The sequence below is a fragment of the Pantherophis guttatus genome, chromosome 5 (assembly GCF_059756535.1).
Source record: "Pantherophis guttatus breed Tessera chromosome 5, ASM5975653v1, whole genome shotgun sequence".
Classification (NCBI taxonomy): Eukaryota; Metazoa; Chordata; class Lepidosauria; order Squamata; family Colubridae; genus Pantherophis; species Pantherophis guttatus.
Window position 1 is genome coordinate 89,061,106 of NC_142067.1, and position 72,089 is coordinate 89,133,194.

Here is a 72,089-nt window from a genome sequence, read left to right on the forward strand (position 1 = left end):
CAAATTCTATTCTCTGGCTGTAACACTGCCGAAGACCATTATAACATTTTCTTGCTCAAAATCAATAGAGTTATTAAACTATATGCACCACTAATCACCAGCAAAACCAGGAAAAACAAATTACCCATATCAATAAGAAAGCTCCAATCCAAAAAAAAAATCCCTCTGGTGAAAAAACAAAACTGGCTATGTAGCTAACTTTAAAAGGTTCTACAAAAATATATGCCACCAAATAAAGACTGAAAGCACCAATTACTACACCAAACAAGAAGAGAACCTCTTGCGCACAAGATCCAACTGCACCTTCTATAATTTTGTAAACAACAAACTTAAAGACTCGAGATCCATCCCATCCCTAAAAGGACCTAACGGCAAAGAATGCAATGATGAAGCAGTTAAAGCAAACTTCTTCAATACATTCTTTGGCTCAGTCTTTGTAAGCAGCAATGGCTCATGCCCAACATTCCCTAGTTGTACCACAAATAACTACAACGATCTAACACAAATAGATTTCACAGAAGATAATATTGAAAAGGCACTACGCAGACTAAAACCATCTCTATCTATCAAACCTGATGGACTATGTGCATACTTCTTAAAAAAAAGCTTTCCACTGATATAACAGAACCCCTAAGCATAATCTTTGAAATATCCTTCAGGACCAGCTCCCTATCCAACCATGGTCACTAGCCATGGGCATCCCTATCTTCAAAAAAGGAAACCCCAGCTTAGCTAAAAATTATAGATCAATCTCTTTATGCTGCGTCACCTCAAAATCATGGAATCAATCATTAACCAATCCATTATCCTCCACCTAGAAACAAACAAACTACTCTCTAATAAACAATTTGGTTTCAGAAAAAAATTATCCTGTAATCTACAAGTTCTACACTGCAAAAATATATGGACTAAAAATCTCAATCAGGGCAAAGCAATAGATGCAATTTACATGGACTTCTGTAAAGCCTTTGATTCAGTGGTAATGACAAACTACTTCTAAAACTAAAATCCTATGGCATCTCCGGACCTCTACATAATTGGATAGCTGCGCTCCTGTCAAACAGACAACAAGTGGTCAAAATAGGGAGCACCCTATCAAATCCTGCACCTGTTAATAGCGGTGTCCCCGGAGGCAGCGTTCTAGGACCAACACTCTTTATACTATACATAAATGACCTTTGTGGTCATATTATAAGGAACTGGGTTCTCTTCACTGATGATGTAAAAATATTTAACACCATAGCAGACAATGATGCTACCCTTCAAAAAGACCTTGAATTTGTGTCAGAATGGTCAAACAATTGGCAACTCCAAACAAAACAACAAATGCTCTGTCTTAGACATTGGCAAAAAGAAGCAGAACACAAAATACAAGCTGAGTGGACATGACCTTGTAGATGACCCTCACTCTGTCAAGGACCTTGGAGTACTCATATCTAATGGTCTAAGTGCCAAAGCCCACTGTAACAACATTGCCAAAAAGGCATTGAGAGTTGTAAACCTAATCTTGTGTAGCTTCTTCTCCGGTAATATCACACTACTAACCAGAGCATACAAAACATTTGCTAGACCAATTCTCGAATACAGCTCATCTGTCTTGAACCCGCACTGCATATCGGACATTAATACAATCAAAAGTGTCCAGAAATATTTCCCAAGAAGAGTCCTCCACTCCTCTGCTTGCAACAAAATACCTTATTCCACTTGAAATTCTGGGCCTAGAAAACTTAGAACTACGCTGTCTTCGGTTTGACCTAAGCGTACCTCATAAAATTATCTGCTACAGTGTCCTACCTGTCAATGACTACTTCAGCTACAACCACAACAATATATGAGCACACAATGGATACAAACTTAAAGTGAACTGTTCCAAACTCGATTGCAGAAAATATGACTTCAGCAAACTTCAAAGTGGTCAATGCCTGGAATACACTACCTGACTCTGGTTTCATCCCCAAACCCCCAAAATTTTAACCTAAGACTGTCTACTGTTGACCTCACCCCATTCCTAAGAGGTCTGTAAGGGGCGTGCATAAGAGCACCAGCATGTCTACTGTACCTGTCCTAATGTTTCCTCTATTTGTATCTATTTTATGTATTCAATTCATGCTTATACTTACATATATTACCTAATATGTTCTTGACAAATAAATAAATAAATAAGATTAAATAAATAATCTCATCTTTTTCTGTTTTTTTTTCTTGGCACCATGGCAATAAAAGTACATGATGGGAGAGGAAAAATATGACCTGGTCCCTCCTTCCTTGCCCCTTACTCTCTAGTCATAAGGACCAGAGGAAACAGAAAGAAGCCTTATCTCCCTCTTTCAGTCAAAGTGTTGCTTCTTCTGATTTATTTCCCATCCAAGAAGGGGGTCCAAGAGACAGCTGTTCAGCTAAAAGCCCCCATTACTGGTCCTCCTTTCATTCTTCCATGGAATGTATCCCTCATTCCAAGATTTAGCTGGTCCCTCATTGTTTAGTCACTGGGGACTAGTATTTGTACCAAAGGGATGCTATTAGTAAAGTTGCTTGGAAGGAGAACTGGAGAAAACCTGAAGGAATTAAAAGAATAAGAATAAGAATAATTTTATTTCTATACCGCCCTTCTCCCGAAGGACTCAGGGCGGTGTACAGCCTATTAAAAGCACAAGACAAACATCAATTAAAATAATTTAAAATTATTAAATAATTCGGCTCAATTTAAAACCCCAGAAATTTAAAACACCCAATTTAAAATTATTATGTTGATAGCCCGGCCTGGCGGAACAACAGGGTCTTGAGTGCACAGCAAAATACCCGGAGGTTGGAGATCTTACGCACTTCCGGGAGAAGTGCATATTTTATCAGCTGAAAAGAGGCTTTTCCAGCTTTCTTTTTATTGAGAAAGGAAATCTGAAGAAGTGGGTTTTCATTCATCTTTGTGTGTGTGCGTGTATGCTGAAAAGATATTTCTGGTTTCCATCCCATGAGGTATGTCAATATTTGCATTCCAACTGTACCAAAAGAAGAAATAGTCTGTAAATGTGAAATGTTCAATCCCTCATACAGCCTTAGCTAAAATGGCCATGACCAGGGGTGGGCTGCTGCCCTTGTAACAACCGGTTCACCCAGAACTGAAAATGTGAGCGTGCGTGCGCTCACACTTCGCTCGCACGTGTGTCTTCTGCGCATGTGCGTGGCATCGAAAACCGGCGATTATATAGGTCGTGATAGCAACAGGGCGGGTGGGCAGGGCCAGCCCTGGTCGGAACTACTGGTTCACCTGAACTGGTCCGAACCGGCATCAGTCCACCACTGGCCATGACAATACAAAGCAGTTGTTACTTCCGCTCATATACATATTTACTGTGATATCTGTGTTAGCCTATCCATGAATGAAAAGTACTATGCAAAGTACTAATTAGCATAATTATGCAAATTCTGATAGTTGATGCAGCCTTAGGATATAAATAAAATTTTGGATACAGCTTTGCATTTGATGAAACTAAAACTGTTCTGTTCCTCTGGAGTTTCAAAATGGCCTAGTCCAGATGTAGGAAGCCTAATATACTACAGTATCATTCTTATGTTCAAAAATTCAGTGAAACACATAATATGTACTCCTAATGTGTACATGTAGAAATTTAAACTATTTGATGAGACATACCTATACTCAGTTATATTATTGATAATTACAAGTATAGACAAGCATAATTTCTTTGTCATGTTAGAATAATACATCTAACCAAGCAACAATAAAACAAATGTTTGCTCAGCAACCGGTAGTCAATTGTTTTTCGTTCTAGACAAGCTTAAAACACATTTCTGAGATCAATACAATATTATTTAGGGTAAAGTTCAGGATGAAATCCAACATGTAAACAAAACTAGACCTTGCCTTAAAGGAAGGTTGCAGAGAGATTTTACTGAGAAAAGATTGATGCACAGGACCAATAAAGATTAAATAATATTAACATGTTTTAGTTACCAATAGCAAGGTTGAAGGTCAGAAACTAGTAAACCAAATGCAATCTTATATTCAGGTAGCATAAAGGATAGTATAAATAATGGTGTATATCTGTGAAAGTAGAAGATAAGGGTTGGCAAGAGAAGGAGGATTTGCAACATCTTTGGTTTGGAGAAAATATTTTTTGTATGGAATCTAAGCTTCTTTTTTGTGCAAGTGGAGAGGGGAGAATTAGTTAATTTTTTTAAAATACATTCCTAGGGACCCATATTATAATGTTGGTTGCAGAATAATTCAGTATCCAAAAAACTATAAGCTTTGCAAAGTTCTGATAACCTTTTATAAGTCTATGGAGATTCTCAGTCATCCAGGTTCTCCCAAAGGTGATTTTTCAGGACGCAACTGGACTTGTTTTTTCTTCGAAGGCATTTTGCTTCTCATCCAAGAAGCTTCTTCAGCTTCAGAATAATAGAGTTGGAAGGGACCTTGGAGGTCTTCTAGTCCAACCCCCTGCTTAGGCAGGAAACCCTATGCCATTTCAGACAAATGGTTATCCAATCTTTAAAAACTTCCAGTGTTGGAGCATTTACAACTTCTGGAGGCAAGTTGTTCCACTGATTAATTATTTTAACTGTTGGGAAATTTCTCCTTAGTTCTACGTTGTTTCTCTCCTTGATTAGTTTCCACCCACTGCTTCTTGTCCTGCCCTCAGGTGCTTTGGAGAATAGCTTGACTCCCTCTTTGTAGCAACCCCTGAGATATTGGAACACTGCTATCATGTCACCCCTAGTCCTTCTTTTCATAAAACTAGACATACCCAATTCCAGCAACCTTTCTTTAGCCTCCAGTCCCCTAATCAACTTTGTTGCAACTTTGTTGCAACTTTATTGCAACAAAGTTGCTTTGACTGGATGGTGATGGATGGAAGGATTTATATTCCTTGCAGATAGCTGGTCATTTGTATTCTTTTAGTGAGGCGTTGATGCCACCATAAAAGAATGCAAATGACCAGCTGTCTGCAAGGAATATACCATATTTTTCAGAGTATAAGACGCTCCAGACTATAAGATGCACCTATCTTTTTTGGGGAGGAAAACAAGAAAAAAAAATCTGCTTCTGCCTCCCAGCAATTTGCCTCACTGCAGCAAACAGCAAACAGCCTGCTTCATTTTCGTTTTCAGCACAGCCTGATTAGCACAAGAAAAAAAATCTGCCTCCCATCAATTTACCTCTTTGCTGCAAACAGCGGAGGCCCATGCAGCAATAGGCAATGGCAATCCCTGCAGCCTGAAACAGTTGAGAGTTGGGAGGCCAAGCCAACCGACAATCAACTGCTTGTGCTAATCAGGCTATGCTGAAGCTGAAACAGGCTGTTTGCAGTTTGCTGCTTGCTGCAAGGAGGTAATTTGCTGGGAGGCAGAAGCCAAAGGGTGGGGGCCAGCAGGTGGGTAGGGCTATATTAGGTGTATAAGACGCACCCAATTTTTCACCCTCTTTTAGGGGGGGGGGGAAGTGTGTCTTATACTCTAAAAATATGGTAAAGCCTTTGATTCCCCACCATCCAGTCAGAGCTGAAGAAGCTTCTTGGATGAGAAGCGAAACATCTTCAAAGAAAAAACAAGAAAGTCCAGTTGCCTCCTGAAAAAGCATCTTTGGGATACCTTTTACAACTTTTTACACCAGGATTGAGAAGTTTATGTCGTATGGATTTGGTTAAAGATGAAATAATATCTATTGGTAACCTTATATAGGGGATAAAGTGTTTCTAAATTTGTTTATACTTGTGATTAAGGTTAAAAGTCACTCCTTTATGCAATTCTTTTTTTCCCCTGTTTTCTTTTTTCTTACACAATTTATTCCTTTTTCTATTTTTTCTAAGTTTAGTTTGTATTAGTTTTTACTATTGTAATTATTTTTTAATAAGAATATATTTAAAAAGAGAAAGAAACTATAAACATAAGCATTATTTTGTTGTAGTTTTGCAAGCATGTTGGAGTTTAATGAATATAGCTGTTTTATTTAATTGTTTGTTAGCTATTTGATACAGAGGTTGCATAAATCACAGACTCCCATTACATTATGTAGATCCCTCATCTACATCAGCTTGGAGCTTGGGTTGTTCTAAGATTTAGCATACCTAACTTTTCATGGATAGTACACCATTTTTTAAAAAGAAATAGTTGTAGAAACCACAGACATATAAATTAGTTACACCATTACTTTACATATATTTCTTTATGTCAACTAAGTGTTTAGTTGGTCGATATCAGGCCTACAAAAAAAATTAGGCCATGGCCATGTAGATCTCCAAGTGTTATTACCAAGACAAAAATGTCAGCTATTTTTCATTTATTTAATTACATTTTTATTTAAATAAAATGTAACTCATTCATACAGTTAAATCACGCTTACTTTTTTGTCTTCTCATGACTGTTTTTTTTCAGAATAATCTTTCCAACATAACATTTAAAGGCAAAGAGCAGCTGTCAACCAAATAAAATTTGGTTCCTTGCCTTATAGTGAGACATCAATAGATGTTAATATAATCAAATGTTAGTATTTCATAAATTCAAGTATTTGTTTAAAAATTATTCCTTTTAGCTAAAAAGCAATTCATATTTCTCAGAATTCCTCATTTCAATTATGTTTACAAAACAGCATGTATCATCTGCATTTAATTCTTGTTACTTTTTAATAATAAGCTAAGCATGAATTCATTACTCTCTCACTGTTATATCCTTAAAAACACTTGTATGAGATCAGTTTGCCCTGACAATTTAAGTTTTTTGTAAACTTTTAACTATGCATTAATTCAAATCTTTGTACATCCCCCTCTCCCTTCATTGGCTGATTTTAGCTGGCTTCACTGTGTTTTGTTCTTGACATGTCAAGAAGCTTTTCACCCCCCAAGCTGAGCCACAAATTCCAATCTAAATCAGTAGGACTCAGAAACATCTAATGATGAAAATGAGCGTATTTACATGTGACAGCTCTGAGTCAAGATGACATTGCTTATCTTAGGAGTGTAAAATACAAATGTAGTTATGCCAAAGGTTCTTGACAGTTTAATGCTTATACATTATGAAAGATAGAGTTATGGTGGTGCAATGGTTAGAATGCAGTATTGCAGGCTAACTTTACTCTCTACCAGGAATTTGATTCTGACTGGCTCAAAATTGACTCAGCCTTCCATCCTCTTGAAGTTAGTAAAATGAGGACCCAGATTGTTGGGGGCAATATGCAGGCTCTGTAAACTGCTTAGAGAGGGATGTAAAGCACTATGAAGTCATGCACAGTAGTGCACTATGAAGCACTATGAATAGCTATTGCTATTGTTATTGGTTCCATTACCGAACCAATATTATTCTAGAATTAGGATTTGTTTCTTCTAATAATTGTCAAAGCCAGTTCCAGCTCAGAAAAGTTTAAAGAGGAGGAGACTTCTTCAACCTGTCTCCAGCTGATTTGGTTACGGGGGATTTAGAGAAGCTGGAAGCAGCAGAGCACAATGATCAAGGATTTTATCCCAGCCCTAAGACATGTAAGACTGAGCAAAGAGGCAAGAAAGGTTTTCCCATCAGTGTTTGGACCCAGCGTGAGCTTTATTTTAAACTTACCACTAACAAACAGTTCCTCATTGAGTACAATAATTCTGTTTATTGGAAACTCTGTCAAGTTATACCCTGAACTTTTGTCTGTTGTCACTTCTGAACCACCACTCCTGCCTATCAGAATTTGGTTTTTTGGAAAACAGACTGCTTACTTATGATGTTGAACCCTTTGCATGGTACCCCAAATTACGAACGTTCCCTTAGTGAACATTTAAAGTTATGCAATAAGTGCCCCCTAAAGTCTAATTAAAATAATATTCAGATCAATACATGCCTCTAAGCAATGTTTTTATAATCCAAATCTAGACTACTTATGATTTTACAGGTGATCCCAAGTTATGAACTTTCCCTTAGTGAACGTTCAAAGTGCTCCCTAGTGCTTACAAACAAGTTCTGAAACTATGAATGTTGCAGCACCACGGCAGCCTTTATGAATGACTGCAGAGGCTCTGCAACATTTGCCCAATCCCTCCCTGCGCCAGGTCTTCATAGGCACTAGGCCTGTGGATACTCATCTTGCAAAGATCTAGAGAGTCTTCACATTCTTGGCATGTTTTGGGGCTTCAGGCCTTTGGTGAGTATACAGAAAATGGAGGCCTAAAGTACCTCAAGGACCCACAAGATCAGTAGCACGAGATCTCACGCTATTGATCTCTCATGATCTCACAGTACTTTGTTATGTCCTGACAGTCAGCGCATGCGTAATTGCAGCTGCCAGCAGAGGGCGCTAACTTGGCGGGAAAGTATGAGGGCGCTGATTGGGTTAGACACTGACAGCTCGCATATATAAGAGCTGTCAGCTTATGAGGGTTTTGCTCGCTCCCACCATTCATGCAGTTAGCTGTTCACGTTACTCTGTTGTTAAAGTAATAATTAAAGGACATTGTTACTGTTAACTATTCTGCCTCGATTTCTGCCTGCCCATGTCAGTATAAAGCACTGGCGACGAGAATGGGATTGTGAGGCAGCAAATCGAGCATCGAAGCTTCAACTGTCAGTGAACTGAGGGACTATTCGAAGCGCTGAGGAAGTACCTCAGGCTGCTGTCCAAATACCATGGCTACCCTAACGATGTTCACGCCCTTCAATCAGACGCAAGAGACATGGGACTCTTTCTTAGACAGGTTTGACTGTTTCCTAGCAGCTAATGATTATAAGGATATACCGGGCGAAAGGAAGCAAGCTGTTTTCCTCAGCGTCTGTGGGCATGAGATGTTTGAGACTGCATGAGCGCTTTTAGCCCCACTGAGGGTCCAAGACGTGCCATGGGACACATTGATGGCCAAATTAAAAGGGCACTATGCCCCCTTACCTTCCTGTGTCGCCCGGTGCTATGCTTTCTGACATAGATATCAGGCTGAGGGAGAGACAATTACCCAATACATGGCTGTGCTAAGGACAGCTGCCCTGTATTGTGAATTCCAGGACTTGGATAACCTCCTGCTTGACCAACTAATATGTGGGGTGTGGGACCTTCATTTACAACGGTGTCTGTTGGCCAGAATGGATGCCACCCTGTAGTGGACCATCGACGAGGCCTGCGCTTCCGAGCTGTCAGACAAGTCCTCATCTGAAATGCAAAGGGCCCCTAACCCCACAGCGGCAAGGGAGGCTGCAGCTGTGCACCATGATGATGTGGACTCTGAGCTGTCATCGGAGGATGATGGGGTTAGCCGGGTAAAGGCAGTGCCAAAGAAGGTGCGAGACTCTGAGAAATTGAAGGCGCAGGGTTTGTGTGCCAGTTGTGGGGGGAACCATAACCGGTCTGCCTGCAGATTCCAAAGTGTGGAATGTAGGCGTTGTGGCAGGAAGGGCCACATAGCCAAAGTCTGCCGTGCTAGCCAACCTTTGGCAGCCAATCCTAATAGGCCATCATCCCGGGAGTTCCAACCTCAAGGTAGACAAGGGTCTAAGAGAAGAGAGTGTTTTACCATCTACCAATCTGACACACACCAATCTGAGGCAGTCGTTGGCCAGGCCAGCGGAGAAGTAAAAAAGAAAATCTTTCTCACTGTACTAATTGAGGGCATTCCGTGTACAATGGAAATAGACACTGGATCCTCAATGTCCATAGTGTCTTGGAGCACAATTAAGCGCCTTCTGCCCAAAATGTCAAAAAAGAGTTTAGCACCATGTGGCATTAGGTTGCTGGACTATCAAGGTAAAGCCATTCCAACCCTGGGTTGTGGAAGCTTCAGAGTGCGATATAACAACTTCAGCGGCCGCCTGAAAGTAATCATTGTAAGCGGGTACCTACCAAATCTCCTAGGGTTGGATTGGTTTGATGCCCTGGGTCTAGCAGTAACTGGGGTTCATAGAAATGGCGAGGATAAATTTGCTTCATTATTAGACGAATTTGCTGACGTATTCAGCGAGGGGCTGGGCACTTACGTAGGCACACCTGTCTCTTTTAATCTGGACCCTGGTGTCACCCCTATAAGGCTCAAACCTTGGAGAGTCCCCTTAGCGCTACGGCCTAGGTCGACCAAGAACTGGACAAGTTAATTAGCCAAGGGGTCCTTGAGCCTGTGGACCCCGCAAAGTGGAGACATCTATCGTCATTGCCATTAAACCAAACGGGTCTTTCCGAATTTGCACCGACTACAAGGCGACATTAAATAAGGCGTTGCAGTCAAATCCTTACCCTGTACCTGTGGTGCAGCACTTGCTGCATTCTTTGGGCTGTGGTGCAGTATTCGCCAAGTTGGACATGGCACCAGCCTATCAGCAACTTCGGGTGGACAGTGCCTCTGCAGAGGCCCAAACAATTGTTACTCACCGGGGCGCCTTTAAGTGCAACCGCCTGCAGTTCGGGGTGTGTGTGGCCCCTGGCATTTTTCAAAGTTTAGTAGAGAGGCTGTTACAGGGTCTGCTGGAGGTGATACCCTATTTTGACGATGTATTCATCTCAGCGAAAGATGACAATGAGCTTATGGCCCGTTTGCGGAAGATCCTTCTGCGATTCCAGTGCGCTGGCCTTAAACTGAAGCGTGATAAATGTCAACTGGGCGCATCGCAGGTTGAATTTTTAAGCTACCAAATTGATGCTGCCGGAATTTACCTGACCCTGGCGTAAGTATGAGCCATTATGGAGGCCCCCCCTCCTAGGAACAAGCCTGAATTACAAGCCTTCTTGGGCCTTTTAAATTTTTACAACATATTCCTTCTGCATAAAGCCACCCTCGCAGAGCCGCTCCATTGTTTACTTAAGACTCAGACACCGTGGTGCTGGGGCTGCCAGGAGGCTGTCTCTTTTGCTGCTGTTAAGGACTTATTAACTTCGTCTAATCTCTTGGTCCAGTATGACAGCTGTTTGCCTGTGTCCCTTGCCTGTAATGCTTCCCCGTACGGGGTCGGGGCTGTGCTCAGTCACCTCCTGCCTAATGGGACTGAGGCCCCCATTGCGTATTTTTCTCGCACACTCTCTCCAACCGAACGTTGGTATAGCCAGATCGATAAGGAGGCCCTGGCTTTGGTGGCCAGCGTTAAACGTTTTCATCACTATGTGTATGACCGTCCTTTTGACCTCGTCACAGACCATAAGCCTCTCCTTGGCATTCTAGCCAGGGATAAACAGACCCCACAGATCATGTCCCCTCACATGGCTCGTTGGGTCGAGTTCCTGGCCACCTACCATTATCGCCTTCTGCATCACCCGGGTAAGGCTCTGGGGCACGTGGATGCTCTCAGTCGTTGCCCCCTTCCTTCTGAGGTGGATGACCCCGTGCCCGTCGCTGTTGTTCTGCTGATTGACGACCAGCATTTTCCTATCTCGGCTGCTCACGTCGCCAGGCTCACTGCGAAAGACAAACTCTTGGCGCAGGTCCTGGACTGGGTTCGTCTGGGGTGGCCTGTCGAATGAACTGCCCCTGAGTTCCAGCCTTTCAAAATTCGGCAGAATGAATTGTCTACACTTAAGGGGTGTTTGTTGTGGGATACACGGGTCATTATTCCACCTGACTTGCGCAGGCAGATTTTGTCTTCTTTGCATGAGGGTCACCCAGGTATTGCCCGCATGAAAGCTTTGGGGCGTAGTTATGTTTGGTGGCCTTGTTTAGACCATGACATCACTACTTGGGTGGAGGGGTGTTCCCAGTGTCAGGAGTCTAGAGCTTCCGTGCCTGCTGCCCCTCCCTGGGATTGGGATACCCCCCACAACCCCTGGTCCCGTCTGCATATCGATTTTGTGGGTCCAATGCAAGGGCGGACCTTTATGGTCGTGGTAGACTCGTACTCAAATTGGGTCGAGGTTGTGCCTATGTCTTCCACCACCGGGATGCTGTCGTCCGGGCTTTGCAGCTCCTTTTCTCAACCCATGGGCTGCCGGACATTATCGTTTCCGATAATGGCCCTCAATTCACATCTACCACCTTCCAGGTTTTCTTAGCGGGGCACGGCATTCGGCATGCCCTAGTGGCCCCGTTCCATCCGGCCAGCAATGGCCGGGCTGAGAGGGCCGTAAGATCGACTAAGGAGGCCCTCCGTAGGTTGGGGCCAGGGGATTGGCAGGCTAGAGTGGCCACTTACCTGTTAACACAACATTCAACCCCTTGCCCAGTCACCAATAAATCTCCGGCAGAACTACTTATGGGCCACCGGTTAAGGACAGATTTGGATCATCTGCATCCATCCTATGCCCCTGAACCTCCCTTAGACTCTGTGGGTGGGGTCCGAACCTTTAGCAAAGGGGATTCTGTCTACGCCAGGAATTATTGTGGAGACCCCAAATGGGTCCCGGGGACAGTTTCAGGGGTGACGGGGCCACGCTCTTATACCATTCTGTTGGCCGATGGCCGTACTTGGCAACGGCATGTGGATCAGCTGAGAGCTCGGCATCTGCCGGGTCCACAGGAGCGGAGCATTCCGGCAGCGCCTGTTCCTGCATGCCCACCTACAAGAATTGCTGCACCCGAGACCTTGTTGCTACTGCAACCAACGCACCCACCTGAGGGGGAGGAGCCAGTGGCACCAGATGAGTTTGAGGGCGACGGCTTCGCCCCTCCTTCGCGGTCCAGCACCGAACTTCCACAGCAGTTGGCCACACCTTCAGCAGGAACCAATCTCCGCCACTCGGGGAGGAGTCGGCGCCGCCCAGCGTACTTAGACGATTACATATGCGCCATGCCGGGGGAAAGGGGTGTTATGTCCTGACAGTCGGCGCATGTGTAATTGCAGCTGCCAGCAGAGGGCGCTAACTTGGCGGGAAAGTATGAGGGTGCTGATTGAGTTAGACACTGACAGCTCGCATATATAAGAGCTGTCAGCTTATGAGGGTTTTGCTCACTCATACCGTTCATGCAGTTAGCTGTTCACGTTACTCTGTTGTTAAAGTAATAATTAAAGGACATTGTTACTGTTAACTATTCTGCCTCGATTTCTGCCTGCCCATGTCAGTATAAAGCACTTTAGGTTTCTGTTCTCTACAAATGGAGGCCTGGATGAGAACTGCAGCAAAAGGCTTTGGAAATGGAGGGAACACCTGAAACATTGAAGCTTTCCCTCCATTTGCAAAGTGTTTTGCCATCTTTGCAAAAAGCCTTTGTTGTTGAGAATGGAGTCCAGTTGGGGCACATGCATCGCTCCGGAGCTCCATTTTTGCCAGGAAAGGCCTTTCCTCAAGGCCTCTTCCAGAGAGAACTGAGCCCCCAGAGGGAGTGCATGTCACTCTGGAGCTCTGTTCTTTTCGGCAAAGGCCTTGACAAAAACAGAGCTCCGGAGCGAGATGCACTTCCTCCAGGAGCTCCGTTCTCTTCAGCAGAGGCCTTGAGGAAAGACCTTTCCTGGTGAAAGTGGAGCTCCAGAGTGACATGTGCTCCCTCTGGGGGCTGTGTTCTCTTTGGAAAGGCCTCCTCAAGCCCTATGGAGTTCTTTGAAGTGGCGCCCCATAGGCACTTCATAGACACCTCGCAGGCACTTTTTGGCAAGAGACTGAAAGCTTCTGTGGGCCATGATCTCTTACGACTTCAGACACCCATCTGCTTTTGCAGAGAATGAGTGCCTGAAGTCTCATGAGATTAGGGCTTCCAGAAGCTTCTAGTCTGTGCACAAAAAGTTTTTGCACATCAATGGGAGGCTTGAACCATTCCAGAAGTGGCAGGCAGCCTCAATGAGTCAGAGAAGCTGAAAAGGGCGCATTCCTACTGTTCTACCTCTGCTCTCGCTGCTCGCCTGGAGCAGGCAAAGAAACAGAGAGACTGGAAAGGGGACAGATCTTCACAGGGTAAGTGACCTGGCATGACAGGATGGAGGTGGAGCAATTGTGGGGATCCCAGAGGAGGAAGAATGAGGTATGTCACGGGGTCAGGGTAAGTTTTGGGTAGTCTGGAGCAGATGACCTGTTTCATCACTACCGCCCCCCCCGGCCTTCCCCACACTGAGATACCACATGCACACTGAACAAGTTGCGCCTTCGATTAGCGAATGCATGAGTGAAAGGAGGGAGTGATCACGTTCAAGTTATGTAATTCACTTCTACGAATCCTTGGGTTACGAATGGAACGGGCAGGCTCCATTATATTCATAACTCGAGGACTACCTGTATCAGTTACTATTTTCTAAGAGATCAGATTCCTTATGCACAATATCCCTTAACCATGAGTATAGTTCTGGTTCACCTTATCAAGACCTTATTATCCAATGTTTTTTGTTCATTGTATCACAAAGTGATCAGTCTAACAAGCTGCATTATTCATGGTGGTATGAATTTCCACTTTCTCATTGACTCTTTTTGTCTCTCATTTTCCTTGGAGGAAAATGATAATTATACTCTTAGTCTTAGTACCCATGAATAAGCCACTGAGCTTTAACAGACCTCCTGGATCTCAAGGCTCTTGACTTGTTTGCATTGGTAGATATAGCAGATGCCTTGGTAGAGATAGAGTTATCTGTTCTAGTCATTATTATTTATTCTATTTATTGATGGAAAGGCAAAGACTGAACTGAAGTGAAAAAAGAAATTCAGAAATATGTCAAAACAAATTTTCTTCAAAACTATACAGACTGAGGCATCTGACACTATTACTTCCAGCTAAAGAACAAATCAGCCATGCCATTTCATGAAACTAGACTTAAGGGATTCTTAGTGTACATTAGTGGTACAAATGTACTAACAAAATGGTTTATATTTGTACATTGATTTGTTCAGTATTTACTATTTCCTTCACATGCTTTGACTTTTCTTTTAATCCAGTGTTTCCCAACCTGGGCAACTGAGTGAGGAAAAGATAAGGGAAAAAAATGATGTTAACTGAATTATGTAATTGTGAAAAAAGTAATCACTAATAGAATTTCAAACCTGTAATAAGGCAATGATAACAAGGTAACACAAGCATGGACATGCCAGGAGCAAAGTAAATCAGAATTTAAGATAAATTTATTTAATGATGATGAAAACATAATTGCTAAAATGTACAAACTTTTATTGAAATTTGAAATAGGAAGAATGGGTTAAATAATGCATCATAAAGTAGGCTAAGAATTTTGGTTATAAAAATTGGACCAATGTGAAAATATACGCCAAAAGGCTGAAATGTACATTGTATTATGATATCAAAAAGAATGTTTATATAATGATGTATCATGGGGGGGAGGTCCTCTGAAAAATGGTGTGCTGAATGAAGAATCTTTTTCTTCTGCTGACAAATGACTGGTTTTTTTCAACTGAAGCAGGCTTTTTAACAGCACACTTCCCAGTTTTGAGCAGGAGAAACTAGGAATGAACCAAGATGATGCTCAGATGATTGTGGACTTACCTGGGAAAAGGAATCTCTATGGTTGCAATGTTTGGTAGGAATGGCTGGAGAGTCAGGTCTCCATCTTTTCCTTTCAGCTGTTTGTTTGTACCACTTGGTTTTTGCTACACATTTTGAAGTTTCCTTTTTTATTTTGATTCTTATTTTTAAATGTTAATCAATTGGTTGAATGCTACCAGGGGTTTATTCTAACTCCTTGCTGGATTTTAATGTGATCTCTTTTGTAGGTTTTTTTTTTTTTTTTACTGTTTTATCCTGCTGTTATGAATCACTTTTGCTTTCTCTGTATGGAAATCAACAACAATTTCCTGGGTAGTGAAAATGATCTGATTTGATTTACATTTACATTGGATTTTCACTACAGGGATTTTTCATTCTGTTAATTTTTAAAAGCTCTGGTTTTTTTTTTGTTTTTTTTTTAACCTTTGATGGAAATTTCACTTTTTTCATCCATTTTTATTGTGGGAAATATTATCTCAATGTTCTCTTAGGTTGTTTTGTTATGGTACATCTAATTCCCCTGTCTTTGAGAGAAACTGTCAGGTCTCATATATCCCTATCGGGACACTGCCATTCTCGTGGAGAGGGCGCCTTGGATCTCTTTCACAACCTCTTTCCTGTTTCTGGCATCCTGTCACTTTGATGTACCTGCTTGGAAAAGGGAGGGGGGAATTGGGGCCATCTATTTTGTCTCAGCTCTGAAGGAACGGGCAAAGCGGTGCCTGACAACAACTTCTTATCAACTTTCTCGGCTCGAGTTCTCAGTACAACTTTGGGCCAGGATTTTGAGTGGGAACTTCAGATCCTGCCTTGCTTTCCTTGCTATCATTTTCCCTCAATAAAACTTTCCTTTTGAAATAATGCCTGTTTCAAGAGTTCTGCTTACTTGAGGAGAGAGGAGAGGCAAGTCCTTACAGAAACTGTTTATGCTTGGTTGTAAAACCCAGTTACAGGAGAGTCTTGGATTATATATAGAAAAAAGCAAAGAGTGCATCAATTTAAGGATAAAGTCCTTTGGGAATCCTTTGGGAAAACTGCTTTTCAACCTTTCAGTTTAAATTGAAAACTTAGCTTTAAAAGTTTGTTAAAATAACAACAGTTTTAAATCAACCGAAACATGAAACTCAGATACAAATAACAGCAGTTAAACCAGACTTACAACCAGATGGATTGGAGTCTAATTTATTGCTGGCAGATTTGAAGGAGTCTGGTCTGAAAACTGTAGGCTTGTTGGAAACGGCTGAAAGGGGCATGAATTCTAAAAACTAAAAATTGACACAACTGATGAGTGATGAATTGGACTTCCTTAAGAAGATTGATTGAAATTGGGGAATAGATATATTTAACTGGAAAATAATTGTTAAGAGATGTTGCATTTTAACATTTAGGAGGGTTTTTTGAACAATAAATGATGCAGTGATATCAACAACAGAGACTTAAGATTTGGGGGAATGAAATCCAATTGTTGGGAAAGATCCTGATAAAAATATTAAGGAAAAGCCTTATTACGAATGATCAATCAAGGATAATTGATGCTGGAAGATCAGAGCCAATGATTGTAATGGTTTATGGCAGATTAGAAGCCGTTGCAGACTTTCTGCAAGTGAAATACAATAGATTGCTAACAGACGTCTTTGAAATTTAACTTTTCAAAATTAAATTTCTATAATTTTTTTTTATATATAGTAGATAAATGTCAGATTAAATTGGTGGGGTAAACAGAATTGTAAAAAGTCATAAACTGTAGGCCTGTTTTGCAAGGACGGGAAACTATTATTCCTGAAATATATTTATCAATATTCAGCTAGGAAGAACAATCTATGTGCATGTTTGTTTGTTTTTATGCATATCTTTTCTTTTCTTTTTTTGGTCTTGTCTGGTTTTGCTTTGTTTTTGTATTTTTTATTCTCCCTTTTTGGAGTTTGTATTTTAATGTGCTAAATAATTTTTTTAAAAAATTATTATAACACAAAATGATGTATAATTGGTACACGATGCCAGAGAAATAATCTAGAATGTATAAAGGCACTTCATATGCATGTATGAAAACCTTAACATGTAGTTGTCCAGGACTTTAATTTCCATCATTTTTCCTGAAAATAACACAAAATACAGATAGCATAGAGAAACAAAATTTTATTTATTTATTTTATTTATTAAAATGCTGCAAATTACAGAATACCTTCTTCTAGAATAGAGAGAATTAAGGAAAGACTGTCTGGATTTTCTAGAAGATCTTTGAAATGAAAAAAAAAATAGTATTTTGAAGTAAAATGTACAATGTTACACATTTCAGTGTGAATGAATTTCAACAATCCTCAAAAAACATAAAATTATGACACAAAAAGCACTGTTTGTTCCATTTTTCAATTCTATGATTATTCAGAGACTACATTGCTGAAGATATATGAATATTTATTAAGTAAATATGAATTGTCGGAGGCATTGCATACTGTACATTTTGTGAAGAAACACAACATAACAAAACTGATATAAAAATGGGCGTGGCTAGCTGGTCATGTGACCGGGTGGGCATGGCTATCTGCATAGGGACTACTCAGAGGGCTGAAAAAAGTAATTTATGACAGGTCCTCGTACTTTTGACCGGTCTTCGCACTTATGACTGGTCATCATTTATGCCCATTGTAGCATTCTTAACAACCGTGTCACTCATTTCACAACTGCTTCTCTTCACCATGGTGACAAGATAGGGCAAAAACGTAAAATGTGAGGACAGTCGTAAGTTCGAGGTGCGAGAACTCTCCTCTTTTGCCCTAAATTTCCCATTGTTTGCAGTTTTGCACCTACCTTTTTTGGTGAGGAAAAAGAAAAAGAAATCTCTCTCTGCCTCATTTTGTCAGGTTGCAGCAAAGACCCTGCTTTACTTTCAGTTTCGCTTTTTCAGCATAGCTAGGGGAAAACAAATCTGCTTGAGCACTCTTTGCAGCAAGCAAAGAGCTTACAAAACAAGAGCTTGCAAAAGAGCCTGTGCAAAACAGCTGAGAGCAAATCAGCTGAGAGTTGGGAGGTGATCTAATCAACTTGTGCTAATTAACCGATGCTGAAGCTGAAGGGGCTGTTTTTTCTTGCTGTTTGCTTGCAAGGAGGTAAGTGATGAGAGGCACAGGCCAAAGGGTGGGGGCCACCCTCCTTGCCACTTAGCCCCCCCTGCCACCCCCCTTGCCTCTTACCACCCCCTAAGGCATTCCACCGCCCCCCAGGGGGCGGTACCACCCACTTTGGCAACCACTGGCTTAACTACTTAACTACTTAACAACCGGTTCTACCAAAGTAGAATCCCACCACTGGGTCTACCCATTTATTTTTGCAGGCGTTGGTCTACTCATTTGTTTTCTTTTAACACTGATCAGCTGTAGGGCGGCCCTTTGAAGCTCTGCGGCAGCTGCGAGGCCAATAAAATTATAAAAAAACCACCGAACCGTTTGTTAAATTGCTGGCTCGCCCACCCCTCGCCCAGTGGTGCGGAGGGGCGGGGCAAGGGGCGGGGCGAGCCAGCAATTTAACAAACGGTTTGGCCGAACCGCCTAGAACTGGCAGAATCCCACCACTGTATAGGGGGTGCGCTGCACTTCCCTGAGCCCCATTTTGGGCCTAATAGGCCTCCCTGCACTGACTTGGGAGCGTGTGGGGCATGTGAGGACTCCTTGAAGAGGTGGGGCGGGGTGGGCCAGGGCCAGCAATTTAACTTCCAGTTCACCCGAACTGGCCCGAACTGGCTGAATCCCACCGCTGCCTTAACCTCTCCTTTAACCTCTGCTTTCTTCTCTACCTTCTAATTCAAACAATGCCAAATTTGATTGTCTTTTGTTTTGTGTTTCTAAATTTTATTAATTTTTTAAAAATAACTTAAAATACAATGAAAATAAAGATTTAGAAAAAGAAAGGGGAGGAGAAAGATGAAAGGAAACAAAAAAGAGAAAAAAGAGTGTTGATATCAGCTGCTCCCTTATGCTTGTTTGTGCTTTGCTGTGATGCGATGACAGACTGCCATGAATTGTGGGGAGGGAGAATGAAGGGAGGAAGGTTTGGGGAAGATGAATCTCCTTGAGATACTGCCTCAAAGTCGCCCAGCTAAAAGAAGGAAGGAGTCACATATCAAACCATGCTTGCACTGACCATTATGAAAACATTTTGCCTGAACCTGATTGGTTACACTAGGGCGGGCAATGAGAGATAATTAAGGGGTAAGTAGAATTCAGGGATTTTGGCACACAGTTCTCAGTTCTGGCTTTGCAATACTGCAATACACTTGACCTCTATTAAATTATATTTTCTCAACAAATGGAGCCAAGAATAGTTTCTATTGAGAGGTTTACGTTGTAGAAGGCCCAACAGTTGACTTCTGACTCTTTCCAACACAGTAATATATTTATAAGTTCAACATTTTACATCACATTTAGCTATTACAAGCCATTTCTATAACTTCATACTTATTAAATCTCCAAACAATATTTTATTTATTTATTTATTCAATTTATATACCGCCCTTCTCCTAGTGGACTCAGGGCGGCGCACAGCCAAAACTAAAATACATAACAATACAAAATTTAAAATTAATTAAAAGAATTATATACTTTGGCCCGAATTAAAACAGTGCGAATTAAAACCCATTAACAAATTAAAACTAAACAATTAATAACCATTAAAAACTAAAAAAGGGGGGCGGGGTTCACGCCAGCCCTGCTTGCTGGAAAAGAAGTGTTTTCAGGGCTCGGCGAAAGACCCGAAGATCCGATATCCTTCTTATCTCCGGGGGCAAATCGTTCCAGTGGGGGGGGGGCTGCCACAGAGAAGGCCAGCAGACATTGCCTGGCCGACGGCACCCTGAGGAGTCCCTCTCTGTGGGAGCGTACTGGACGGTGGGAGGCTATCGGCGGCAGAAGGCGGTCCCGCAAGTACCCAGGTCCTATGCCATGGAGCGCTTTAAAGGTGGTAACCAATACCTTGAAGCGCACCCGGAAGACCACTGGAAGCCAATGCAGCTCACGCAAGAGAGGTGTCATATGGGAGTGACCCCTCGCTCCCATAATCCCCCACGCGGCCGTATTCTGCACCAGTTGGAGCCTCCGGGTACTCCTCAAGGGGAGCCCCATGTAGAGACCATTGCAGTAGTCCAGGCGGGAAGTGACGAGTGCCTGAGTGACTGTGCGTAAGGAATCCCGATCCAGAAAGGGACGCAACTGGCGAATCAGGCGGACCTGATAAAAAGCCCCCCTGGCCACAGCCGTCATATGCTCTTCTAAAGACAGCCGTGCATCCAGGAGGACGCCGAAGTTGCGAGCCCTATCCGTGGGGGCCAATAACTCGCCCCCAATAGCCAGCGATGGTACCAGCTGGCTATATCGGGACGCCGGAAGCCACAGCCACTCGGTCTTGGAAGGGTTGAGTCGGAGCCTGTTACTCCCCATCCAGATCCGCACGGCCTCCAGGCACCGGGACATCACTTCAAGGGCATCGTTGGGATGGCCCGGGTGGAGATGTACAGCTGAGTATCATCAGCGTACTGATGGAACTCCACCCCAAAGCCACGGATGATCTCACCCAGTGGCTTCACATAAATGTTGAACAGAAGGGGCGAGAGGACCGACCCCTGAGGCACCCCACAAACAAGGCGCCTTGGGGTCGACCTCTGCCCCCCTGCCAACACCGACTGCGACCGGTCAGAGAGATAGGAGGAGAACCACCGCAAAACAATGCCCCCCACCCCCAACCCCTCCAACCGGCGCAGCAGGATACCATGGTCGATGGTATCAAAAGCCGCTGAGAGATCTAACAGGACCAGGACAGAGGAACAACCCCTATCCCGAGCCCTCCAGAGATCATCCACCAACGCGACCAATGCCGTTTCTGTGCTGTGCCCAGGCCTGAAGCCGGACTGGAGCGGATCCAGATAGACAGCTTCATCCAGGTACCCAGGAAGCTGTTGCGCCACCACACTCTCAACAACCTTCGCCAAGAAGGGAAGGTTGGAGACCGGACGATAGTTAGCCAAAACAGCCAGATCCAGAGCAGGCTTCTTGAGGAGGGGCCTCACCACCGCCTCTTTCAAGGCGGATGGCAAGACACCCTCGCTCAAAGAAGCGTTGATAATACCCTGGAGCCAGCCTCACGTAACCTCCCGGGAGGCCAGCACCAACCAGGAGGGACACGGGTCCAATAAACATGTGGTCGCGTTCAGCCGCCCCAGTATCCTGTCCATGTCCTCGGGAGCAACAGGGTCGAACTCCTCCCAAATGGCAGTCTCAAGACCAACACCCATCATCCCGTCTGTACCTACCCAGTCAGAGACCAAGCCTTCCCGAATCTGAGTGATTTTACCGTGCAGATACTGGACAAAATCCTCGGCACGACCCTGCAAGGGATCCTCCCGCGCTCCCAGATGAAGGAGGGAACGGGTCACCCTAAACAGGGCGGCCGGGCGATTATCTGCTGATGCGATAAGAGCGGAAAAATAGTTACATTTTGCCGCTTTTATCGCCACTAGGTAAGTCTTAATATGAGATCTTACCAGTGTTCGGTCGGATTCGGAGCGACTAGATCTCCAACTGCTCTCTAGGCGTCTTTTCTGGCGCTTCATCCCCCTCAGCTCCTCGGAGAACCAAGGAGCCAGGTAGACTCGGCCACAGGTCAGAGGCCGCACAGGCACAACTCGGTCCAAAGCCTCAGCGGCCGCCCTATCCCAGGCAGCCACCAGATCCTCAGCCGAGCCATGAGTCAGAGTCTCAGGAAATGGCCCAAGCTCCGTCTGGAACCTATCAGGATCCATCAGGCGCCTGGGGCGGAACCATCTGGTCTGTTCCGCCTCCCTGCGGCGGGGTGTGGCGGTTAGAAAGTCAAGCCTAAGAAGGGAATGATCTGACCATGACAAGGGCTTAATCACTATCTCCCCTATCTCGAGATCATTCTTCCACTGCCCAGAGACAAAAATCAGATCCAGAGTGTGTCCTCCTGTGTGCGTGGGTCCACAAATTAATTGGGTCAGGTCCATGGCCGTCATGGAAGCCATGAACTCCCGAGCCGCCTGAGACGCTTCGCCGACAGACGGCAGATTAAAGTCCCCCATGACCATAAGCCTGGGGGTCTCCACCGCCACCTCGGCAATCATGTTGAGGAGCTCGGGCAGGGCCGCCGACACGTGGCAGGGAGCCAGGTACGTAATCAGCAAGCCCATCTGCCTCCCTTGTCCCCACTTCACAAGGAGGGACTCACATCTGGCTATCTGAGGTACAGTGGCCTCCCTTGGGGCGAGACCTTCCTTTACTAGAACCGCCACCCCCCCACCCCTCCCCTGAGACCTCGGCTGATGGAATGCATAGAAACCTGGAGGGCACATCTCAACGAGGGGGACCCCCCCTCCTGGCCCAACCAGGTCTCCGTAATCCCTACCAGGTCCGCACCCCCCTCCTGAACCAGATCACAAATGAGGGGGGCTTTATTTACCACAGACCTGGCATTGCACAACATCAACCGAAGGCCCAGGGCCTGAGGATCTGAACAACACGGGATGCGAGACGAGCATTGAGGGCCGGAGCACGCAAACGCTCGCAGATAGCGAGTGCGTCCTCCCCTAACACGATATGGCCCCCTGCTCCCGCCATATCTGCCCCTCCCACCCACAATGTTGATGGCAACGCCCTCCCCAATATAGGAACTAGCTCCCCCCGCTCCCCCCAACCCCTGTGGGTTACCCCCCGGACCCACCCTAATCACCCGCCCGGGTCCCCTTAAAATTTTCGCTAAAAATTTTGTTAAAAAACCTCTCAATCTATGTCCCTTAAAACCCTTAAAACCCTTAAAATCCTTGTGCCACCTCTCGGGGTTCCAAGACCCGTCCTTAAGGTAAGTTTTTTCAAGGCCCACTGGCCACACCCAAGAATGGGGGGAATTTCTCAAGGCGACCAAGTCCGCGGTTGTATAAGTTCGTATAGTCATACTCAAACATAGAGATGGGCATGTCCATGGTGGCAGGGGCTATCAAGATCTCAGGCCAGTAGTTCAAGATCTATAATCCAAAAATCCATCCTAGCAATAGGCAATAAAGTCTGCATTTCCAAAACGCCCTCTCACAGCAATAGGAAATATTCTCAGTTTCATTCTTTTTAAAGCATTAATACCAGAAGTACTTTCCCAACAGAAACAGGATGAAATAAAATCTCTTTATTTAAAATAATTTACATTGGCATCTTAACCAAAGCCATTCCCTCCCAACCCCAACTGTGGAAAACGGTATATATTTCGATTTACATTTGTAATTTTTTCTCTGCTATCATCATCTATATCAACAAAGATCACTATACATGTTCATATTCTTTAACTTAAAGGGAAGCCTCTTTTATATTTGTATAAAAACTCTATTTCTTAAAAAAATATCTTTATAACTGAAGTTAATTCTATTACCTCATTTTAGCTTCCTTTTAACGCACATACTTTCAAATTCACTTTCAATAATATTTTGCAAACCTTAGCAATCATTTGCTCATCCCTTTCTATAATAACTACCCTTTCAAAAACTTTAAGCAAGTTACCCAAACATTATATATATATATATATATATGAAAAGAAATAAAGAGTAAACACTTTCCAAATTCAATCAATTTCAATAATATTCTACAAACATCAGCAATAATGTATTCATCCATTTTCAAACTCACTTTTTATAAGTACAAAACAATGTATTTAATCTTTTTTTTATTATTACAGATGTAAAACCAAAAGAAAATCTGTCCCAACTCCAATTAATTTATTAAATTTAAGTCACTCCTTTGGACTTGCCTCATAAAATGAAATACTTTTCTTCTTCAGAATGGGTATTGGATAAATATAATTTTCTATTGTTCCAAAAATATTCTCAAATATGACCTTTGAAACAAATATGTCAATATTGTCAGTTTCCTTTTCAGTTTTGCAGTAGAAATCCAAAACTTGTTCTCTTGAGGATTGAAGACTTGCATATAATTCCTCTTCTTTCAGTTTCACTGAGGTATTTGTAATTGAACTATCTTCTTAATAAACAATAATGCTGTCAGATTTATATTCCAATTATATTGAAATCCTGCTTGGGAAATGATGGATAACTCGGGCCAGTGGCAGGACATAATTACAAGATATGCAAATCTTGTAGCCACATGGAGACAAAAAACAAGAGAACAGTTAGTAGTCCTAATATCCTTCTTCCCTATATGTTAACACATAGTTCCCTTTTCAGTGTTCAGTAGTCCCTCCAGAATGTCATGCAAATCTTAACTGCAGAACAGCCAGCTATATTGATGTAGATACTTTAATTTACTGGGATTTTTTAAATTCTTCTTTTTTAAAACCTTCAATATTTTCCCCAATCCCCATTTTTTTTAAAAAAGTATTTATTGTATCTGGGAAATAAACACTATGGAGTCTTTGCTAAACTAAACCAAAACAAAGCTGATATTTCAGACTCATGGTTTCCCCTAAAAAAACTGGATCACAACAAGCTGCTTTCAGGTCAGAGCTGGATCCTGACCTGCAAAACAAACAAACTTTGGAAAAGTCCAAAGGAAATTGCCTATGTCAGCTCTGCCTGGTTTAGCTTGGGGCCTCACAGGCATTCTGCCATCAAAAACTGGAAGATGAAGAAGCAGGGGGAGGATGAAAGGGGGAAGAAAGGTAGAAGGATGAAAGAGCAATAAAGTTTTGTGTGTATGTGGTGGGAAATTGGGAGGGGGGAATGACAGGTGATAAGGACCAGAGCAGCCAGATCCTGTTTCTACCAGCATCACATGACCAGGCACCCTCAAAAATATACAGATTAGCCCCAAACATCTCAGAGTTCTCAAAACACTTTTGAAAACTTTGGTTGGCTGGAAATGATCTGGTCATGGGCGGAGGAAAGGGCTTGGGGAAAACCTACTTGTATCTAGCAAGTGGGAGATTTCAGATCTGGTTTGACTTTACTGCAACCAACACCTTTAGTAAAAGAATCCTTTGATTTAACCAAATGGAGTCAAGGGCTTTTCTTTCCTAAGGAATTAGATTGGGGCAGGTCTCACATTAAGCCAGCTCTGCAGTTGTGGTCAACCTGGAGAGGAAACTGCCTCTATTGTGAGAACCATGCAAACAATGTTGGCTCAAGGAAGCGACCAGGAAGAGATCATGACCTTGAAACCCTCTCCTGTAGGGCTGGATTTATCTGAATGGCTGGGAGAGGATAGCCCATCAAGACCCTGATCGTCCTTCGTGGTTGGAAAAAGGAAGAATGATAAGAGAAACCTATGAGAGTGACATTCACCCATGGGGGCCATGGTAGCCACTGTTGAGGGACCCAAGTGGAGCTGCAAGAACTGGAGGAAGAATCAAATGCAGGCAAGCCAGAGTGACAAGTCTAGATGCTGGAGGAACCCATTGGTAGTCTCAAAGCTCAACAAGCTCTAGCCCAGGTGGCACATCTCGCTGGGCTTCACAGCCCAGCCTGCATTGGATGCAGGAGCAGTAACAGCAAGGCAGAAAGGATGCAAGACACCAGGCCTGGAAGTAAAGTTCAACAGAGACCCCAAGCAATTGGGATTCTTCCTGGCACAAGTTTGGACATACATGCAACAATATGGATCAGAAATAGCCACTGAATAGTACCTTTTAGCTGATCACAAAGCCAGAGATCACAGGAAGATCATCAGCCAAGGGACTGAGTATACCCAGGAGTTTTGCGAAGTGGCCTGCTGACTGGCCAACTGGCCAGAAGAGATCTCTAACAGATGTTTCCAAGATGGGAGTGACGAGGTCTACAATACCTGCATTTCCAGAGCAGCCCCCCCCCTTGGTTGATATGTCCTAGGAGAGAAAGTGGAAATTTTTTTGGCTCGATTCAAATACTGACTAATCTATGGATGGTGAAGGTGACTCCCTGAAAAGAAAAGAAAAAGGGTCCAAAATTGGTGCCATACAAGCAGAGTCCATGCTGGCAATCCACCAACTGCTTTAGGTGTGGGAAGGAAGGGAATCGAGCTGCTGACTGCTGAGCTGCATGCCCAGCCCAGAAGGTGCCTCAGGGTCCTGCCCAAAACCCAGCAAAATCACCATAGTGAGCCCATGAAACCACCCTGAACGGAGTAGAAGTCGTAGAGTTCACCTCATCCCCCACAGATGATGGGAGAACTCTAGCTGACCCAGTGGGTAGCTTGGTGGAAAGCAAATTGGACTACGATGATGAACCCAGTCAACCCAGTGACCATCCCTATAGAATTGATGATTCAATCTTTGGGGCTAAAACAGTGCCCAGTAGCTCTCCTGGACTCAGGGTACACCAGATGCCTGGTCAATCCTGCCCTGGTTGAGAAACTGAGACTCAAACAGCTTAAAGTAACCATATTTTTTTGTCAACTGGACATTTCAATGGCAGGGGGATCCCAGAAACATTTGTTACTGAACCAATAGAGATGAGTATGGCACACTCAGAGAGACCTTGAACTTCATTATAGTCCCTGACATGGAAAGACCCCTTGTCTTGGCTCCTGAAATGGAACCCCTATATGAACTGGAGGAGTGGACTGCTAAAGATCCAGCAAGCCAGCTGTGAAGGTGGAGGGGAAAAGGGCCATCAAAAACCTACCTCTAAACTGCAGCAGGCAAACCCAAAAACCGAAAAGGATAGGTGGGAGTAACTGCCAAAGACTAGCCCCAAGGTCACCCTCTGATCCCCAAAGAATACCGGGATTTACGGCATGTCTTCAGTGACAAGGGTTCAGGCGTGCTCCAACCTCACTGGCCGACTGACTGTTCCATAGAAATCCTACCAGGGGCCAAACTATCCAACCTAAAGGATATTCCATGGCCCCTAAGGAATTGGAAGAATTGTGGACTTTTATAGACAAAAACCTGAAGAGTGGATTCATCCAACCCGCCAAACCAAGGGTGGCTTCCCCAATAATGCTTAGGGAAAAGAAGGATGGGTCCCTTCATCTATGCATGACTATCATGTGTGGAAAACATTTACTGACTCCCCTTCATGAAGGACATGCTAGCCCATTTGGCTTGACTGTATTGCAACACCTTTAGTAGTAGAAACATGTGCTTTAACCAAACTGAGTCAAGGGCCTTTCTTTCCTAAAGGATCAAATTGCAGCAGGTCTAACAATCTACAATTGTGAAATTTGGGTAACAGAGTTTGGGTTGAGTGAGCTTCATTAAGAGACCTTTTTCTAAATGGTTAGGAGGTCCCACCAAAAAAGGAATTTGATAATACCATAATTTCATATCCTATATTGACCTCCAAATCTGTCCTGACAAAAATAATTCATGAATGACTGGAAAGGGTCCAAACATTTATTGGTCCAAAGCTAGCAAGTTAACTTGAATAATTGGTGTTTTGCACTGTTAAGGGTAAAACTACAAGGTTGCATAGATTATATATAGTATGCAATTTAAACATGCACACAAACTAGGAAAAAAATCCCTAATACAGAAAAAAATTGATTTACAGTTGATAAAGAAAAAAAAACTAATCACAAAGAGAGATAGGGTAAGCCTTCATCATGTGAAAACTTTACAGTTCTAGAAAGGCTCTAATTTTTCTCTTATCCAAAAGAGCCTGTGTTTACACTAAGGGTATAATGCATAATGAATCTTCTCTTTTCTCATAATGTGAACTTTGCAACTAATTGTTACTAACTGGAACATATTGACACAATAATAAAAATTACGTGCTTAGGAGTGTTACATGAGAAGGACATAGAAGTACATGTATGAATTTTAAGAAACTTGTAGGAATATTACAATTGATTTAACTTTGGTTCTTGTTTTAATTCACATTATCTAAAATTAGGTTTTAACATTTTTTTTTTTTTTTTTTTTGGTATTTCTCCACTGTCATATTCCCCAATGTTTTATCAGTATCGTCTATATAAATAGGAGGGATTTTTTTTATTCAACCAAATTAACCAAGTACTATTCATATTAGTTATTCCCACAGATTTGCACTATATTAGCAGGCTTTCCATGTGCAAATGAACCCATAGGAAATATTCTAGTAATAGTCTTCTCTTCTGCCACATACTGTGTAATTTAATGGGCCTTCCAGTTATCTGGCACCAACTTAAAAACAACCAGCTATTGGGGGAGGGTCTGAAAAATATCTAAATGACATCTAAGATAAATAGGTATTTGTAGTAAAAACTGCAATGTGGCTAAAAAACTAGACCAGTATATTTCCTATTGCCACATTAAAGATTTAGATTTCATGCACCATTATCTCCTGATCAACAATGTCTTACAAAGAGCAGAATCTTATAGTTTCTGGCTGGGTTTTTATATATAATAGTAATAAACTCATAATAATTAGTGCAGAGTTCCATACTGGATCAAGAGAATGCTAAAGATTAAATACAGTTTGATCAATAATGCAAAACTTATAATTCAAAACTCTGAAGCCGAACAGTTATATTTTATTTTAAGTGCTTTTTAAAAATAACTTGCCTAAGGAATATTGTTTTAAGGGAAGGCATGTTTCAGATTTTTTGAGTAATAAATGTATATATACATACATCACACTTTAAAAGACAATATATGCTTGTGGAATTTGTTATGATACATACCTAGATATGAATTACATGCACCTGCACATACACATACGCATGTGTATATATGTGTATCTGTGTGTCTTTGTGTTTGTGTGTGTATATACACAGAAGACTCATATTAATAAAGTTGTACGAAGTGCAGATTAATTTAAGTCATTGTTGCCTAATTATCTAATGATTCATTTTTGGTAGTATGAAACTTGCCATTTTATTGTAACATGAAATCGGATCTCAGTTCCTATAATCTTCAACTGTGTTTTGCATGGCTTGTGTTGTGCTGTGTGTTTGTGCATAAGCTTGTGAAAATTTTATACAAGAAGACTTATTATATATATATATATATATATATATATATATATATATATATATATATATATATATATATATATATATATATATATATATATATATACATATACATATACATATATATATATGTATGTATATATATATATATATATATATATATATATATATATATATATATATATATATATATGCAATGAAATATAATTTATGGATCATTTTTAATTATCAAGAGGCAGATTCAAGGATTTTTATTTTAGTAAAAACTGCCATGGATCTCCATGGGAATATCGCTTGATTATGCGTGGCAACTCTGATTTGTAACAAAATACTTCAACAAGCTCCTGACAGTGTTTAATCAGTCAAATGCTTGTTCAAATCAATGGAAATATAAAGAGTTTTGAAGCAAGCAACCTTTTGCTGCCAAATAGAAATGGCATCTGTTGTATGCTCACAAATTCCATGCAAACCTCAGTAATGTTTCATCATTGGTCATAATCTTTCTAGCCTCAGTTAAAAACAATATTGGAATGACACTGTTTCCAAATAGAAGCTTACCATCTTTGGCAAGATAAAATCTTGCATTGCCTTTATGTTTAGTAGGTTTCTTCTTCCATGAATTGAAAACCAAGTATGTTTCTCATCCTTGAAACCTTAGTTTTATTCTGGGGCGGAGTTTCTTTGAATAACAAAATCAGTAGCCAAAGATTGGGAGGACATGACAACTGTGTGATGACATCAGCAGGGGATATAATTCCCTTCCCAGTGTTGGGAAGATATTAATTGAAGCTTATTAAACATTTAATACAATTTTATTGTTTACACACATATACAGAAAACAAATCTCCAGAACACTCTACAGATATCCTTTGATGTTTTAATAGCCCTATCTTGGCAAGATTTCTGTAGGCTGCAAAAAGAAAACTTGGAAATGCATGAGAAATGGTTGCCTACCCTTGATTTAATAGTTGGTAGGCAGTAATCTCTTTTCATTGTCCTGGCAGATAATAAATCCTTCCTTTCTAACAAATCTACTAAGACTTATCTATAGTCTGACAGAAGTGAATGCAGAACAATCAGTTAGCTTGCTCTACAACAATAAGGGAGTTCTTCCAAGTGCTGAGATTTTTTATTTAAAAAAAATCCACTTGACAGTCTAAATTGAATCAACTCAATTTGATGATAAACTTTGAACATTTGAACTAGATTGATTCAGAGATCTGAACTGATGAATTGGACCTGACCTAAACTGTTCACCTAAGTGCTTGCATAGGTTGGTGGTGGGGAAGCAACCTGCAGCTTTTAATGCCTGACTAATATCTTGCCAACAGGCCTCACTACCAAAATGGCTTAATCCAGCAGTTGAATGTTTGTGTATTTTATGGAGGGGAGGGAGAGGAAAAGGCAGGGTGAGATGGTAATGGTTAAGGATGAACTTGGGAGCAGATTGCTTCTGAGATGCATCTTCTCTACCTGCCCTTAAATCTCTCAGCTAAAAAAAATAAAGTCATGAAATATTTTGACTATTCTGCTGACATTATTGCCTTATTAGGTGGCCCTCCTGCATATCTTCAAAAAAATCAAAAAGCCACATTGTAGCTTCTTATTGCAGAATGTTGCACTTCAAAAATCATTAAGATAAAACATACCTCAGACGCCACATTAGCACAAGCACAGCATCTCTGTGGTTTGTTTTTTTTTATTAAAATAGCCTAATGATCCTCCCACCCTCCACCTTCTTTGTGAGCCAAGAAAAAGAGGTCTCTGCTTTAAAAGCCTTTGTGGGCTGATACTGGAAGCTTCTGGGGGCCGTGATCTTGCACAATCATGGCACCCAGAAGCTTTCAGTCTTGGCGCACAAAATGTTTGCATGTTGACAGGAGGCTTTGGGGCAGTGAAATTGCACTGCTTCAAAGTGTCCTATTGGCTTGCAAACATTTTGTGGGCTGAAACTGGAAGCTTCTGCGGAGCTGTGATTTTGCATGACTTCTGGCATCTATCTGCTTTTGGAGGGAATGGGTGCCTGAAGTCACACAAGATCATGGCCCCCAGAAGCTTTCAGTGCACAAAATATTTGCATGCTGACGGGAGGCTTTGGGGCAGCACTGCCTCACACTGCCTCAAAGCATTCCATTCCCATCAGCTTGAAAACACTTTGCGGGTCAAGACTGTGAGCTTCTGGAGGCCATGATCTTGTGTAGCAAAGAGGCTGGAGAGGAGACAGCTTGCTAGATCTTTGCAAGGTAAGAGATCTGACATGGCAGGATGGGGGATGGGGGGAAGCAATTGTGGAGAAAATGAGGCATCTCAGTGGTCAGGTGAAGCCTTGGGTGGTCTTAAGCAAGTGGCCTGTTCCATTATTATTCCCCCCCACCATGGCCTTCCCTACCCTGAGATACCTCGTGTGAATTAGCGAATGTGTGGGTGAAAGCAGGGAGTGATCATGTTCAGGTTACATAATTCACTTCTACAAATCCTCGGGTTACAAATATAATCGGCAGGCTCCATTATATAAGTAACTTGAGGAGTACCTGTAGAATACAGTATATCAGTAGAATCAATTTATGTGTACAATAACTGCTGTGGACTACACCTTTTAAATTCTAGAAGATGTGGTCCTCACTAAAAAATATATGTACAACTGTATGGACCCATGAAATCTTAAACCTTCCTCATTACATTGAAATTATTAAGGGTTTGATTGCAATCAGTCCCACCACAGAATAGGCATTCCACTGGAGACCTTTATTGACAGCCGATAAGACTCTGTTCTGGATATGCTTTTCCTGTTGTAGAATTAACTTGGAAGTTGAGGGATGATTGATTAAATGGCACCATGGCATAATAGCTTAAAGTACACTTGTCATATCCAATGCAAATTCTGAAAACAACAAATAGATACTTGTCAACACTTGTCATTTCTCTGCCACCACATGATGACAAAATGCAAGGTATTTTAGATTTCTCCTGTCAACAGGATATAATTAACTGTGGGTATACTTATGTGGAATTTTGACTGTGGAGATCAATTGCATTACTTGTTTGGAAAGATTTTTTTCCCTTTGCTTGAGGCATTGTCATCAATTTCTCACTAGGGAGTTTGAAATAATATAATCATTACCCTCCCTTTCTCCAAAAGAGCATCTTTAGGAAAGCTAACCATTTACAATGATGTCATAATATAAACAATCTTTAATACCCTTAGGTCTTCTAGAGGTCTCCCAATTCCCTCTCCAGGCTTGTCTCCACCCAATAAGAACAACCTGGATAAATTGACTTTTTTAAAATATTGCTTCTCCTACTGACAAAATAAGGGGGGGGGGAATCAGAAAGAACTGTGAAAGAAGAAAAATGACATCCTATTTTTACTAATAAAAGAAAATGTGAGGCTAGTTTAAATTCAGTGATTAGTAGTCAATCTATAAAGATGTCGGTCTTCTAAGCCATGCCTAGATTACAAACCTCAAAATACAACAGGAACCAACAATTATTGTTTCAAATTGTATTTACTTTATACTACTAGAAAATACCTGCCACCAAAGAGAAAGAAATATGGGTAAGAATTTAGGAAAAAGGAATTAAAATGAGAAGATCGGTTTAAAGACAACAAATTGACATAAAGAGACAATGGTTAAATCCATTAAAATGGAGATTAAATCTTGGACAAAATTGCTGTGAAAGTAATCAGGTAAGGCTTTGAGAAAATTAAAAAATAAATCAAAATTTAGAAGCAATGGAACTGCATTCTTATTAATACTGTAAGTTTGAAGTGCCCCTAAAACCTTCCCTTGTAATCTAACCTTTTTCTACTGGTGATAGATGGAATCAATCTACCAATCAGCTCTAGATATAGACTGACAATTTTAAGGGTAACCTTAAAATTATAAGCTCTGTTTTATAAAATAGTCTGGATTCCAACTATATGTGAAAATAATCTATCAACCCTGGCTGATATAAGATACATTTATTTGCTCACTGGATAAATAAGTGATCAGAAGTACTGGAACAAATAGCCTAGTTATATATTTTGGAATATATTTTGAAAAGCAATCTGTATTTATAAAAACTTTAAAAATAATGTTGAAAAGTCTACAGTGTTTGGTTTTTATTTTATTTTTTATTTTGGATTTCATTTATTTGTTTTTTGCTACCTTTAAACTCTGCTAACTTGGCAGTAAATAGTGCAAAAGCCTTTTAAGAAATTCTCTAAATTATGCAACTCCTTCCCAAGGTCTCCTCTTTGATAGTGTTAAAAAGACTTTGACAACCCAAGTAATACAAATGCCTTTCAACTGATACATTTTACTGATCATGTTGTAGTTTTATTGATTTGTTGCTGTGGTTCTACATTTTTATTTTAAAAAAACCTATGGACTGAATTATATTTTACTATATCCTTGGCTTAGAACAGCACATTTGAAAAAAAAAATTACTCCCATAAATTAATTTTATTTGTTGACTTGATTTACATGGGCTTGATCCAGAAAGATGTTGGGAAAACATTCAACTAAAGAAATAAAATTGGCTTAGTGAGAATCCAACTCCAGATCTGATTTTTGTTTTGGAGCAGTTGGGATGGGATCTGGTTTTAGGAGACATGACTAACAATCTATTGCCATAGTTGGATCATTCTGATTGGTTTTTACCTTGCTCAGGTCACCTCATAACAAAAAGTAGTAGAGTCTGTTAGAGTAAATCTTTCCAGGTAGCTGATATACCTGAATGGGTCTGGAGAGAGCTTAGAGTCTTCTCTGAAGATTTGGTGAAGAATTCAGCCAAGAATTCAGCCCTCTCTGTGGGCACACGCACCATTGCCAGCTGCTCTTCTGGTTTCTGGCACGCACAGACCATTTTTGGGGCCATTTTCTGGGCCTTTTTCAGGCCTTTTTTGGGCTATTTTCAGGTCATTTTTGGGCAGTTTTCAGACCGTTTTTGGGGCAGGTTTTTGGCTGAAAACAGCCTGAAAACAGCCCAAAATGGCCATAAAACAGGCATGCGTGCCCTGGCCAGTTGGTCTCTGGGTTTTCAGCGCTCCGGCATGTGCACATGCATACATGTTTCGGTTTGGGCACTCGGTGCCCAAAAGATTTGCCATCACTGGTATAGGGCCATGGACTGGATTATTCCCACATTCCCTTTACATGTGTATTAATTCCATACTGTACTTGGTCCTCAAGTAGAAACAGAAAAGGCACCTGGAGTGCAATTGGAGGAAGATAGAAAATGAGTTTGACATGATATAAGAACGTGGCATAAGAGCAGAAAAACAGCAATATTTCTCCCCACTTATTGTCAATAGCTATTGTCAACTCACAAAGCATTCCTGACCTGCTCTCGAGTTGCCAGTGGCATGAGGAACCAAGCTTTGCAGCTGCAGCAAGGGAAATGCACTTCAGTCAAAACAAAAGCACATTCCAGACATTCTATGTCAAGGCCACCTCCATGGCGACCCACAGTAGCCAGAGGGAGGGACTTCTACAACCCACAAAATTGCTTCGTTGGGAAATGTGACTGATGACACACTTTGGGGGGAGTGGGGAACAGGGTCAGAGCTGGAGTGTGAATTAAGTGAGGTCAGAGTTGGCTTCACTTGGCACATGCTGACATGAAGCTCCTAATAAATAACTGGATTTCTTTTGAAGATTGGCTTGAGGCTCATGATTTAATTAGGACATTGGGTCGGACACGGAACCCTGACAGCTATCTGATGCCCCTGTTTAAGGAGATTTGTTTCCTGCTGGGAAATGAGAAATCAGAGGAACATCTTTTGCAAGAATTATCCAGCAAATCTGGCAGATATAGTCATTTGGATTCACTGCAGGTTCAGACTCCAGAGAGGAATGAATTAAAAACAATTGACAAAGTTTTATTGAATGATTCTGTGATTAGTGCAGAAGGGAAACACCAAAGCAAATGGTCCACAAAAGGTCTGCCTTTGTAGGGCAAGTTTTATAGCTCTTCAACAAGTAACCCTTGTGGAGTTATTTATACTGCTTTCGGGGAAACAAGTCAGGAAATAGTTGCTTAATTTAGACAATAACAAGGAAGTTAACATATTGGTGAAGATTAACTAAACCAGTAAATGCTAACTGGTAACGGGTTCCTGTTTAAGGCAAAAGAGGGAAAATATGGCATGCTGGTTTGAGAAGCAAATAAGAAGAGACTACCTTGTTTAAGCAATATATGGGAAAATTAAAATACAGTTTTCTCATTGACAACTGGTTATCAGTTGGCTTCCAGGTGAAATTCAAGGTGCTGGTTATAAAGCCCTCATGACATAGAGCCTAGGTATCTGAAGGATCATCATTTTCCAGTTATTTATGCCTTTTTGAAGGCAGATAGGATTAGATAGAATAGCAATAGCAATAACACTTAGACTTATATACCACTTCACAGTGCTTTACATCCTCTCTAAGCAGTTTACAGAGTCAGTGTATTGCCTCCAACAATCTGGGTCCCCATTTTACTGACCTTGGAAGGATGGAAGACTGAGTCAACCACGAGCCTGGTGAGATTCGAACTGCCAAACTGCTGGCAGCTGGTAATCAGCAGAAGTAGCCTGCAATACTGCATTCTAACGATTGCGCCACCGTGGCTCTTCTCTAGTCCCATGGACATTCTCTAGTCCCATCAATCAAGCATTATTCTTTAATGGGACCCAGAAAGCATGCCTTTTCTGTCACAGCCCCTGCCTTCTGGAATGGTGTTCTTCCAGAAGTCCATTACATTAAGGAAGCTGTTAAAAACATCTCATTTTTCTCCCATGGTGTGGGAGCATAGTGAAGGTTGAACCCTAGATAGGTGGGGCTTTAGGAGGGGAGTTATATGCTGTTTTTGGAGATATCATAATCACTTTTTCATCTCTGGTATTTTTTTATTTTATTTATGTATTTATTTATGTTTGTTGTGAGCTGCCCAGAGTCATTAGGAATCAAGCAATGAATGGATGGATGGATGGATGGATGAAAGAAAGAAAGAAAGAAAGAAAGAAAGAAAGAAAGAAAGAAAGAAAGAAAGAAAGAAAGAAATATTATTTATAAGAATAGCACATTAATCTTGAGTATTCCAAAAATATATACCCAAATTAGACTTGAATCTATTGATTATAGATTTGGTTGGAATGAATCACTAGGTGGTTTCCTCACTAGGTGGTTCAGTGGCTAAGACACTGAGCTTGTTGATCAGAAAGGTCGGCAGTTTGGCGGTTCAAATCCCTAGTACAGGTCTCCTGCGTGAGAGGGGGTTGGACTAGATGACCTCCAAGGACCCTTCCAACTCTGTTACTGTTACATAAGAGTTGGGCTGTGTAGGGAAAAAATGAAAATGCAAGAAGAATATAGACAAAGCCCTTCTTTTTGAATAATTAAAGCAATTGTGTTTTTCTCCCAGCCACCAAGATTGTTGGGGGCAATATGCTGACTCTGTAAAATAATTAGAGAGGTCTGTAAAGCACTGTGAAGTGATATATAAGTCTACGTGCTATTGCTATTTCACAGCTGTGTTGGAAACTGCTTTGGGCTGTCTCAGCATTCATATGCAAACAGAATTACATTACTTTTAATATGTCAAAATAAAGTTGTGTGTATGTTTCTGAACATTCCAAAACCCCTCTTCCCAATGGTTTTCCCAGCCCTACTCTTCACAGGAACTTGAACTATAACTTCGCAGTCTTGCTTTGCTTTCATTTGTTTGCTTCTCTGATGTTTTGTTCATTAATTTAAAGTGGCAATGATAAAAGCCCTGTCATGAATGAATGAGTGGTGTTGCTCTGTCACTATCATCTCAGACTGCCAGCTCACCCATCCTTTCCTAAGAACATTTCAGCAAAGCAATGATGCCTGTTTTCTAGAAAAGAGAAGGAGGGTTATAGATGGTGATTACAGTAAATAGTAATGGCAAGCAGAAGGACTAAATACTTCGCTTTAATCTGCCACTTTAGCTCACCACTTTTTTTTTTCCTGCAAGAGTGTGGCTTTTTAATGAATACATTACTCACTAACCCACTCCTCCCCCTCCAAAAAAGAGGCTGCTCTCAGATTTATGTTGGCACTTTGGTCCATGTAAATTAGGGAAATGACTTCTCCAATCCCCCCACCCCTTCCCAATACATCTTTGATGTTGGGAAAAGGAGGAATTTAGTAAGTTATCAAAGCAAGAACTTGTTGTAATTAAATATTTAAGCAAAGTATCTTAAGATGGACAAGCTTTATTTGTATGTTAAATTATCTATAGAGAGAGTTCAGTCTATCAATCAACATGTAACATCTCATTAGATCTTTATAGGTACTGAGTCTTCTTTGGAACCTTTTAAATGATTTAGATTTATAAAAATGACTTCTAGTAGTTGAATTACCTCAGATACTATAACTATAACATGTGAGCCCAGCAGAAACTGTGTACTTCTGACTAGCATATTTTTCAAAGAAATGTTTTATCTGTCTTCTGCATTATCTATCTTAAATTCTGAGGTAGTATAACACAAAACAAAATGTTTCCCTAAAGCTTGGGTTTGGCCAAAAACATTCTGCTGTCTAAAGCAAATGAAAATATGGTATAGTTATCTTCCATTCCATAATCAGGTTGGTAGCTACATCTTGAATCATCAGTATTTTCCATAGCAACTGATGTCAGGAAGGTAGAAGACCACTCTGGGCAAAGACATGGAACAGATAACTTTGTTCTCCAATATACCACTTCCTAAGTCATTGTAACAAAGTGACTTCCTAATTTTATACAGACTAGTTTTTAAGCTAAGACTATTTGGGGTGAAAAAAAATCAGATACAGCACTAGATGGCAGCAAAGTAAGCTCTCTTTGCTGCCATTTATCAGTCATCTGCATTCATCTCAGTATAATTGCCCATTAAGAGACTACACAAGTGCTTGCTTCGGCAGCACATATACTAAAGAGACTACACAAACAGTTCATTTAGCTTCAGATCTGGATGTCCAGGTAGCAAGCACATCATTAGCACAAGAGGTGGGAGGGATTTTGGATATTTACCGTATTTTTGGAGTATAAGATACACCTTTTTCTCCAAAAAGGGAGGGTGAAAATCTGGGTGCATCTTATACTCTGAATGCAGCCCAGCCCAGCTGAGAAAAAAGCCTCTGAAACGGAGCTTCAGAAAAAAAGCCTCTGAAACGGAGCTTTAGAAAAAAAGCCTCCGAAATGGAGCTTCAGAAAAAAAGCCTCTGAAACTGAGGTTTCAGAGGCAGAAAAAAAGCAAGGCACAGAGCTCACAACCAACAAACCTGTTGCTAAAATTCACCTCTGGGAACAGCTGATTAGGAGTATTCAAGGAGGCTGATCCACCCGCCAATCAGCTTTTTTCTTATTTTCCTCCCCAAAAACTAAGGTGTGTCTTATATTCTGGTACGTCTTCTAGTCCAAAAAATATGGGACTTTCCATTGTAGCAAATAATACCTCCTAAATTCCTTAATCAAGTCATGGCTAAAAAAAATGGAAAAGATAAGTAAGTTTGAACACACAGTGATTTCTTTGAACACACACAAAAATCTCCTCTAAACTAATATTTAGTTCTATTTACCTCATACCCTGTTTAACAAGTGATTCTTCTTTTCTTATTTCAAAAACAGCCAGAAGCACCAAACTAATGAATTTAGATGTCCTTTAAAAATGTTCACCTCTTTTCAGGAAAATATATAGCTAATCCACTACCAAAGACCAATTTATAATAAAGATTATACAGAAAATATATAATAAATACAAAATAATAATATCTTACTTATTCAACAATATCTTAAATTATAGAACTATATAAATTTTGTCTCCAAACTGTAGCATCTAACTATTAAAAGCTTTCTTGAACTGTTTTACTTCAGGTTCATTCTTTCATGTTCATGTAACGTTTACAACATATTCTATGTACAGCCTAAGAAACATAAGGAAACTTGGGAGCAGTTGGGTGTTGACTGAGAATGATCTATCTTGAGGAAGTACATTGTACCATCTTCATATAATATTGAACTGAGATTCATTAGTCAGGATTAACCAATCTATAGGTAACTGGGAAAATCAGCTAGTTGAAAGTGGGGTGTTGTTTTACTTTGTGGTACTGTTTTAAAGCAGAGCTTTGCTTGACTAAGCTGTCAAAGCAAAGTGTTCCTTTTGAAGAATTATATGGCAGCAATAAACATTTATTATCTACCTTTAAAAGTTCATGTGAATGGAGAAAAAGAATAGAAATATCTGAGCAGAATCCCCCAATTTATATAGACAGAATGAAGGCGTTGCTGGGACTTCAATACAATGCACTATCTAGCTCAAAAAAGAATCTTGCTTTTTCCCCCCATTTTCAAACCAAGCATTAATGTGTTGTGACATGTTGTGTTCCCAAAGTGACTAGCTTTGCCAAATCAGTGCTTATTTTGTGTCAGACACCAGCAGCTCTCAAGCAAATAGAAAAGCAGCAATTCACCTGGAGGAATTCTTCCCCTGACAATAGCCTTTCTCCCATGTCATGTTGGAAAGATCACAATTTCAAGTGTTTGTTACAAATAGAATGAAACAAGTGATCATGGTCACAAGTCAGACTTATCTGTCAAAACAGTAAATATGGAATTTGACATCAAGATTTGAACTCAAAACAATGCTGTTTTTATTACTTTGTCCTCTTATGGGTCAGTTGCATATCCTGAAATGAGACCTGAGAATTTGGTAATGATTTTAGTTAATTTTTGTTTTAGTCTTTTTCATGGATCAGAGTTACTGGCTTGGAAGATGAACAGATGTTACATTACATAACTAAATAAAATAAATACAGTCAGAGCTCATTGGTTGTAGATATTCATTAGGATTTAAAACATTCTTTTTGAGGAACATTTTTTCACATCTTCAAAACAAGCAATTTTTTTTTTTTTTTTGGTGAATGACAGTGACAACAGTACCAAAAAAATTTCAATCATGCAGATGGAGGTATTATGGAAAAACTTAACCTGTGATAAATTTTGGAGATGCCATGTCTAAAAGAAACTCAAGACAGGACAGCTTGGGTGAAATATGATAGATTACCTAGAACTGAAATAACTTTCAGGTTGATTTCAATTGTAAGTTGATTCAAAATGATACTTCAGGAAAGGTGATCTTGAATAAGCAAAGTCAGACACGCACAACTAGGAACGAGAAATAATACTTTAATGATCAGAAAACTAGTAACTCTGAATTACTAGGGAATAGAACTTTAATGGAATATGTGCCAGAGTATCTCCCTATAGTGTGAATCTTTCTGATGATTTAATCAAGAAACTGTTATTAAGATCATTACGAGAAAACTATAAATATATAGTAATCAAAGTTCATGATGAAATTTCCCTTGAGGCATACTAACATGATTTGAATAATGCAACTGAACTTCTTTGAACAAGATAAAAGGGAAAAATTTAGTCTGCCATTATTGTAAGAGAAGAGACATGTTAAAGAAGACATATTGAGAGCTAAGATCAACACCACAGTGAGAAAATTAACAAATATCCTAAAAGAAAGCCTGTACAAAGAAATATATTTACATTTACAAACCTTATTTGAAATTGACATAATTCTGAATTTGAAAATGAAAAAAAAAACAAAAACCCACAGATATTTGCTGGATAATGTACATTAAGTCAATATATCTGCAACAAAAATGTTTATAAGTCCTGATAAGTCTTACCAAGAAAAAGTTTATTTAGCAAAAGAACTAATGAGAAATATATGTAAGAAATCTGTATTAATCTGACAAGTGTTATAAACCTTAATAAGAATGTAATATTTAAAAACAGATTATGTAGCTTAACTATATGCAAATTTTATAAATATATGGCATCTTAGGTTTGTGTAAAATCATTTTTAAAAATAGACTTTGCACTGTTACAAAAGACCACCAAGTAATGTTACTTAGAAAGCACAATAAAGCAATTTTCTGGAGTTTATGCAACTAAAAGCAAATAGAATAGCAAGATAGCAATAGCACTTAGCCTTATATAACAGTTCACAGTGCTTTACAACCATCTCCAAGTGGTGCACAGAGTCAGCATATTGCCCTCAACAATCTGGGTCCTTATTTTACTGATCTTGGAAGGATGGAAGTCTGAGTCAACCTTCAGCTGCTCGGAATCAAACTCCTGGAATGACCAATGACTGCAGTACTGCATTCTAACTACTGCGCCACCATGGCTCTAGATGCATGCACAATGTGTAGAATGGCATAAATGATTTGTCCCACAGAGGTAAGTCAGTTATTTAAAAAAAAAAAGGATGAAAGCGTAGCAATTTGGATTAAATGTTTGTTCTTGCAAAACCCAAAGGAAATCAAACTGTGATTATTATTTAAAAGGAGAAAAGAATAGTTTTCTTTGCTTGAATTCAAACAAGCTATCCAGCTATTGAAACTTACTTTTTCATGGTCCCAGCCAATGAATACCAAATGCAACCCACCCACCCCCACTTTGTAAAGTTGAAATAATGTCATTCAAAGCATACTTGTACCTATCTTTTAACTATAAAAGTAAAGTATTTGAGCAAGTCAAACTGAATGATATTTATGTTTGAAGGTGCAATAGAAAAGGTAAGAGTTTTAGATCTGAGGTTATTATAACTGGTTATTATAGACTCAGTGCATGAAATAAAGCTCAGTAATATGACCATTTATTTATTTATTTATTTATTTATTTATTTATTTATTTATTTATTTATTTATTTATTTATTTATTTATTTATTTATTTATTTATTTATTTATCCTGCCTTTATTACTTTAAAACTAATTCAAGTCTTTTTGAACACACCTAATACAGTACTCTTTCCTTCTCCTATTTTCCCCATTAAAACAACACTGTGAGGTGTTGAGTTAGGTTAAGAGAAAGTGACTGGCCCAAAGACACTCAGCTGGCTTTCATGCCTAAGGTAGGCCTAAAATTCTGAAGCTCCTGATTTCTAAGCCAGCACCTTAACCATTACACTTAACTGGCTTTAAATTATTATGCACAATTTAGTGTATGGAAATAATAAGGAGAAACTTTGTATGCATCATTCCTATCCACCTAGCTGTTTTATCTACCATGGAAAGTAAGAGAATCATTTATTTTCCATCTCAATTCTGCTACTGTTTTGTACATAAAACAGCCAAGACTAGAATAACCAGAGGCCAATTCTTTGGGCATTGGCCATGCTATTTGCCCATATTATTGTTTCCAGTAGTTTGGGGAAGTTCTTTGATTTTTGATGTACCAATATGTAATGTAAATTTTTGTCTGTGTTCATCTCTCTCTCTCTCTCTCTCTCCCCCCACTCACTTCTACTCTCAATGTAACTTTTAATCTCACTCCTTTTGAGTGGTCTGTGCTGGGGGCAAACTCAGCTGGAAATTGCCCACAGTTATTTTTCAACAGTTGGCTGTGAATCCCAGCGAGTTCTGTAGAATTTCTCCAACAAAAATTAGCCATGAACTGGAGCATTATTTGCAGGCACAGTGGGTGGTAGGCTAGATGCCATAAATTGCTGTTTTATTCATTTTGAATTTGCTTTATGTTTACTTTAATAGCAGGAGTTGCTGCGAAAGCTGTAAATTCATTGTTCAGCATCTTAAGCGGTTTGTTTTGCCTGTTTAAAAATTGAGCAACCTTTAACTGCTATGGAAGCTTCTGTACAGTGCCATGTTTTTCCTTCTGTCCTCCTATTATGCATTTTTCTTTTTGTCAGTCTTCTTGCTATATTCATTCCTCAACTCTGGACTCTGACCTCTCATCTAATAAAAGATTAAAGCTTTTAAATGTTCTTCCTCTCTCTCCTTCTGCTCTTGCACAACCTCAGGAATTCACAAGGGCTCCAACTCAGCGGATAATTATTTTCATTCTTCTTTGTGGCTTTAGTTGATTTGTTTATTATTATTATTTAGCGCTCGTTAATTATTTAGCACTTTAGGTCTTATTTATGTTTTCACCACCCTTGGCCCCCTCCCTGGTTATTTCTCTGTTGATTTCCATACATGACGAATGAAGATGTTTCTTCTAAGCACTTGTACTTGTTATGAAGCTGAAGATAACATCTCCCATGTGCAATGTTCCAGTCTGTGGGACTGTGTAACAGCAAATATAATGTGACCTCTACTTTCAGTCCCAGTTATGATGCACTAGTTTAATTTTTGCCCTCTAACAAGCAAGTCTGTTTTCTTCTCCATTCTTTGGATAAACAATTTTAATGGTTTCTTTCTTTCCCTAATATGAGATAAAATTTCATTTGTCAACGTTCTAATACATTTATCTACTCAGGTTCACTTTCCAGCGGAGGCAAAATATTGGGGACTACATGATGGGAAAACTAAATTAAAAATGGATAGAATCACCTATTCTCTCTTGGATATATCTTTTACTCCCTTTTTATGAATCTTCCCCTTCTCCTTAATTTTATTTCTGACATCTCTTTACTTTCTTGTGAGCAATGATTTGGGAAAGAATAGATAACATCTATTAGAGGCTTGAGTTGATTGTTTTGTCAAGGTCCCCATGAAATTGGGCTGAAATCCACATTAATTAATTATGGGGTTTTTTTGGATAATTTTTTTTATTTAAAAAAAAAACCACACATCTTTTCAAAACGAAGCTTTTGCTCCGGTCACAAATTAAATCAAATCATTAACAAATCTTATTTTCAATTAACACAACTCAATATTTTAAACAAATATTTCCCTCATATCTATCTATATAATTATACCATTATCCCAAAAACCCGTTATTTAAATCTTAAATCCTATCCAGTTAACAATTCATTTTTCTCTTTCATTTGCTTAGATGGATATTTGACAATATAAATCATACAATTATATTAAACAGATTAAACATTCATTAATTATTTAATTATTATTAAACCTAACTTATGCATTTTATCTTAACTATCACTCTCAACATACACCTCCTCGTTTTAATTATCCCACCTCTTTTTATTATCTTTGATGTTAAACCAATCATTTCTATTTCTTGACTGTTAATCACGCCATAGCCCTTTGTTTTAGCTATTAAATATAACATATTTTTATTTTTTAGCCATTACCTGGCATGCCCTTTATTTGGCTGTTGAACACAGCATATTAGTTTTGTTTTTTGGCCATTACATGGCATCTTCAGGTTTATTTGGCTGTTGAACACAGCATCTCTATTTTTGTTTTTGGCCTTACACGGCATATTAAGTTTCATTTTGGCTGATACCCAGCATGACCATTTGTTTGGCTGTTCTATACAGCATATTATAACTTTTTGACTGTTAAATACAACATGTTCATAGTTGGTTTAACAATCTCTACTTAAATCTTTCTTTGCATATCCTCCATCTATGCATTACTTTTCATTTAATCATATTTTTCTTTATCTTTTTTCATAGCATTCATAACATTTTAACCTTGAGACATGGTTCTTGCTTAAAACATATTTTTAAGTATATTTTTAAATTCCTTTTAATATTTTCAATTAATCATATTCACCCTTATTCTTTATCTTGACATTTTACCATTAAAACATAGTTCTTGCATTAAACATATCTTTACATGTATTAATTAGTTTCATTTAACAATCTTAATTTCTATAAAAGCCTCCCTTTAATTTATTACAATCATCTTTATTTTATTTTTAATCACATTATCTTCATTTCCTTGTCTGCAAACATAAATTTCTTTCCATTTTCCAAGTTTTTAATTTTATTCTCCATAAATCCAATTAGATCTCTTTTCATAGTTTTATTTTGGATATAATGTATCAAATCTCTTTCTTTTAGGGCTGTGCTAAATCCTTCTTCTATTCCTGCGCCAATATTCAAGTTATTATTTGTTCAACTGTAGAAGTTCCATTGTAAATTCCTTTTCTTTTCACCCAAGTCCAGTTGTCTGCAGTCAGGAAAGAAAAATCCTCCTCCACAGTTCAGCATTCTTTTTTTCTGTAGAGCTCAAAGTTCTCATAACAAAGGGAGATTACAAAGTTTATCTTTATGCCAGATGGTGTCTCTCTATAATCCACATTTCCCATTAGTCATGCAAGACTCCATTTTATTTCTTATTATATAACCATCGACTTTATTTTCTTCTTTTAGTTAAAAAAGTATCAAATCCTCTCCCCCCCCCCTTAGTCCAATTCAGATTTTTAAAGTGTTTAGTCCTTTTACCAAATCTCTAAATTAAATCTCTTAGTTCTTGTTCCAAAATTAGTTTTTTCTCAGGTCTTTGTTTTTTAAAGTTGCAGGTTCAAATTTTTTTTCCAAAGCCCCTTTGTTACTTAGCTGCTGCTTTAGGCTAGGGGACTTCTAGTTACTGATATAGCTCCAAATGTTGTTACAAGCCTGGGTTGTTGTCACTCACCCGGATTCAAAAGGCTCCATTTTACTTCGCTTTCCTCGAGCACTTTTCTTGCCCAGTTGTCACAGCTTTGTGGCAGCTGCCATGGCTGCCGCCTCCCGCCGCTGACTCACAGAGGGTTCCCTCTGACCTCCGAGGAACTTGCCTGTTCCTCTCGGTCTTCTGAGGTGCCCCTCTTCTTTCCCCATCCCTACAGGACAGATTCGGTCCACAGACCCATCGGCAGCAGTTCGGCAGCCGGGGTTTTCACAGGACTCATCAGAGCTCGCTATTTCCCCAACTGTCTTGCCGCGATGTCACCCGGAAGGACATTAATTAATTGTTGTGACTTCCTTTAAAGGTTCAAACTCAGTTATTTTATTGAGTAGGCTTGTAAGACACAATTGCACATTAGTCTCATGGTGAGAGTGAGGAGTTAATCAGTGACTCAAAGTTAATTGAGGTAATCATATGTTTCCATCTTTGCTTTGCTACCTTTCAGAAGATCACATCCCCTAGATATACATTGTCTAGCTCCTTATCATTTGAACATGGCTGTCAGATTATGGAGGCAGCAAGGTTGACTACATCAAAGCAAGTTCAGTAGGAATCAGAAACAGTTAATGGCTCGAGGTCTTTCTTCATGAATGAGAATATTACTTCTTTCATTGTTGAGGAACACTGTTCAATATATTTTTCTAATGCTTGAAATTTCTTTTTATCAGTTTTCTGCCATGTGGTTTACTCTCCAGACATATTGCACCTGCAATTTATGGTATGCCTATTCTATACTATCTTTGTTCATGCCAGAGAAAGCTACCCACATAAATTATCTTCTGGTAGTAGACTTTTAGGATGTTACTATTTGTAGAAGAACTCACATGATTGATTCTTGCTCCATGAGAAAATAAATGAATAATCTTTCCTTATATGAAAAACTAAGTACTTCATCTTGAATAAAGATTCACTGAAGCTAAAATTCTATTTATGCCTAATTATTATGCAGACAATGTCACTGTAATGCATTTACTTGATTGTGAGAAATTTTCCCATTTCTGTCTAATCGTTTTAGTGATTGATAGGCATTGATAGGCAGAACAGTAGCAAGTAATATCAATATTTGATGTGGACAAGCTTAACCAAATAACTTACCAGTGAGCTCATTTAATATGAATTCTTGAAAGTCTCAAGTGATGAAGCTCCCACAAATTCTGAAGGCAAGCTGTTCCATTGGTTGATTGTTCTCACTGTCAGAAAAATTCTCCTTATTTCCAGGTTAAAGCTCTCCTTGTTCAGTTTCCATCCATAATTCCTTGTCTGGCCTACAGGGGCTTTGGAAAATAGCTTGACCCCTTCTTCTCTGTGGCAGCCCCTCAAATATTGGGAGATTGCTATCATGTCTCCCATGGTCCTTTTCTTCACTAGACTAGCCATGCCCAGTTCCTGTAACCAGTCTTCATATGTTTTAGTCTCCAGTCCCCTAATCATCCTGGTGGCTCTTCTCTGCACTTTTTCTAGAGTCTCAACTCTAGAGTCTTTTTTATAGTATGATGACCAAAACTGGATGCAGTACTCTAGGTGTGGTCTTACTAAGGCTTTAGAAGTGGTATTAGTACCTCACTTGATCTTGATTGTATCCCTCTGTTAATGCAACTTAGGACTGCATTGGCTTTTTTTGGATCTGCTTCACACTGCTGGCTCATATTTAGCTGATTGTCCACTAAGACTCCAACATTTTTCTCACAGTTATTGCTATTAAGCCTGGTTTCACCCATTCTATATGTGTCGTTGAAAGAAACCAAATGTGAACTACTTGAGTTATAGACTTCTCTTTTGGGAGGCTAATTCCTTATATTTCTCTATAAAAAGACAATATTATCATAGAACCCCTACTGCCCATTCCCTGGACATTAGATGGAGAACTTAGACATAGAAGGAACATGAAGGAAAGTGGTTAGAATAAATATAACATCTGATGTAAAATTTTGCAAAAGCATCTTGGTTTGGTGTCAGATTACTTTAAAGCTGGATCCAGAACACATTACATTTCCCATATGTCCAAAAATATTGCTGGCTTTCACCAAAGCATAATATCTGCTCTTCTAAGACCATTGTGGCAAATGTTATTATTTAAATATAAAAATATGGAGTCATATTTGAATGGTGATTATATGCATCTTTGCCTACTCTTATCTCATAGAGCTGGTAAATAAGCAGCAAATATACAATCAAATATCCAATGCTTTTATTTTTAAGAGCAGAAGCATTCATTTAGCATAAGTAACATTTATATTGGTGAATATATTTTTAGATATTTCTATTAAAGCAATAGCAACTAAGAACTACTTTTCTCTAAGTTGCCATCAGAAGCCATCAGAGAATAAAGGATTGACAGCCAGAGAGCCCTCCATCATACCTACTTACAACTCCAGCCAGGAATCCCTTCTCCCTGGTTGTTATCCCACTAAAGATACAAAATCGCTGCATTTGCAATCAGCTGCATGACTTATTGGATATTGAAATTTAGAGTAGGCTTCTGGATTCACTTTTTATCCCTCTTCTTACTCAACTCTATTTTTTCTCTTTTTGTGGAATACCATTGACATTGTAAGCTAGAGAACCTAGATTGCCTTCTGATTGATCTCAGAGCCACTTTGGGTCAAAGAACAGAGGAAAGAATGCTTTCAAGAAATGAAATGGAATATTGATCTTAGAGTAAGAGATCTGACTGTATTAGAATGATGTGTATTTATGGCCATGAATGCCATGGATTAGTGACAGCAGGATAGGCCAGTTCAGTTGCCTTTATTACTTTGTCACTGGACTTGTTCAAAGATATTTACCACAATGTCCTACAAACACCATCTCTGTAGGTACATAACCTTTGCTCATGAATCACTTTTATTTCTTTGCTAATACAATGAAAAAATTCAAGAAAACTAATCCTAATTTTTGATAAATATTTGATTCTCTATCCAGTTCTAATAAATATCCAAATCAGGCAGTTTCCTTGGCAAGAGTTATCAGCTCATTATACATCATGTTACATTTAGTTGTTCTTTCAGTGGCTATCCTGCAGCCTTTGCAAAATATAATTTTTCTTCAAGTCTGTATGCTTTTCTCATTTGCTTTTCCTCTCAGCATGAAATTCTAAAAACAAATTGTATCTGACAACAAGCTGAGATATTAGAAATGACTTGGAGGATACATTTTACACAGTTCAAGAGAACTGAATTTTCATCCATAGATACACTTTGTTGTTCTTTCTCCATATTGATAATCCACATGAATTTTGTTTATTCAAGGATTATAATTATTAATGGATTTATGTATTTTTGCTATCTTTCCTCCACCATATTTGGCTGGGCATAGAATCTATTTTTGAAACCAGATTTAAACAGATTTGGTTTGTGCTTCAACTTTAATCAGTGGTTTAATATCTTTTATGTTGAGAGGAGATGACAGATTTTCATATTGCAGATACAAGGGTCAGTATTTTAAATGTATTAAGAACATTAAAACGTAAGAGTTGACCTGCTAGATTAGACTACAGCCCTTTTAGTCTAGCATTTTGTTTCTAAAAGCAGACAACAAGACTTCTGGATTACTTACAAATAGCAAATGAGATACAGTGTAGCTGTCTTCCCTTGCTGGAACTGGAATTTGGAGGCACGCTGTTTTCAACTGATATGTAACACTCATCATTTAAAAGTTACAGGTTAATTATGCGCTATGTGATTGATTGAATTCATCTCTATTTTTTTTCAATCAACTTTATAGAATGATTCCTGGTACTATTACTTTGAGAAAGAGATAAATGTCTCCTGTCTATATGGACATCCATGGAGAGTTATATCATGGGTTCTGATACGACATAAAGTACATAACTCGCATACCTGAGTTGAGTCACATGTTGTGAAGGAAGGAAGTGCATCCTTTGCACAAATATTTATTTATTTATTTTATTTATTTGATTTGATTTCTATACCGCCCTACTCCCGAAGGACTCAGGGCGGTGCACAGCCAAACAATAAAACACATACATACAAAATTTAAAAGTAGAATTAAAATCAAATTAAATAGTTTTGGCCCAGACAAATTAAAACCCCAAACTATTTAAAACCCAATTTTAAAATTTGAATATATAAAATACTAAAAGATATTTAAAATTAAAAATCTTTTATAAAAGAGGGAGAAAAATTAGGCCAGGCCCGCCTGGTGAAATAATAAGGTTTTTAGAGCGCGGCGGAAGGTGTGCAGATCCGGGATCCTCCGTATCTCCTGGAGCAGCTTGTTCCAGATAGTAGGTGCCCCCACAGAGACGGCTCTCCCCCTGGGGGCCGCCAGTCGGCATTGTTTGGCCGACGGCACCTGGAAGAGCCTCTCTCTATGGGAGCGTACCGGCCGGTGGGAGGCTATTGGTGGTAGTAGGCGGTCCCGCAAGTACCCAGGTCCTAAGCCATGGAGCGCTTTAAAGGTGGTAACCAAAACCTTGAAGCGCACCCGGAAGACCACCGGGAGCCAGTGCAGCTCGCGCAGGAGGGGTGTTACATGGGAACGCCATGTCGCTCCCATTACCACCCGCGTGGCCGCACTCTGCGCCAGTTGGAGCCTCCGGGTGCTCCTCAAGGGGAGCCCCATGTAGAGAGCGTTGCAATAGTCCAGGAGGGAGGTGACAAGGGCATGAGTGACCGTGCGTAACGAGTCCCGATCCAGAAAGGGACGCAACTGGTGGATCAGGCGAACCTGATGAAAAATCCTCCCGGTCACGGCGTCAAGTGCTCTTCTAAAGACAGCCGTGAATCCAGGAGGACGCCCAAGTTGCGCACCCTCTCCTTGGGGGTCAATGGTTCACCCCCAATAGTCAGTGATGGCACCAGCTGACTATATCGGGACATCGGAAACCACAGCCACTTGGTCTTGGATGGGTTGAGCCTGAGCCTATTCCTCCCCATCCAGATCCTCACTGCCTCCAGGCACTGGGACATCACTTCAAGGGCATCGTTGGGGTGGTCTGGGGTGGAGATGTACAGCTGGGTGTCGTCAGCATACTGGTGGTACTTCACCCCAAAACCACGGATGATCTCGCCCAGCGGCTTCACATAAATGTTGAACAGGAGGGGCGAGAGGACCGACCCTTGCGGCACCCGCATATAAGGGGCCTTGGGGTTGACATCTGCCCTCCTGTCAACACAAACTGCGATCGGTCAGAGAGAAAGCAGGAGAACCACTGCAACACAGTGCCTCCCACCCTTAACTCTTCCAACCGGTGCAGCATGATACCATGGTCGATGGTATCAAAAGCCGCTGAGAGATCTAACAGGACCAGGACAGAGGAGCATCCCCTGTCCCGAGCCCTCCAGAGATCATCCACCAATGCGACCAATGCCGTTTCCGTGCTGTACCCGGGCCTGAAGCCCGACTGGAATGGATATAGATACGTTGTTTCATCCAGGTGCTGGGGGAGCAACCACACTCTCAACAACCTTTGCCATGAAGCGAAGGTTGGAGACCGGACGATAGTTTACCAACATTGCCGGGTCCAGGGAAAGCTTCTTGAGGAGAGGCCTCACCACCACCTCTTTCAAGGCGGTGGGAAAGTCACCCTCACCCAACGAAGCATTTATAATCCCCTGGAGCCAGCCTCGTGTCACTTTCCGGGAAGCCAGTACTAACCAGGAAGGACACGGGTCCAATAAACAAGTAGTCGCGTTCAGTCTGCCCAGAATCCTGTCCACGTCCTTAGGGGTCACAGGATCAAACTCATCCCAGATAACATTGTCTCTCCCCCTGAGACTACCCAGTTGGAGTCCAAATCTTCCCGAATCTGGGTGATTTTGTCATACAGATACTGAACAAAATCCTTGGCTCTACCCTCCAAGGGGTCCTCCCGCGCTTCCTGATGGAGCAGGGAGCGGGTCACCCTAAAGAGGGCGGCCAGGCGGTTATCTGATGATGCAATAAGAGCAGCAAAATAGCTACATTTCACTGCTTTTATCGCCACTAGGTAATTCCTAATGTGGGATCTTACTAGTGTCCAGTCAGATTCAGAAAGACTGGCCCTCCAACTACTCTCTAGGCATCTTTTCCAGTGCTTCAACTCCCTCAGCTCCTCAGTAAACCAAAGCGCTGGGTTAGAGGCCGCAAAGGCACGACCCAATCCAGAGCTCCAGCAGCTGCCCTATCCCAGGCGGCCACCAGGTCTCCAGTCGAGGCATGTGCCAGAGCATGTTCCAGAGCCTCAGGAAATGGCCCAAGCTCCATCTGGAATCTGTCAGGTTCCATCAGGCACCTGGGGTGGAACCATCTTACCGGCTCCGCCTCCCTGCGGCAGGGTGCAGTGGTTCGAAGGTTGAGACGAAGGAGAGAGTGATCTGACCATGACAAGGGTTCGGTAACTATATTCCCTATCTCAAGATCCCTCAACCACTGTCCAGAGACAAAAAACAGATCCAGCGTGTTTCCCCCTGTGTGGGTAGGGCCATTAATTAACTGGGTCAGGTCCATAGCTGTCATGGAAGCCATGAACTCCCGAGCCATCTCAGACATCTCACCCACTGACGGCAGCTTGAAATTTCCCATGACCATAAGCCTAGGGGTATCAACCGCCACCGCGGCGATGACGTTGAGTAGCTCGGGCAGGGATGTTGCCATGTGGCAGGGAGCCACGTACATGATCAGCAAACCCATCTGAACCCCATGACCCCATTTCACAAAAAGGGATTCACAGCCGGCCGTCTGAGGAACAGTGGCCTCCCTCGGTCTCAGACCTTCTTTAATGATAACTGCTACCCCCCCGCCCCTCCCCTGTGACCTTGGCTGATGGAATGCTTGGAAACCTGGCAGGCACATTTCAACGAGGGGAACCCCGCCTCCTGGCCCAACCAGGTCTCCGTAACACCTGCCCGGTCCGCACCCCCCTCCTGAACAAGATCACAAATGAGGGGGGCTTTATTTACTACGGACCTGGCATTGCACAGCATCAGCTGAAGGCCTGGGTCCTGAGGGTCTATTCAACCTGAGGAGCGAGTAGAGCCTTGGGGCCGGAGCACGCCACCGCTCGTAGGCAGTGAGTGCGCACTCCCCTAACACGATATGGCCCCCTGCTTCCGCCATAGCTACCCCTCCCACCTACAGTACTGATGTTCAAAAAACTATCCAGACAAGCTCTAAACCCCCCTCGACCCCGGGTCCCCCACCCCCCATGCCGCTTTTCACTGCCAGACTCGACCCTCCCCCTTGTGGGTTATCCCCCATACCCACAGCCCAAATTCCAATCTGACCCTCCCCCTCCCTGGGACCCCTTAAAAATTTGACTAAAAGTTTCAATAGAAAACCCCTCAATCCCCTAGTTTTCACATGCCACCTCTCTGGGTCCCAAAACCCGTCCTTGAGGTGGGCCCTCAATAGTGAGGAGGGCCACATCTGCGAGAGGGGGGAATCTCGCAGCGCAAGAAGATCTGCAGTCGTATACATTTCCAAAATGCAGCGATGGAGGCCCAGAGTTCAAACAGGGGACTTCACAAAAGATGTAACAATATGTCACAAATATGTAATAAATATGTCATGATTTACTTGTTATCATTTTGTCATTGTTTATTGGTACAAATTCCCCTCTCTTTGTCATATAGATTCTATTAGCAGATGCACCAAAAATATATTTAAAAGCATGAAAGTGCCCATAGCTTTATTTTTAGTCTCTTTCCTAATGATCCCAAGCATGGAATTTGTTTTATTTTTTTGTTCAAGCAAACTGAATTCAACTCACTTATATTTTGTTCTTTTTCCCTCCTTTGAAATGTAACACCTGTGGCTTTATGCCAAGGAAGGTCAACCCAAGGACAGGCCCTGGGCCTTGATAAAAATTACTAAAGGAAGTAGCCTCTAGCACCAAAACATTTTCCTTCTCTGCCTTAAGCAAACAAAGAGTAGCTGTTTCTAAACACTACAGATGGAACCGAATATGAAATGATTTTTTCCACGTTATTCATTTCCAACTATGTGAGCAATAAGAAGCCTGTTTACAAAATAGCCTAGATTTGTCTGTTTAGCCCCTTTTAGGCAGTGACAGGACATTCCACAGAAATGATGGTGCAATGACTAAAAACAAAGCAGCTTTTCTCCTTCATCATCTCTCATGTGCCAGGAATACATGAAAGACATATTGTCTGCTTGCCATTTGCTTTTTCAGAAATGTACATAGTATCACAGAGTTATACAATATTTCATGTACTACTTTCTTTGGTTATCGGTTTGGACTTTGATCATTTATTGATTTTGCTAAATTTTGATTTTTTAAAAATGGACTGATATATATGAGATAAGAGAAAACATAGACACATATTTAAAGTAAATATCCCAGAGAAAAAGTTCTTCAAATTGGTTTTCAGCAGTTATAGAGGGCAAAGATTAGAAAAATCCTTACCATGCATTTTTCAGGCAGGGTACCATTGCATTTCAAATTTTACCATATTGAATGGTGACATCATTACACCAGCATGTTCTAGAATACTAGTTATCTTCCTTATGGTCCTCGTACATATATGGCTTGACTCTCTACTTAATTTGAGCCTTGAGTGGAACATTGGAATACACAACACATTGTGGGCTATACCCATGTGAACACACATATGCTTGCTTCCTAAATGTGCCTACTATAGTTCACTAAAGACAAAGCATAGGCTTTCTCTCACATATTTTAGGAGGAAAAATCAAATAAATCTGGTCTCTGAGTAGTGGCTGTAGCACTTGGCCAAGAAGTTAATGCTAACCTGGAGTGAGTTAGAGAGCAGACAAGGCTACAATGGGAAATCCATTCCCTCCTCCTTTTCTGCTTTTTTTAATCATTCTTTTTTCTTTCACCTTTTTTCTTTTCTCTCTCTTCTTTCCTAGATCCCCCAATTCCACCACCACCAACACACAAACTCATTTACTAGCAATTGCCAAAGGAGAGACAATTCCCTCTTGGCCGAGGCCTGTGCTAATTGCTTGTGTAACACTTTTGAAATTAAGATGACCATAGCAGGTTGTCCATTCCTGTGTCACATTAACTGTATGATGAAAAAAGGAGAGAGCATGTTGCTGCACAGAGTCCTGAGAAGATGTGTGAATAGGAGCCTTATTTCTTCTTTCCAGTTGCTATGGCACACCAAATATTATGGAAGAACTCTGAATGGAATGGTGACAATTTAGTTTCCTGGAAATGGAAGAGGCTTAGAGGACGAAAGTTGTCAGTGAGACTCTTGCTGTGAATGAAATCGATGTCTGTCTCTCAGACTTCTTAGATTGCTTGACTGAGGTGTTGATTAAACTAAGATGAGGATTGCAGTTGCAATTAACACCAAATGAGATTTGCTAATTGACTTCTCTTAAATCAGATCGGGATTTCCCTTCTGCTGTCTTCTATCTTTGATTGGACTTGATAAGGAGAGAAGGAACAGTGAAAATTGACTGAGGAGGGGCAGCTACTTGAAAATTCAATCTGTTTTAACTCATGTAGGTACAAATTGGAATTTAAATAAATAGTCAAAGGAAATGATAACTGCAGTTTATAATGTTAATGATTAGCCAAAATGATGTATAATTTGTACCTTCACTAATGAGATTAATTGAATTGGTTTATTAGACTTGGACAAAAAAATAAAGTAATGATCAAAGATAGACTCAGGAAAGGAGTTCAAAACAAATATTAAATCGCCTTCCTCTTATTTTTGATTGTAGAAGGCACAGTGGTTTTTGTTTTTATTTTCCTTCTATTTGGCATTGTTAACTTTCTTATTGCTATTTTTTTTCAAATCTCAGTTTGCAGGTTCAAATGAAACCATAAAGAAGATGATAATATCAGAGGGATGTAGTATGATTCTTCAATAAAATGCAAAAGAAATTCTTGGCTGCATGACTAAGCCTGTAAAGATATATAGTAAGTGAGAGAGGTCATGCCTTTCTTCTCCAAGAATTCTTCTGGGTTTCACTTGTACCAACTCACTTTCTTGCCTTGGTGTAGCTGCTGGGTAATTACTACTGTCTCTGCCTATCTTCCACACAGAGAGCTTTACCTGGTGCCTGCCACCTTAACCTTGGCATGTAAGAACAGCCAATGGTTCCCAGAATCTCAGCATCTTACTAATAAATAATAGGGAAATATTACTGAATAATAATAAAAAAAACACAACAGCAAGAACAATGGAAATATACTTTATATATCAGTTCCTGGCCCTACTCCTTCTCTGATAATTAGATAAAAAGTATATTCTATAATTTTAAATTAGTTTTATTTTTTTAAAATAAGAAAAGATAAACTGATTTAACTTAAGGTATTTACATATTAAAACAAAGAATGGCAGAGATTAAACGACAAAGCTGCTAAAATTATGGAATGGAATGGAATGGAATGGAATGGAATGGAATGGAATGGAATGGAATGGAATGGAACGGAGTAGAGTAGAGTAGAGTAGAGTAGGATAGGATAGGATAGGATAGGATAGGATAGGATAGGATAGGATAGGATAGAATAGAATAGAATAGAATAGAATAGAATAGAATAGAATAGAATAGAATAGAATTCTTTATTGGCCAAGTGTGATTGGACAGACAAGGAATTTGTCTCTGTGCATAAGCTCTCAGTGTACATACAAACAACAAAGTGCTAGGTCATATCATAGATCATAGTTACAATCATTAATCATAAGATACAACAACATGTGATAAATCGTAAGATGCCAATAGGAGAAGGTAGCAGGAAAGATGAGAAACATGAGAAGATGAGAAACATGAGAAGATGAGAAGGATAATAACAGTACAGCCTACCACATAGGCAGCTGCTCTGAAGAGTCTCTAGTAGGAAGATGCATAGGACAATAAGATCCTTTGCAGATTGCAAGGTGAGCTAGATCTGTAGGAAATTAGGACCACTCTCCTTAGAAATATCTTACAGGTTGAGATCCCATAGAATCAGAGTTATGTAAAAAGGACAGAAACTAAACTATAATCTATGGCAATCTACAGTATATACCATTAAAATTGGGAGAAATGGTGCAATAGGAACAAATTTTGAACCAGGGTACCTCAAATGGGCTAATTTACAGAATGTGCCCAAAATATGGGACCCATGATTCTTGTTAATGAAATTTGGAAAAGCTGTAGCTGCTTTAGTGCTACTGGTTGCTGCTGCACTGCTGGACTGTTGCTATGATTATATCATTTTCATCTTCAGCATTCCATTATTGTTTCCCAGTCATTCTCACAATCTTTGCTTTCTGCCATATGCAGCAGCAGTCATTTGCCTATCTGCTGGGAAGGAGGGAGGGAGGGAGGGAGGGAGGGAAGGAAGGAAGGGAGGGAGGGAGGGAGGGAGGGAGGGAGGGTTATAAAAGTTTTTAGTTTAAGTGGTAGAGGTCAATAAGATCTTGGAATGTCCCAGCAGCTACAATTAAGCCAGATTTCTTTTATCAAGAAATGTTTATTTAAAATCAATAAACTATTTACATTTTAAATCACAGAACATTATCTCTTGGTCTTTATTTATTTCTTAGGTAAATGTGCCTAGACCATAATCCCTTTTTCTCTCTCTCTCCTTTTCTCCTCTTCTCCTTTTTCTCCTGTGTGTGTGAGTAAAGGGGGTCATATTTATAGAGTGGCTAAGCCACTCCCCCTTCAGTCCCTTAGACAAAATGGAGGGAAAATATAAACACAAAACCATCCTTCCAGTATAGACAGTGTAGTTCAGTGGCACTATTTTAGATTATTATCTGTGAGGAAGGAAGGAAGGAAGGAAGGAAGGAAGGAAGGAAGGAAGGAAGGAAGGAAGGATTGCTGATGCTCCCTGCCAGATTCTCACATGGAAATCAAAAGTTGCTTCTTCTCCCACTGATATTTGCCCATCTGTGGTCTTTCTGTTTCTCTTTTTACATAAAAAAATATATCTGAAACAATGACACAATGGTTCCGTTAGTATAGTGCTAACTAAAGATTTACCTATGTCTACTAAGGTAACAAAATGCCACTTTGGTGTAGTGATGAAGGCACCAGACTACAAAACTAGGAAATTGTGAATTCTAGTTTGCTTTAAGTTCAAAGCCAGCTGGGGGATTTGGAGCCTATCACTCCTTGACAGCTCTAGGAAGGAGGCAACAGGATATCACTGTAAGAGATGACCAGGCTGAGCCTGAGGGAAGGGTCAAATGCCTCATAAGTCATGAGTCCCTGTGCACCCATAAGAGATCTAAGTGCAGCCCACCTTGAATGCCTTCTTAATTCCTGCTCATTTCCCTTAACTGTTAGCTGAGATTCTTGTAGAGAGCTTAAGCTTACAATAAATCTTTATACTCATTTGAACTGCCAGAATCTCCTGATTTCCCAGGTGCTTGACAATCACTTCTGAAAAAAAAAAAAAACTTGTCAAGAAAACTGTAGGTTGCCAGGAGTCAAAAACTAACTTGTAGTTTTTGTACACATAGTACAGACACACAGACACACACACCCCAATCCATTGAACCAGAAATTCCTTTCTCATTCAGTTTTATCTGAAGGAGCCGTGGTAGTGGTTACAATGCAATATTGGAGACTAACTCTACTCACTGCCAGGAGTTCAATTCGGACTGGCTCAAGATTGATTCAGCCTTCCATCTATCCAAAGTCGGTAAAATAGGACCCGGACTGTTGGGGGCAATACGCTGACTTTGTAAATCCCTTAGAGAATGCTGTAAAGCACTATGAAGTGGTATATAAGTCTAAGTGATATTACTATTACTATCTTATTTGCTTTTCATAACTTTCCATAGTTCCAGCAGCACTAAAGATTTTTTTACCCTGACAAAAAATGCTAAATGAGGGTTTTATTCTTGCCCATTAAATGGTTAGTATGAATCAGGGGTGAAATGCTCCTGGTTTGGACCGGATCACCGATCCGGTAGTGATGGAGGCAGGTGGTTCAGAGAACCAGTAGCAAAAATCCCTGCCCTCCCCCCCCATGCCCAGCTGAGCTGCACAATCATCAGAGGCTTTTTTAAAAACTTTTAAAAGCATTTTTTCTACAACCTCTTCGGCCGAAAAAATGCTTTTAAAAGTAAAAAAAAAAAAAAAGCCTCTGATGATTGTGTGGCTCAGCTGGGATCATCAGAGGCATTTAAAAGAAAAAAGGCCTTTTTTCTTTTAAAAGCCTCTGATGATCCAAGCTGAGTTGCCTGATAGTCAGAGGTATTTAAAAGAAAAAAAGCCTCTGCCGATCAGGCAACTCAGCTGGGATCGTCAGAGCCTTTTGAAAGCATTTTTTTTACAACCTCTTCGCCAAAGTGGTTGTAGAAAAAATGGTTTTAAAAGTAAAAAAAAAAAAATTGGCCACGCCCACCCAGTCACATTACCCCCCACCAAGCCATGCCGACAGAACTGGTAGTAACAATTTTTAGATTTCACCACTGGTATAAATGTGTTTTGTCACCAGGTTACGGGGATATGGAGGGTTATTATTTTATTATTTTTCTTTCTATTATTATTTTTTTAATATGGTATTTTTATATCTTTAAAGCCGCCTTGAGTTGCCATGTGCAAGTTGGCAGCAATATAAATTTTCTAAATAAAATAAAAATAAATACAATAAAATGTAAGAAATGAAAAACATGTTGATTTTCTGAGTGGCAGAGAAGGGCTGATCAGAGTCTTCTCATACAGCAGTATAGAAATAGTATTTTCAAAGTGAATTAAACATTGATATTTGGTAGAAAATCTGTGCTAACTGGTACCTTCTTCTTTACAGACTGCTGGATTGTAAATTAAGCTACTTACCTACCAATTAATTTTTCATGAATTTTATCTTTGGGTCTATGCAATGATCCAAACTTTCTATATAGCCTTAATGAGCTTTTATCATTCACTCCGTCATTCACTCACTCACTCACAAGAGTCATAAGGCTACTAGTGTCATAAAATAGCAATCTATAAAACACAGTCAAAATATACTCTTCTCCCTTGGCACCAACATTCCCAACAAGATTTACTCCATCTTTTCTCTACAACACCAAACTTCTCAGAAACAATCACTGAGCCTCCTCCCAATACCTCTACACTAGCATCATGTAAAAAGTTCCTTTTAGGGTTACTCTATGTTATGCAGTTTTTGAATGTGATCGCCACTTAGTCATTTCCCCCACCCAAAGAAACTACATTGAAAGCCCTAGTAACAGAAAGGAAAGAAGAAATAGAATTGATGACTATCAGTTTAGCTATTTTGTCTTTAGAGTTGACTCATAGGGTCATTCTCTGATTTTTATACACAGTAATGTATGAAGATCTGGAGTATTTTCTTATTAATTGGAGAAAACACCCAGCATGCAATGATTTTCAAAATCCATCACTGGAATGAACCAAATGCTGTGCCTCTGAAGTATAAAATTCCAGATGTAATGTGTAATATCTATAGAAAATGTAAGGTAGAAATAATGGAGGACCATTTTGTATCCCTAGTTTGGGACAGTATCAACCCCCCACTTCCACTTTTTCCCCTCCAGAAAGTCTAAGTATAATGAAAAGAAGTGCACCTCTTTCTGACACAAATTAAAACAATTTGCCTTAATATCCAGTGGCAGCAACAATATTCTACTATAAATTCACATTAGTTACAGATAGCTCTTCCTGGTAATGACCAAATAAATTGCATAGCCAATAAAATTTAAATATATAAGAACAAGCAAGCAAGTTCTGACTTAAGCCAATGCTCTGAATTCTGGAGGTACTTCCTTTCTTAGAATTAGCTTTCTTCATTCTTATTGATGCTGTCACTTGACAACATTCATATCATTAGAAATGCACACACACAAACATACACAGAAGTTTAATCAAGGCTGCTGTCACAGTAATTCAATTACTAAATTTCACACAAGTCTTTTTTTTTTAAATGAAATAGGCAAGTTCCAGAAAATGAAACTATTTAGGACATATATTCATATAAACTATCTTAGATTAGAGACAGGCATGAACATCAGCAACCATTTTTCCATCAGATGGACAAATGTGGATTATTACTATAATTTGCAAGGATAGCAAACATGCCTATTGTTGCTTTCTGCCATTTTGCGATAAAGGAATAATATAATATTCTTAAGTAAATTTTGGATATTTGGGACACACTGCTTTAATATAATTGATAACTTGGTATGATTTGCAAAGTCCAATTTTTTTTTCTACTTAGCCAAAGCTTATAGAGGAGGCAGTGATGTTGTAGCTCCTGAAACTTAGAGAATACATTATCTAGACTCTTTTCCATCTAGATATCAATTTGGTTTTAATATAGAGATGGCCTTTATTATTCCTATGAATGATTTCAACTGTAGTAGAGACAATGGAGAATATAATTACCGATACTGAAGGAAGTTTCAATAATTCTTGATACTACTGACCATAGTATTCTTTTGAAGTGTTTGAGAGAGAGGAGATGGAAGTTCACACCTGGTGGAAGTTTCTACCCTATTTCTTTCAAAAAACAAGATTAGAAGACATCACCTTAATCTTTGAAAACTGTCCTAGAAGATTCTTCAAGGTTCTATCTTGCCTTATTTAATACCTACCTTGGAAAGGAACATGCCTGAGGTTTAGGACTGTTACAACAGCAGTAGCTAAATTTGACAATTCAAAGTACTCTCATGGTTTGGGTTCCAGTGAACCATTATATCTGTTATAGTCTGTTCCACATTGTCAGGATTTTAGTGGGACAATTTTGCAAGATTTACATGGGTACATTTAACATTGACAAAAGAAAAGTTTGCTTTTTGTGTTATGCAATAAACTACAGTTGAAATTAAGATAGTCCCCTTCCTTGTTAAAAGCCTCTAAATACCTTATCATTTTTAATGTTACCATTTAAATGCATTTTGTTTGTTATTGTTATTTTTATACATATTTTAATTAAATCTCTGAAAGCCACCTAGAGATAGGTTGCAAAAATTTACATGGTGACAAACAGGGGTGGTATTCACTTACCTTTGCTACTGGTTTGCAAATGGGAGTACGCATGCATGACCTTCCACGCTTGTGCAGAGCATCAAAAATGGGACCTGATGACATCTGAGTGGATGGGCGGGGCCTCCTGCAGCTGCTGCTACCAGTTCGCCCAAACTGGATAGAACCGGCTGAATACCACCACTGGTGACAAAGAGACACAGAGAATTCTATTTTTTTTTTTTGTTGTTCCCATATAGTGGTAAATTGTCTATTTGCTGCCCAGATCAAATCCTGCTAACCTGCCTTATTCAGTGGAAGAAAAAGAGGCTGAGTTGGAAGGTGCAGTTAAATGTGTCATCAGTTTGGAGTCCATTAATTCCGTTGACCCTTATCTATCAATTTAGCTTTGACCATTAATTGAGTAGATTCTTGCATTAGATGTAGCAATAATAAACTCTTCTGTGCTTTGAATTCAACAAATGGTCCTGGTTATTTATGCCTAACTGTATTATTTTAGGATTGTCCACTCCTTTGGACATCACCTTGACTAAATTTAGAATAGAGTTTTTCCCAGTCCTACATGGAGAAATGAATCAGTCATGGCCCCTTTCCCTTCAACTAAAGCAGTGTTACTGCTTGCTGGCTGGAATTGTGGGAGTTGAAGTTTACACATCTTAAATTTGCTGATTTTGCTGATTTAACACTGATCTAAAGTCTTTCCCTTCATCTAAGACAGGGCTGTCAAACTCCTGGCCCACAGGCCGGATGTGTCACATGCTGGCCATGCCCATGACGGGCTTAGTGAAGGAGAAAAAAACTCCCGATTCCGTGATGATGTGAGTTTGACACCCCGATCTAAGAAATAGGGATGAATGATCTGTAAAGATCATTCATCCCTATTTGTACTTGTATCTATAGATAGAAATTTTGTAGTGGAGATGGGAAAAATGCAGGTACTTTGTTTGGTCCCTGAGACAAGGGACAAAGGCCTAACTAGTGTATCACTAGTTAGGCCTTTTATCTGATCAATATGAGCTATCATGAAATTTGGGGTGGGTTTGGAGAGAAAATGGTGATTTGGAGCAATATTTTTAGCCTCATTTAAATCTCTTTTCAATATTAAAATTGATAGAGCATTTGATTCAGCAAATTAATTGCAATGTTGAGAAATAATTCATACTGAAATATTGCTGGTAGAAATGAAACCTCTTGAATTAATAGCTTTGCATCCTACATAATTCAATATTAATTGTTCTTAATCTGAGCAATATTGTAGAGAATGACCTTTTGAGGTATTCCCTCCAGTAGCCCTAGATACAATAATGTCTTCTTGCCTTTTGACAGATGACAGACTTTCACTGTTATTTCACCCAATGGCGGGTTTTAAGACTGCACTGAGCCTTTCATGCATTTTAATCACTACAAGAAGCTAGAAATGTTTTAATAATCTTCAAAAACAAAAAACCCTGATGAGATTGGTGGAGATGATTTTGTTATTATCAAGATCTCTGGTAGATAGTGTTGACCCTTTTGTAGTTCACATTAATATCACCTTTTTAAAATGTGACTCTGTGATATATATTTATCAAGAATTGAGCAAATTGGTTAAATTCAGGCTATTAAAACCAGTCAATGCAAACCACAATGTATTTTCTAAGTAAGAAGGAATTAAATATTATTATTATTATTATTATTATTATTATTATTATTATTATTATTATTATTATTATTATTATTATTATTATTATTATTATTTAATCTTTAGTGAGATTCACAGCCTTTGAGGCTGGTTAATAGCTCAGCAGCTCGAGTCCTAACCAAGGACCTAGGAACTGTTAAGGTATCGTCGGAGGATGTAAGCTGTTCTGAGTAAGGTGGTTTTTTGTAGAGTCAAAATGTTCAAGTCTGGCAAATTTAGAATTTCTAAATAGCGGGGTAGCCCTTTGGGTATTGCTCCAAGGGCTCCAATTACAATCGGGACAACACACAATTTCTTTTTCCACAGTCGCTCAACTTCAATTTGCAAGTCCCGGTACTTTGTGATTTTTTCTTGCTGCTTCTCTTCAATCCGTGCATCACCAGGTATAGCAATGTCAATGAACCATACTTTTTTTCTTTTCAACTATTGTTATGTCAGGTGTGTTGTGGACCAAGTGCCTGTCAGTCTGAATCCTAAAGTCCCACAAGATCTTGAGTTTCTCATTCTCTAAAACTTTCTTAACTTTATACCTAATAATAATAATAATAATAATAATAATAATAATAATAATAATAATAATAATTTATTTTGTATACCGCCCTTCTCCCGAAGGACTCAGGGTGGTGAACAACCAGCAGATAAAATACAGAAAATACAAAAATTAAAACAATATTAAAAACCAATTAAATTAATTTGGCCCACAGTTAAAACACCCCCATATTTAAAAATCCATAATTTAGCAAGTTAAAATTAAAACAATTCAAAAAATATGGTCAGGTCAGCCCAGCTTGATGAAACAAAAATGTCTTTAAGGCACGGCGGAAAGTGCGCAAATCTGGGATCTGCCGTATCTCTGGGGGCAACTCGTTCCAGAGGGTCGGTGCCCCCACAGAGAAGGCTGTCCCCCTGCGGGCCGCCAGCTGACATTGTTTGGCTGACAGAACCCTGAGGAGCCCCTCTCTGTGGGAGCATACTGGTCGGTGGGAGGCTACTGGAGGCAGAAGGCGATCTCGTAAATACCCGGGCCCTAAGCCATGGAGCGCTCTAAAGGTGGTAACCAATAACTTGAAGCGCACCCGGAAGACCACTGGGAACCAGTGCAGCTCGTACAGGAGAGGTGTTACATGGGAGCGTCGAGTCACAACCCGCGCGGCCGCATTCTGGACCAGTTCTGGCCGCATTCTGGCCGCATTCTGGACCAGTTGGAGCCTCCGGGTGTTCCTCAAGGGGAGCCCCATGTAGAGAGCATTACAGTGGTCCAAGTGGGATGTGACGAGGGCATGAGTAACCGTGCGTAAGGTATCCCGATCCAGAAAGGGACGCAACTAGTGGATCAAGCGAATGTGATAAAAAGCCCCCCTGGGCACAGCTGTCATATGCTCTTCCAAAGATAGCCGTGTATCCAGGAGGACACCCAAGTTGCGAGCACTCTCTGTGGGGGCAATAACTCGCCCCCAAAAGTCAGTGATGGTACCAACTGACTATATCGGGATGCTGGAAGCCACAGCCACTCGGTCTTGGATGGGTTGAGCCTGAGCCTGTGTCTTCCCATCCAGATCCGCACAGCCTCCAGGCACCGGGACATCACATCAAGGGCATCGCTGGGGTGGTCAAGGGTGGAGATGTACAACTGAGTATCATCAGCGTACAGATGACACTTCACCCCAAAACCACGGATGATCTCACCCAGCGGCTTCACATAAATGTTGAACAGAAGGGGTGAGAGAACCGACCCTTGCGGCACCCCACACACAAGGCGCCTCGAGGTCGATCTCTGCCCCCCTGTCAACACGAACTGCGACCGGTCAGAGAGGAAGGAGGAGAACCACCGCAACACGGTGTCCCCTATCCCCAACCCTTCCAGTCGGCGCAGCATGATACCATGGTCGATGGTATCAAAAGCCGCCGAGAGATCTAATAGGACCAGGACAGAGGAACAACCCCTGTCCCAAGCCCTCCAGAGATCATCCACCAACACGACCAATGCCGTTTCCGTGCTGTGCCCAGGCCTGAAACCCGACTGGAATGGATCTAGATAAACCGTTTCCTCCAGGAACCGGGGAAACTGTCGCGCCACCACACTCTCAACAACCTTTGCCACAAAGCGAAGGTTGGAGACAGGACGATAATTTGCTAATACAGCCGGGTCCAGGGAAGGCTTCTTGAGGAGGGGCCTCACCACCGCCTCCTTCAAGGTGGTGGGGAAGTTACCCTCACTCAGAGAAGCATTGATAATCCCCCCAGCCTTGTGTAACCTCCCGGGAGGCCAGTACCAACCAGGAGGGACACGGGTCCAGTAAACATGTGGCCGCGCTATGCCTGCCCAGAATCCTGTCCACGTCCTCGGGAGCCACAGGGTCGAACTCCTCCCAAATGACATTCTCAAAGCCTACCTCCGTCACCCCGCCTGAAACTACCCAGTCAGAGTCCAATCCTTCCCAAATCTGAGCGATTTTGTCATACAGATATTGCACAATGTCCTCAGCTCTTCTGTGTAAGGGATCATCCCTCGCTCCCTGATGGAGTAGGGAGCGGATCACCCTAAACAGGGTGGCTGGGCGATTATCTGATGATGCGATAAGAGCGGAGAAATACTCAGATTTCGCTGCTTTTATCACCACTAGGTAGGTGGCTAATATTAAAGCTTATCATAAAGGAAATATGATGACATACCTTATCCAGTGCCATAAGGATAGTGGATTTCACTTTATCATTTTTTTAAAGAAGTATGCTGCTTCTACCATTTGTCCCTATCCTACCCCAATCACATTTTTCCATATAAAATATGTTACTGCTGCATAGGAAGCAGGAAAAATTTTGTTCCTGATTTTCCTTGGAAAACAAGGTTATGTATTTAGTTGTGATTTAGAAGGGACATGCCCTTCTTCATAATTTCTAATCTAAACAAAATCAGAGGAAAAAAAGAGGAGGAAATATCAATAATATGCAACTGAAAATTTGTTTTTCTCAAACAGGCCATGAAGCTCCATGGCTCCTAGCAAAGTCGAGGTCCAAAAATTAGGAGTCAGATTGTGATGTTCATAGTCCTTGACATTCGGGGTTGAAGACAATAAAGTAAGAGAAAATTCTGTAATATTAAGAAAGGTTTGGTATGAATAGAAACTTATTCAAAATAGAGCTGGAAGGGATCTCAGAGGTCTTCTAGTCCAACTCCCTGCTCAAGCAGGAAACCCTATACCATTTCAGAAAATGGTTGTCCAATCTCTTTTTAAAAATCTCCAATGTTTTTAAACCCTCACAATTTCTGGAGGTGAGTCATTTCACTGATTACCAGTAATTGTTCTCATTATCAGGAAATTTCTCCTTAATTCCAGGTTACTTCTCTCCTTGATTAGTTTCCATCATTGGTGGGTTGCCTCCGGTTCGCACCAATTCTATATAACCTGTAGTAAAACCGGCGGGAGGCTCTGCCCACCGACCTTGATGTCATCAAAAAGCTTCTGCACTTGCGCAGAAGAGCGTGCGTATGCGCGGCCCCGTTTCTAACTGGTAGTAAAGGTAAGTAGAACCCACCCCTGGTTTCCATCCATTGTTTTTTGCCTTGCCTACTGGTGCTTTGGAAAATAAGTTGATCCCTCTTCTTTGTGGCAGCCCCTCAAATACTGGAATAGTGATATTATGTCACCCCTAGTCCTTCTTTTCTCTAGACTGGCCATACCCATTCTTCATATGTGTTTGTCTCCAGACTGTTTATGTACTATGGGATTCCTATCTTTAGGTTCTCTCTTCATATTCTTCAAAAGCAAAATGCATGAGAAATACCTATTTAGAGGTGCAACTCCATCAAAGATTAGGATTAGGCTTTCTTGAAATCATGGTTAAAAACAGGTTCTCTCTCTCTCTCTCTCTGTCTGTCTCCTGTAAAATCCTGATTGGAGGGATGCCAGCTAATGTTAGGTTTTCTTAAATTCAGCGCTAAAAAACAAAACCACAGTTTTGGCCCTCTTAAATTTATCTCTGGAACAAAATACATGGAAAAATACCAATGACTGGGATACATCTGCTTAGGTTAATTGGGTTTCCTGAAACTAGACTGAAAAAAACAACAACATGATAGCAATAGCACTTAGACTTATATACCACTTAGACTTATATACCACTGCCAAACTGCAGCAGCTGGAAGTCAGCACAAGTAGCCTGTAGTACTGCACTCTAACCACTGCGCCACCAATGCTCAGATTCAGGCATTTTTTATATATATAAAAGAGGTATTTATCATTTCTGTTCTGCCTCAGTTTTCCACTGGAACAAAACCATGTGGAAATTTCTTCCACTGGAAAAAAATATACTTAGGGTTAGGGTTAAAGATCCTTAGAGTCAGGGCCCAAAACCAACATTATTGTTAGGAAATTTTAGGAGAACCATTATTTTATACTATTCACCCATTTTTGTACACTACCTTTTAATCTACAGATATATTGGTCCAGTGGTGAAATCTGAACTGGTTTGCTACCGGTTTGCTGGTCGCGCATGTGCAATGCATGCCAAAAGGAGGCTTGAGAAGGTAAGTAGAACAGCGAGGGGGGGGGATCAGCTGTGCCATGCAATTTAGCTTTGCTAGAAAGTAGGATTCCCTGCTTTCTAGCAAAGCTAAACTGCATGGCACAGCTGATTGATGGAAATACCAGTTCGTCTGAATGGATAGCTTTTTTTAACTATTGGTTCGACTGAACCGGTGGCTTTTTTTTTTTTACTACCGGTTCACCCGAACCGGTAGTTTTTATCATTACCGGTTTCACCCCTGTATTGGTCCTAATTTTCTAATTTAAAATGTAATTTAAACTAATGGCTGAAATGTATTAATTTTGTACTAGAAAAAGATCCAAGGAGCAAGCCTGTATTGTTTAAGACACTATGTTATCATCAAAATCCTTTTTCTGTATTAGGATTTGCATTTTCCCCCTTTCATTTCCTCCTCATTTTAAGTCAGCTGACTTACTGAGTTGCTTATGTTTGGGATTGTCTTGCATTTCTTTGATGCATTCTATCTTTTCATCTGTCACCCTTTGCCTTCATTCAATTACTTTTTCTTTCATTAGAATTTGAAATGCTGCTTTCCATTTGAATATGTTGTTAGGAGCTGACAAAACCAGGTAAGAACTCTATTAAGAAGAAGAGAAGAAGTAATAGCATTTAGAATGACACCAAATAAGATTTATCTAGACACCCCAGTCAGTTTTGTTCTCCATTTTGCTGAATAGATATAAAAAAGAGGGCTTAGACCCAACTGCATCATTCTGTTGATGAAATGTCACACACCAATACAGTAAGTGTATGTGGATCTATATGTGGATTTCATGCTTCAAATCTCCTTTCATGAGGTCTGGGAAAAAAGGAAAAGGATGAAGGTGAGAGAAAATCCTACATGCAGATGAAGGTTTACTCATATAACACAGTGTAATCCTAAAATGCTAACATATACCTCCAGACAGTCTTGATAAGAAATTATTTTCCCTACAGAAACCTTTGAGAAAGCTCAAGGTCACAAAATTGATATGTCTGCCTATTAGTGCAAGAAAAAAGTCTATGCTCCTAAGTGGCTATTAGAACATTAGAGTCTACATTTAATTAGAAATAATGAAACTTATTTTTCGGATGAGATTAAAATTACAGTCAAAGCAGAATTGAAGTATTCTGATATATTTATGATTTAATGTACTTTATAAACAATTTCTCAATGCATTTCCTGAGTATCAAGGTTTGTTAGTACCGGAATGTAGAGAACTAAAGATGAAATCAAGAGAGCAATTGATTGCATAAGGTAAAGGTAAAGGTTCCCCTTGCACCTATGTGCTAGTCGTTCCCACTCTAGGGGGCGGTGCTCATCTCTGTTTCAAAGCCGAAGAGCTAGCACTGTCCAAAGATGTCTCTGTGGTCATGTGGCCAAAATGACTAACCACCAAAGGCGCATGGAATGCTGTTACCTTCCCACCAAAGTGGTCCCTATTTTTCTACTTTTTTTAAATGTGCTTTCAAACTGCTAGCTTGGCAGAAGCTGGGACAAATAACGGGAGCTCACCCCATTCTGCAGTACTAGGGATTTGAACTGCTGAACTGAATTGATTGCATAGGAATGTAATTTCCAATGGTTGTCACATGCACAATTAAGAGAAGGATTTAATGTAGATAAAAAGATAAGTGGAATTGAACAACAGAAGACAAAATTTGAAATGAATTATATACAAATGATAAACATGTGATTGCTAAAATGTATAAACTTTTGCTGAGATTTAAAATGGAAGAAGAACAAGTTAAAGGATGCATGGCAAAATGAGCTAAGAACTTTGGTTATAACATACAGATGGACCAATGGGAAAAAATGTGGTTGAAAGAACTGAAATTCACAGTGTTAAAATTTCAGAGAGAGTTTTTATAAATTGATGTATTGTTGCTATATGACATCAGAGAAATTATCTATGATCTTTAAAGGTACCGTCAATCAAAGTTGGAAATGTGAAAAACCTGAAGGATGATTTTACTGCACAGTGAATCTGTGCAAAAACAAAAAATAAATATTGAATACAAGTCTATATATTGATTCAAAGAATGTTAAAGATTAATGTTCAAATGAAACTGGAACTTTTTTTATTGGTCCCTTATAGATAGCCAATTAGGATTTATGGAAGATTAGTTTTGTATGTATATAGTGATTCTAACAGGTTTATTATATGCATGAAGATGGCAGAATACCCACAGCAGAGAAAAGGAGTATCAAGATGATGAGATACTATACTTTTAGGAATGATTTTTAGGAATAATTGATGGTTTTAATTAGATTTGGTAGCGACTATGTTTTCCAATCATTGAAGTTTTACATTAGTGGTTGTATCTTTCTCATATAAAAGTAGAATAATAGGATCTAGGCAATTGCCAATATTCTGTGATTGGAGTAGAAGAATCAAGCTTGAGAAAGGGAATTATAAATTAGTATTTCTTTATTTCTTTATTTCTTTCTTTCTTTCTTTATTTGTTTATTTATAAATACTTGTATGAAATACCTAATAATGCATAATAAATATATTTGTGTCCACTGAATATCCTGCAGAAGAGTGGGCATAAATCATATTAAATTTATTAATCATATTTCTATGCCGCCCACTCTCCAAGGACTCTGGGTGCTTACAACAATCGACAGTATACTAAATAGCATATTGCCCCCAACAATCTGGGTCCTCATTTTACCCACCTCGGAAGGATGGAAGGCTGAGTCACCCTTGAGCCGGTGAGATTTGATCTGCTGAACTAGAAGTCAACTGAAGTAGCTGCAGTACAGCACTCTAACCACTGCGCCACCTTGGCTCTAATAGCTTAAAAGGAATAAGGATTAAGCCAAGAAGCTGCATATGCAGGCCTATAAGAGCAACAGAAAGGGACCTTTTCTTACAGGACCTTCGACTGGTTAAAAAATTAACTTGTTGTTATTGTTGTTAGGGCTGGTGGTTGGGTTGCTTTTCTTTTCTTTTTTTTCTTTGCAGGAAATTTTTGCTTGTTTGTCTTATATATTTTGATCATTGGAATATGTCCATGAATTGATACATGAATTGATTGTCGTTTGGTAGCTCCAATGAAATAAATAATGTATTATCATAGAAAAACAAAGTGTAAAAAAAAAAAAAGCAAAAAAAATGTTTCCAATAAAAAATGAAAAATATATTATTTGATCAAGGTGTATAAAAGCTGAAGTAGAAGCAAGAAGCTAGAAGTTTTGAGATTATGTCTTGCTGTAAGAAGTACTGGGTGCTACAGGACTTGAATAACTTTCTCTTTTCTTAAAAAGAAAAGAGCAAAAAGAAGTCAGCAGTCATAGGTTTGCTTTATGACCACAGAGAGCATCCCAATACACTGTGGTGCTTGACATGGACCGCCTCCAATTCCCCCCCTCCAGTGATCTGTAGAACTATGGGGGTTTTTTGTTTTAGAGACACAGACCGATAGACATTGTAAACCAACTGAATTCATAATCTGAATCAGGAGCTTTTTTCCCATTATATATTTCTAGCTAGAACTTGTGTATTCTCCCTGATCATACAAGTAAACCTATCTCAGTTTTCAAATATCTAAATTCATTAACATTTCTAACTTTTGGATTACAACTTTGTTCCTGACAGTAATAACCCTCTTTAAGCAATTTCTTGTAGCATTGTTCATTTTATTGAATATGCCCTTAAAAAGAAATTTGCTTCATATATCTGGCATATAACTGCTGCAATAATCCATGAGCTATCCTCCTATTTCTTTCTGGCAGATACATTTTGTCATGTAGATTGTTATCTACTTTTTTCTTAATTCTGTCACTATTACCCTCTATGTAATGATCTGAAGCAAAATTCATTTTTTTTCTGGCAATAATGTTGCTCTCTTTTATGTAACAGTTTCCTAAGAATCAAAAGGTCTCTCCCTCTTATTCTCCATGTCTTTCTCTCCCTCCCTCCCTCCCTCCCTCTCTCCCTCCCTCTCTGTCTCTGTGTGTCTGTGTGTAATTATATCTTGAGAAATTGAATACTTTTTCAAAACTTCACAAAGAACATTATCTTCAGGGCAAAAGGTCAGCAAGTTCACGGTTATTTATTTTATTGCTAAATCCCTCAATTCATATGTCCAGCAACATGCAGAAAACATTTTTGTCTACTCTTCAACATATAGTGTGAAGCAGGGAGCAATCACTATTTTGTATTTTTTAAAAATGTTCTTTAGGAACATAACTATGTACAGGGGAACAATCGGAGAGTGTCCATCTCTTGCTCATGACACCATAGAAATAGTAACTGCAAGAAACAAAATGCTGGATTTAAATGGGTGTTAATATGATTCAGGACACCTATTCTAATATTCTTAAGTATATGTATATATGAATACACACACACGGAAAGATTATGGAGCAAATCATAAAGCATTCAGTCTTTAACCACGGAAACAATTCAGTGATTACTAGAAATCACACTG

General features: G+C 40.0%; 1 pseudogene; it reads right to left on the reverse strand.

Moving 5' to 3' along the window:
* Positions 1-20,772: 20,772 nt before the first annotated feature.
* LOC148113513 (uncharacterized) lies at positions 20,773-23,292 on the reverse strand (annotated as a pseudogene).
* Between the last annotated feature and the right edge of the window lie 48,797 nt (positions 23,293-72,089).